Source organism: Embiotoca jacksoni, unplaced genomic scaffold, assembly GCF_022577435.1.
Source record: "Embiotoca jacksoni isolate LCO1_2020_lvr unplaced genomic scaffold, fEmbJac1.0.p SCAF_15, whole genome shotgun sequence".
Classification (NCBI taxonomy): domain Eukaryota; kingdom Metazoa; phylum Chordata; class Actinopteri; family Embiotocidae; genus Embiotoca; species Embiotoca jacksoni.
Genome location: NW_027185285.1, coordinates 8,825,161 through 8,894,516, shown reverse-complemented (window position 1 = coordinate 8,894,516; position 69,356 = coordinate 8,825,161). Strand labels below are relative to the sequence as shown.

The 69,356-nt window shown below is 43.1% G+C and overlaps 5 protein-coding genes and 1 long non-coding RNA gene across 7 annotated transcripts in view; 4 read left to right on the top strand and 2 right to left on the bottom strand.

Moving 5' to 3' along the window:
• Window positions 1-20,906, top strand: part of LOC138198131 (uncharacterized) — a 43,472-nt gene extending 22,566 nt beyond the window's left edge. The window contains exon 2 of the long non-coding RNA XR_011178253.1: window positions 18,915-20,906. This is a non-coding gene — a long non-coding RNA (uncharacterized lncRNA). The remainder of the gene's footprint in view (window positions 1-18,914) is intronic.
• On the top strand, window positions 4,410-20,906 carry tlcd4b (TLC domain containing 4b). 2 transcript variants are annotated; one of them, XM_069149338.1, is made up of 7 exons: window positions 4,410-4,776; window positions 8,075-8,227; window positions 10,412-10,501; window positions 16,316-16,374; window positions 17,552-17,646; window positions 17,767-17,840; window positions 17,947-20,906. In XM_069149338.1, the coding sequence occupies exons 2-7, from the start codon at window positions 8,082-8,084 to the stop codon at window positions 18,293-18,295; spliced, it is 813 nt and encodes a 270-aa protein (XP_069005439.1). In that variant the 5' UTR covers window positions 4,410-4,776; window positions 8,075-8,081; the 3' UTR covers window positions 18,296-20,906. The 2 variants fall into 2 exon arrangements, with proteins under 2 accessions (XP_069005439.1, XP_069005440.1); XM_069149339.1 differs by lacking the exon at window positions 4,410-4,776 and having other exon boundaries at window positions 7,848-8,227.
• A 12,398-nt stretch (window positions 20,907-33,304) lies between these two features.
• Window positions 33,305-44,658, top strand: LOC138198128 (calponin-1-like). Its single transcript, XM_069149337.1, has 7 exons — window positions 33,305-33,505; window positions 39,777-39,898; window positions 40,043-40,109; window positions 40,737-40,874; window positions 41,122-41,238; window positions 41,556-41,702; window positions 42,624-44,658. Exons 1-7 carry the CDS (start codon window positions 33,446-33,448, stop codon window positions 42,864-42,866), a joined length of 894 nt encoding a protein of 297 aa, XP_069005438.1. The 5' UTR covers window positions 33,305-33,445; the 3' UTR covers window positions 42,867-44,658.
• Window positions 44,659-44,987: 329 nt separating this feature from the next.
• Window positions 44,988-47,412, bottom strand: elof1 (elongation factor 1). The gene is made up of 4 exons (XM_069149340.1): window positions 47,336-47,412; window positions 46,673-46,795; window positions 46,520-46,590; window positions 44,988-46,342 (listed from the first exon to the last, which is right to left on the bottom strand). Exons 2-4 carry the CDS (start codon window positions 46,786-46,788, stop codon window positions 46,278-46,280), a joined length of 252 nt encoding a protein of 83 aa, XP_069005441.1. The 5' UTR covers window positions 46,789-46,795; window positions 47,336-47,412; the 3' UTR covers window positions 44,988-46,277.
• Window positions 47,413-47,892: 480 nt separating this feature from the next.
• On the top strand, window positions 47,893-58,778 carry pold1 (polymerase (DNA directed), delta 1, catalytic subunit). Its single transcript, XM_069149333.1, has 27 exons — window positions 47,893-48,059; window positions 48,561-48,753; window positions 49,142-49,255; window positions 49,557-49,697; window positions 49,935-50,060; window positions 50,281-50,449; window positions 51,110-51,224; window positions 51,394-51,523; window positions 51,655-51,821; window positions 51,920-52,024; window positions 52,213-52,353; window positions 52,484-52,594; window positions 52,773-52,964; window positions 53,038-53,126; window positions 53,215-53,331; window positions 54,430-54,543; window positions 54,747-54,894; window positions 55,328-55,423; window positions 55,587-55,724; window positions 56,223-56,398; window positions 56,577-56,729; window positions 56,822-56,924; window positions 57,064-57,196; window positions 57,591-57,704; window positions 57,867-57,919; window positions 58,323-58,420; window positions 58,510-58,778. Exons 2-27 carry the CDS (start codon window positions 48,567-48,569, stop codon window positions 58,595-58,597), a joined length of 3,318 nt encoding a protein of 1,105 aa, XP_069005434.1. The 5' UTR covers window positions 47,893-48,059; window positions 48,561-48,566; the 3' UTR covers window positions 58,598-58,778.
• Window positions 58,779-60,228: 1,450 nt separating this feature from the next.
• On the bottom strand, window positions 60,229-64,004 carry LOC138198127 (GTPase KRas). Its single transcript, XM_069149336.1, has 5 exons — window positions 63,691-64,004; window positions 63,285-63,397; window positions 62,600-62,778; window positions 61,155-61,314; window positions 60,229-61,001 (listed from the first exon to the last, which is right to left on the bottom strand). The coding sequence occupies exons 2-5, from the start codon at window positions 63,393-63,395 to the stop codon at window positions 60,888-60,890; spliced, it is 564 nt and encodes a 187-aa protein (XP_069005437.1). The 5' UTR covers window positions 63,396-63,397; window positions 63,691-64,004; the 3' UTR covers window positions 60,229-60,887.
• Between the last annotated feature and the right edge of the window lie 5,352 nt (window positions 64,005-69,356).

Sequence of the window (69,356 nt, the reverse complement as noted above, 5' to 3'; positions counted from 1 at the left end):
GATTCAGATGAAAACCTCTCCCTGGTAGATCTGTGGAACTTTCATAGGAACAGGGGCCATGGTGGTTCACAGACAGTGAATCTGACCTTTGCCCCAAGCAGCAGCAAGAGGTTGACATTTTTGCTTTTTAGATAAATGTCTCAAATGTTGGATGGATATAACTTTTACTTCAGACATTCATTTCCCCCCTGACGATGAGTTTGAATAACTTTGGTGATTCACTGACTTTTCACCAGCAGGTCAAAATCTCATCTTGTCATCGAGATTTCTTTGTGCATCAAACGGTCTACACATGGGCTGCATTTTCTGGGGCAGCGAGTCTTGCATAAACTGGCAGTTATTTGAAATCTTAACCACTTGTGGATTATTTTCCTTTCAGTTATATGATTTATTTCAAATTATTTGGAGATCTTTTTAAATCTCTTGCCAGACATGTTGGCATCCACAATCTTTTGAGATTGTGGCATGAGGACACCTCACACTTCAATAGCAAAGAGAACAGCAGACCCTTGATGTCAGAGATTTAGATAAGAAGGTTTTAATCAATGAAAACTGACGTGAAACACTTGATTCTAACTTTACAGATGTAAAGGTGTGATAAATGCAGTCATGTACTTATTTTCAAGATTGATCTGGTTATGATTTATTTAAATTATGACAATGCTATTTTTATGTGTAGGCCTACCTCCCTGCTGTTTGAGTTTATCACCTTTATCTATAGGTGCTGTTTCAAAGAGGATCAGATGTTGTCCTGTTCAAATATGCAAAAAACATCCAACATAATGTTAGCATGATAACTCAAAACTAAAATGGTGCCTTAACACAGTAAACATTACTCTCTATATGCTCATGATGTTTACAGTGCTGACATTAGAAGTCAGCTCAAAGCACCGCTGTGTACAACGTCACAAGGCCACCACTATATGGCTGCAGACTCTGAGTCCAGTTTCTGTGTCGTTATTCATTGTTCTGAGCACCACGAACAAAATTACACTCACCTCCATTGTAGTGACGCCGACACTTTACAACCATCCTGCAACTGGGAATCCAAGTGATGGGACATCAGCCTCTGTTTGCATGCTCGCTGGTGTCATATCATCTGACATCATTTACTGTTTTCGCCACACCTCTTTTATTTCGCTGTGCTGCTCCCATGTTTGGCATCGGATCTGCTCTAATTACCAGCTAATGTTTAGTAAATCTGCGAGGCTCTTCATTGTTAGAGAAGGGATTAGACTCATCCTGTCTCGACACACTCTCTCAGTCGACACAAATATCATTTAACCATCTTTGTATGCTTTCTCACACAGTCGCTCAGTCGCCATGTGCTTTGTGCTAAACTTAAAAGGAACATTTCAATTTTCACATTCAAATCTCATTCTCTTTAGAGGTATAATAGTGTGCCAAGTTTTCCACATGGGACACATGTTTACCATATGTTGCAATATATAATAACATGGGGAAAATAGGTGAAAAAGTTTTCACGTGGGAATCTACATGGACTTCACACGTTACGCCATGAAAACTTTCCAAAACCCCATGTTTCCAATGGGCAACATACATGTTTCACATTTGCACAATCACATCTGTCATGTGGTGATCACATGAGTCCTTGTACATGTGAAATTCATGAGGTTTTTCTGTAAGTGTTATGTTACAAACTAATTTTGTGCTTTCATGGTTGTAACCATCCCACAACGCCTGACATGTCTGTGATTCCACCTTCATATAGAGCCTGTGGGGTTGGTATTACTCACGTCGTGGGCACCGATATCTGTTCACGAAGTCACATAGCGAGGGAAAAAAAGCAAGTCCCGATAATGCAAATCATGAAGACGCCTTAAGCTTATGGTAAAGATGCAATTGTTGAAAGTACTTCATTTACTCAAGTACTGTTCTCAGGCACAGTTTTGAGATACTTGAACTTAATTTGAGTATTTCCATTAGATGCTACTTTATATCTATTTCAGATCCACTACATTTTAAGGGGGTCACATTTCAGATGTATGAGTTGTGAACAGTTCGACAACATACAGATTTTTCCTTCTAAACATCTCACATAGTTTAATTTCACTAAATGTTGAAATGATCCAATATCCAAAAATAGTCCAAAAACTGAAAACAGATTTGTGGATCAGAACTTTGTTTTTTTTTCATCTTTCCTCTCCCAGTAATCATCTGACAACCCCTCAGATTTATCTGCTGTCCTTGTGTCAAGCTCCACCAGCAGCAACTACAACTGTACCATCCTGCTTACACTTCACTATTACTAATCTAATGATGTCATATATAATATTATATCAGCCGGAGGGACCAAACCAGTAATTTTACTTAAATAATGTCACAACATTTTAATGTTTTACATTTTTCATGCAGGACTTTTACTTGTAATAGAATACTTCAGTTGATGTATTGGTACTTTTACTTAAGTAAAGGATCTGAATACTTCTTCCTCCTCTGAGATAGGCAACTAGTGGTTATGGCTACAGTCAAAGTAAGTCTCCAGGAAATTAATTTAAGTCAGTGTAATGTCCTCTGAAGTCATGGAGACACGACTGTGTGCGCGTGTGCGTGTGTGTGTGTGTGTGTGTGTGTGTGTGTGTGTGTGTGTGTGTGTGTGCGTGTGTGCGTTTGCGTATATACTGTACGTGTGTGGTAGAACCAGACAGACAACCTTGCCCCAATGTCATTATTCTGCAAAATTACTCAGAGGTTGCCAGAACAAAGAGGTCAAACAGGTACCACGACAAAACCAAATCACTGCACAATAACAACAACAACAACTTATGAGCGGGCCGTAATGAGCCCGGTTTCAGCTCCGTCAGTATTCTGACAACGCAGCACAAAGTGTAAGGATCATCATTTGATTCTTTTGCCCTCGCTGTGTTGAGGTCACGTTACTGAAGAATTCATGTTTTCCTCCAGATGTGCCCATTTCCTCCTACATTCCTGATTCGATGATGACAAAGCAGTTTTCCTGTTGTCTGTGCATTGTGCTGCTGTAGATTGGACTGGAATTTGTCTATGGTTCTTTCAAGCAGTGACAACAACTTCTGCGGGCTGCGGGACTATTAACCTGCGATTGAAACAGATTATGAAGGTATGCTGTACAAATTCTGAATTTCATGTATTTATGGATTAATTGCAGGCTATATCCAGACAGCTGTTGGTTATTGCTCTCTGGCATAAGTATCAAATATCAGCCTCGGGAGACATATTGAAATTTGCTTGAGCTGTATAATCAATCACAGTGATCCTCAAGTCTTTATCGATTTTTGTCAGTTGCAGGGGTGGGAGGTACCTAAGTACATCTGCTCAAGTGCTTTACCTAGGGTATAACTTTGAGGTACTTGTACTTTACTTAATTGTTTCTAGAATGCTTCCACTCCACGACATTTGGGAGGGAAATATTGTCCTTTGTAATCCTACATTTATTTGACAGCTATAGTTACTTTTCAGATGAAGACAATACAAAAAAAAAGTTAAAATACAACACATTGTTAAAGATTAAGCCTCAATGTGTAGTCGGGGTCACATTTCAGATGTCTATGAGTTAACAGCTCCTCCAAATACGGACCCCCCCCCCCACACACACACACACACACACACACACATACACACACACACACCTAAACCTCTTACATGGTTTTATCTTTATAAACGTTAAAATGATCCAATATCTTACCAAAAATCTAAGATAAGTGAAAAAGTCCAAGAATTGAAAACAGGTGTGTGTAAAAGCTGCTATTTCTTCTTTCCTCGATATCATCATCTAACAACCCCTCAGATGTATCTGCTTTCCCTGATTATAAAACTGAATATAAAGTAGTTCAAACAACCTGCAACAGTAAAATGCTGCTGACACACTGCTTCACTATTAATAATCGAATGATGTCATCTTTAAAAATATATAAGTCAAGAGGGACCGACTCAGCACTTTTCTTTTAATACTTTAACTAGGCTACACTTTGCTGCTAATATTAATGTACCCTTTCTTATAAACCGGATTTTTCATGGAGGACTGTCACATTTTTACATTGCTGTGTTGGCACTTTACTAGGCTACTCCTTTCACCACTGATCAGTTACTGTTTGATGCAATTTGCAGATTGAATAAAAAAAAAAAAAAAAGCCTGCATTGCTTGAATATAGGCTACCATTGACAAAAAATGAATACAGACTTGGAGAAAGTCGGGAGTACTAAAGTCTGCTTAGATCTTTATACCGCATGAAGAAACGAGCCGCGGTGTAAAGGAGTGATTTTGTTGTCAATGGACATAAGAGCAATGCAGTATCTCCTAATCAATCACATTGCAATGTGGCCTTTGTTCCTCGTGGGTGTAGCCCGGTGTCGGGAGGGGAGGCGTGCGCACGCGGGGGGGGGGGCGGATACGTGCCGACGTCACCGCTTCGTTCCTTTACTGTCAACGCCAAAATAAAACGAGTACAAAAAAAACAAAAAACTTTTCTTGTCGGACCGAAAGCCACAAACACATGGCGGCGAGGATACGGGGCCGCGAGAGAAACTCGTCGTTGTCCGATCGGTAATGATTACTCGGACACGGCGCTGTTTCCGAAGCACAGGAGACGGCGGCGGCGACGGAGCCAGCGGCGGCGGCGGCGGCTTTTTCCTCTCTCTTTCCCGGGGTCGCACGGGGAGAGCCAGCGGGCTGTGTCAGTTTAGCCGACTTGCTAGCTACCGTCAAGTTGTTCAGAAAGTGCAGAAGAACCGGGCCGAACGGGAGCTCAACCGCAGACCTATGCGACGGATAAGCAGGTAACGGGGGAGCCTCTCTCCCGGTGACTCCTTCCTACGAACGCGAAACCGACGCGCGCCGCCTTCACCTCTCTCGGGTCGGAGACATTTCCTCCCTCCCCTCCCCACCACCACCACCACCTCCACCGCGCAGGTCTTCGGGACATCAGCCGGCGCCGCGGAGCAGTCCTCCCGGTTTCAAGCGCCCGACAACTTTGCTCCAGAAATTCACGCGGTTCCGGCCTCGTTTACAACTCGGTTCAACACCTGCCGAGACGGCTCGTATTGTAAATATCGGTGTTTCCTGGTTTACGATGTGTTGGCCCGACAGATAGTAGGACATCTTCACATGTAGCTGTCTGCGTTGCTTTGTTGTGCTTTTTTTATTTATTTATTTTGTGTGTGTGTGTGTAACCTACGCCGCAAAGCGTATTGGACTTTATGGAGGGAGAAAGAGACCCATTTCTTCTACATATCCGCTTTGTACTTTTGAAGTGCACACGGCAGTAAGGGGGTGTAAAAGGTGGAGGGTCGGGTGGTGGTGGTGGTGCACACAACGTGTTTGGTTACTGTCGGGGGTCAGACGTGATGTATGCGAGCCTCTCTGTCTGCCCCCCGGGGGGGGGGGGGGGGGGGGGGGTGGCAATAATCGCCCCCGTTATTATTTAATTCAGTATTCATGTCATGTGCTTTGCGGGGGGGGGATCGGTGTGATCAGGCCGGGCCGAGGACGAGCTGCTCCGGAGCGAGTCAAACCCGCCGGTCCGGCGCAGCAATGCGGTAGACGGGGGCCGGTGTGGATTTCCAAATGAACAGGGTGGTGGTGGTGGTGGTGGTGGAGGGGAAATTGAACCGCTATTATTTATGTTTGGGTCGATATGTCACGGGGTCACGGTTTGCTGACAGCAGCAGGATAAGTCCAAGCGGAGCAAGGTCAAACGGTGGATGGCAGAGCACCTCTCCTGTCCGGGCTGTCGTCCTGCAGTGGAGGAGGGCTCCGTGTGCCGCTCCTTCCCATGGTGGGGGGGGGGGGGGCAGCGTGAACCAGCCTGCAAGGTGAAGAAGGACAATGAATTATTCAGACACATGGTGCATATGATCAACAGTGGCCCAGCAGGAGCTGCTTCTTCGGGGGGGGGGGGGGGGGGGCAATAAGTGGCTCTCAGGGTGGTGCCGCTCCCACCCCCCCCCAAGAAGAATGGCCTGCCTTTGCTTTCCCGTTGACCATGCCAGTTTTTAGAGAATGGGGCATTGGGAAGCCGAGTGGAGTAGGAGTTGCATTTCTTACAAGCGGCTTTTGATTAGAGGGAAATGTGTATTTCCGAGTTGTTTGGTCCTCACGTCGAATGTGATCCACTCTGGGGTTTATTCTGCAGATGTTTCGGAGGGTTTCTGAAGTGGAACATTTTTCAGAAGATTACCTGTGGTGGGTCTGAGCCACGCTGTAATCTTTGAATTTAAATTGATGGGTTTTGCTTGCGGCACTTTGTCTTGAAGTGATTCACCACCGTATTCCTCTGCTGTGCTTCCTTGTATTTTTGCAGGGTAGTATGTAAGCATGACGCTGGACATTTTGGAGTTCAAAAATAGACCTTAACGTCAGGTACATGCCTGAAGGGTTCATGTGCTTCCGGGAGCTTAAACGCCTTGCGTTGCTTTGCAAACAGAGTGATTTCGTTAAATATACGTCTCTATGGCTGTATAAGGTCCCGGCTCTTGTGTCTGCCAGTCAGTATCAAACTTTGCCTTTCACAATGCTATTCATCACTAATAAGTGGTTTTAAATAGCTTGCAACATTTGTCTGATTTAATCAGAAGTGCTGAGAGTTTATCAGGCCAGAGTCCAAACCAGTGCTGACACAGGGCGTTTATAAGAGCTGATGTTACTAAAGAACAAATGAAAGGTCAGTGTGAGAACGCACTTCGGGATCCGGCGTTTCCTTTGAACTTGTTTGGTCCCGGTTCCTGTTCCAGTGGGTGTTGCAGGTATGTGGCGAGTGTTGGTGCAACTGCAGCTGAATGAACGGATGAAGACGACTCGCAAGCTGCTCGCACCGTCGGGATTCCTCGTGCTTTCGTCCGAGCTTCATATTTTGTCTGTTGGATGTGTGCCAGGCAAAAAAAGTCAGCTAGCTGTTGTTGCTGCTAGTCAATCCAGAGATGTCTGGTGGCTCAGAGCAGGGCCTGCATTTTTATTTTATTTTTTTGTTACTAATCACGCGCTACTGTGGGAAACTGATACAGCAACATCAATCTGTAATACATTTTTTTTTTTTTTTTTTTTAAACGACTGAGGGCTCAAGGAGGAATTTTCTTCAGTTTTCATTCAGAAAAGACAATTTAAACGGGCACATTTTTTTCAGTGCTATTTCAGTCCGTCTTTACTGATTACCTGTGATTTGAAAAGACCGGTTTCTGGTTTGTTGACCCAGTGAAAGTAAATACAGTTCTTCAGTTAGTCTGCACACGTGTGCACGTGTTCAAATGCTACAGTTTGCATTGGATTTGCGGCGTCTCCTTGTTCTGATTGGTTTTGATTTGCATTTTAAGATAAAGCGCCAGCAATAAGGAAACAAAGCAAAAACACCGAAGGTCTAATACGTACATATTTTTTTTTAACATAAATAGAGGAATAATAAAGAGCATCGTTGAAGTAAAAATCTGCCTGAACACTTGTTAAGCAGTCTTCTCCGTCTCGTGAACTGAACCCGTTGCTTCATCTTGAAAATCCTCTTTTCTTTCCTTTGTTTTCGTCTCAGGGACTTTTGGTGTGTTCTAAACAACTCGCTGTAATCCCCTTGCAAAATATGCATAATAATGGAGAGCTTTTATTCCGAATTTAAACGCTGCCCTACCTAGTGTATTCACGTATGGTAACTTTTTTTTTTCTCTCTCTTTCTGTCACTCTTTCCCTTCTGTTGACCTTAACTCTTACTTTCTCTCATGTGCCTATTGTTTTCTCTTCTGCCCCCCCTCCCCCCTCCCCCCACCCACCCTCTACGCCCTGCTTGTCTGAAGCTCTCATGTCACTTGCATTAGACAGCCCATGTCTTTGGCTTATATTTGTTTCCCCCCCCCCCCCCCCCCCCCCCCCCCCCCCCCTCTCACTTCTTCTTTCTTCTTTCCTGTGCGGACTGGACGAACCACACGGGCTGCCGCTTCGCCCCTCTCACCGTCAGCGCCACCCCGGTTTCTCTTCTGGCGCTGCCCATGATGACTGACAGTCATCGATTTGAACCTGTCGATGTGTATCACTCTCTGTGTATCCCCATCCCCCCCCCCTCCCCTCCCCTCCCCGCCTCCCCTCCACTGTGTTTAGGTGAGTGATGGAGACGAGAGAGTTGACCGTGTTAGCCGGCAGCTTTGTGGGTTTCCAGCTTTTCTTCTCCGTGGCCTGCCCGCGGCTCTCCTCCGCCATCGCACAAGGTTATGGACGGCTGCCGGCCACCAAGCTCACCGAGTGGAACTCCAGGTGTGTGACGGGAAACACCCACTGCTCTCCCACCATAAAAAGGCCTTTTGTCACACTTAAATCGAGTGTATTTTCATTTTGGAGACCCGGGCTGGACTATTTTTTTTTTTTTTACCACACATATTGGATGGGACATACTATTATTTTGTTTTTCACTCCATCCTGTTCTTAAGAATGTCGATGTGTCATCATTAAGTTGAACCACGAGCCCATTGAGATACACTTTCTAACAATACTATATTTGTTTAATGTTGCAAACTCATGAAATTCTGACCAGGCTGACCTCCGTCGAGCAAACACGAGTGTTTTTGGAACTGCGGCTCCTCTGAGATGGACCCTGATGTGTGTCAGGCCAAACTCCTCATTCCACGCAACTACAGCTGCGATGTGAACGGCCGGAGGAGCACAGAGAGGTTTAAAGTTTCAAGCAGAAACCTCGGGGGTGAAGTTCAGGGAGCAATAATTTGTAGTTGCATAACATCTTTCACTGACTCTCGGTTATACGTTTTTTTTTTTTTTTTTCCCCTCCCATCTGTCTGCTGTCCACCAACGCTCAAAGACAGCCCCTGCCTTCATACAACTAAAGCTACATTAGCCTGTTTGTCCATAATTGAGAGAATGGAGTGCATTGACCAAGGAGTCCAAAGGCAAAGCACTGACGGTTTACTTCAGAGTGGTCTACCGTTGCATAACAGCCAGCTCTCAGTGTGTCAGTGTGTTGTTTATGTAACCACAACTTAAGTGTAAGGAGAGAAGGGAGAAGCATTTCTAAAGAAAGTGCAGTCTAGTGTTGAACAAAGCAGCACAGAAGATACTTTACACACTTTTTTTTTTTCTTTTTTTCTTTCTGTCCACCTTTCGTCTTTTTGTCTGCCCTCTTCTGGACGTCCTTTTTAAAAAAAATAATAAAAAAATTTTTTTAAACAAATGTTGTGTAGTGACATCTCAATACAACAACACAAACCAGAAAGAGGCTGCGAGATTGGTAACATAGCCTAAACGGATGGCTATATTGACACTCAGTTTCGCCAAGTTCCTCCATGGTTATTCCATAATTAGACACTGAAAGGGACAGTTTTCATTTTTTGAAGTGGGGTTGTATGGTCCGCAGTCGGTGTATTTACCTGCAGTAGACGGGTTGGAACCTCCCCAGCTTGGCAGCAGTACCAACACCGAAGCTAAACAATGTGCTGCTGGAAACAGGCCGACCTAAAAATATCAACATCAGTTTAAGCGTTTGCTATATTTAGAATATTTTCACCGTTTTAGCTTACTGTCAGTTAGCTCTTTCTGACAGGGAACTGCTTCTTTATATCACTCTTTAAAGACACCAGAGTCCTTTTGACAAAAGCAGTCATTTAAAATTGCAGAACGTCGAATTAGCTGATTTATCGCTGGTTAGTTAGTTGTGTTATTGTGCTGCTTTGACACGGTAGTTCGGATCTGGAATAACCCTTGAAAACAAGTCATGCAACAACACAAACCCCGTTGCGAAGGGCTTGTCTGACGGCAAGGCAAAGCGGTGGAAATATTCTAAATATAGTGTACACTTAAACTGATACCGATTTTTGTTTTAGTTGGGGAACATATGTTTTGTTACTGACCCGGTACTCGGCAGTACAACGCGTAGCTTCTGTGCCAGTACAGCTGACTGCTTCTCCAACATGGGGACGTGCTGAGTCGATCCCCATCTACTGCAGGAAATATACTCGCGGTGAAAGAGTACCTCGTACAACCCCACTTCAAAATAGGCAAACTATCCTTTTTAAGAATAGGAATAATGGACTCGTGTAGTAGTTTGTCTGTGGAGCTAGTTTTGTCCGGGACCCGGGCCAGCAGCTGCAGTTCGTGGTTGCTGTGATCTACAGGCTACGTGGTGACAGTGGAGGAACTGTGATTCTGGTGGAGGGAAGATAAGAGCTCCTCGATCTCCAGAGTATCTCTTCAGTGGCCCAGATAACCACTCCAACAGCCAGGGATGATGCTGGCTCCGGCCTGATAAAATGAAAGTTAAACTCGCGTGGACACGGGGGGCAACATGGATGTAATTACACACTATATGCAAGCATGAGCAAACGTGTCAAAAGACGAGACTGAGGATTTCCTGTTGGTTAGAAATCCCGACTGTAAACCTCCTACTGTGTGGTCATGTTTACTAATTTGATGTTGTGTGTCCATCCCCAGGTTGGTGTCTACTGTGCACGCCTTGATTGTGGGCTTGTTCTGCTTGTACATCCTGTGGTTCGATGACGAGGTCAACGCCAACCCTGTCTGGTAAGAGGAAAAGAAAGAAAAAGAAATTGCTGAACAAAATACATATGTAACATGCAAACCTATAATCCCTCGTAAACAACGCAGACATTTTTCTGGAAACTCACTGTAAAAGGGAAAATATTACTACATTGCGCCTTGTCAGAAAATAAAGCGCAGTGTGGACGCTCTGGGCGCTTTTAGGAGAAACCTGTGTTCTCACATCTGACTTTTTAGACTTCAAGTCTCAACTAGCTCAAATGGGAAGGGTGGAAACAGATAAAGCGAAGAAGATAGGAGGTGGGGGAGTAGTGCAGGATCATCAGGATTGATCGTGAATTCTTTTTGGAGTGACAAAGATGGCGGTCCCTTCATCAGAAAGAGAGGGAGAGGGAGGGAGAGAGAGAGGGCGAGATAGAGAGCGACGGAGAGACTCTGTAGTGTCAGTGAGGTCTCCAGAGAGTTGTCGATTCAGTGGATTTAACCTTTGATTTTTGTCTTCACTGCCTTCTCTCTGTCTTTCTTCCACTCCCTCCGCTACTGCTGACTGTGTTATTTGCATCAATGACTCCTGAAAAAGGGAAATGGTAATTTCTCTTCACATTTCTGTCTTATTTCCAGTATCTCAGTCAGTCTTCTAAAACCTTTCTCTTCAGTTCCCTCGCTTTCACTTCTCATATTTTTACAACACAGCCTCCTTCCTCCTCCTCTTTCTACTCCTTTACCCTCTCCTTCTGTTTTGCTTCCTCTCTGGCTGTCCAGCAGACTAGATTCCCACCAACAAGTCTCCTTTTCATGGCAATCAACAGCAGCCTAGTCTTCTGCCCCCCCCCCCCCCCCCCCCGCGCGCCTCCCCTCCACCACCAGATCTTGCGAGCCTCCTCCTGCCTCGAGCTGTCCATTGCACCCCACATCTCAGGCTGTCGAATCAATGCAGCACACCTCCCTCACTTTTATTGTCCCTCTGTCGGCCCTGGCCAGCATCGCTGATGGAGCAAAATAAAGAGGTGGGGGGCGAGGGGGGGTCAACAGAGAGGAGAAAAAGGGACGTACAGTGGTGTGAAAAAGTGTTTGCCCCCTTCCTGATTTCCAATTTTTTTTTTTGCATGTCTGTCACACTTAAATGTTTCAGATCATCAAACAAATTTAAATATTAGTCAAAGATAACACAAGTAAACACAAAATGCAGTTTTTAAATGAAGGTTTTTATTATTAAGGGAGAAAAAAAATCCAAACCCACATGGCCCTGTGTGAAAAAGTGTTTGCTCCCTCCTGTTAAAACATAACTTAACTGTGGTTTATCACACCTGAGTTCAATTTCTCTAGCCACACCCAGGCCTGATTACTGCCACACCTGTTCTCAATCAAGAAATCACTTAAATAGGACCTGCCTGACAAAGTGAAGTCGACCAAAAGGTCCTCAAAAGCCAGACATCATGCCGAGATCCAAAGAAATTCAGGAACAAATGAGAAAGAAAGTAATTGAGATCTATCAGTCTGGAAAAGGTTATAAAGCCATTTCTAAAGCTTTGGGACTCCAGCGAACCACAGTGAGAGCCATTATCCACAAATGGAGAAAACATGGAACAGCGGTGAACCTTCCCGGGAGTGTTCAGCCGACCAAAATTACCCCAAGAGCGCAGCGACGACTCATCCGAGAGGTCACGAAAGACCCCACAACAACATCCAAAGAACTGCAGGCCTCACTTGCCTCAGTTAAGGTCAGTGGTCATGACTCCACCATAAGAAAGAGACGGGGCAAAAATGGCCCGCATGGCAGAGTTCCAAGACCAAAACCACCGCTGAGCAAAAAGAACATTAAGGCTCGTCTCATTTTTGCCAGAAAACATCTCGATGATCCCCAAGACTTTTGGGAAAATACTCCGTGGACTGATGAGACAAAAGTTGAACTTTTTGGAAAGTGTGTGTCCCGTTACATCTGGCGTAAAAGTAACATCGCATTTCAGAAAAAGAACATCATACCAACAGTAAAATATGGTGGTGGTAGTGTGATGGTCTGGGGCTGTTTTGCTGCTTCAGGACCTGGAAGACTTGCTGGAACCATGAATTCTACCGTCTACCAAAAAACCCTGAAGGATAATGTCCGGCCATCTGTTCGTCACCTCAAGCTGAAGCCAACTTGGGTTCTGCAGCAGGACAATGATCCACAACACACCAGCAAGTCCACCTCTGAATGGCTGAAGAAAAACAAAATGAAGACTTTGGAGTGGCCTAGTCAAAGTCCTGACCTGAATCCTGTTGAGATGCTGTGGCATGACCTTAAAAAGGCGGTTGGTGCTGGAAAACCCTCCAATGTGGCTGAATTACAACAACTCTGCAAAGATGAGTGGGCCAAAATTCCTCCACAGCTGTAAAAGACTCATTGCAAGTTATCGCAAACGCTTGATTGCAGTTGTTGCTGCTTAGGGTGGCCCAACCAGTTATTAGGTTTAGGGGGAAAATACTTTTTCACACAGGGACATGTGGGTTTGGATTTTTTTGTTTCTCCCTTAATAATAAAAACCTTCATTTAAAAACTGCATTTTGTGTTTACTTGTTATCTTTGACTAATATTTAAATTTGTTTGATGATCTGGAAATCAGGAAGGGGGCAAACACTTTTTCACACCACTGTAAGATGGGGGCTACCTCCCTCCCTCCCGCGACCTGCGTATCTTAGCGAGGGCTCCAAGCCGCTTTGTCTTTTACGAAAAAAAAAAAAAAACGTTCCCCCCCGTCGCGTAACTTCCTTCAGCACCCGTGAGGGAAAGGTGACGGTCATGAAATAGCTCCTGTGTGAATGTTCCAACTCGGGCTTTATTTCTTCACTTCTCTTGTCGAAACTCTCGGCTTATCCCCTTCGCCCACGGGGACCCGCAGCAGTAGACTAATGCCTTAAAGCTCATCGCGTTGCAACACGGCAGTGGCGCGAGCTCTAATTCTCCAGTCAATCTGATTGCATTACAGCGTCATTAAGACGTGTCACACAGCGGCATTGTTCTCTCGGCCTGCCGTTCTCAATAGGGCCGGAGTGTCCGGAGTCACACTGTTAGGAGCCGCCATTGTTTTGCGCTTGCTGCTCGGGCTCTTTCAGGGTGTCACTCCGGCCGGCAGCGCGGCCTTTGCCGTGATCATAATCCGTTCCGTTAACGCGCACCGCGTCTGACGGGCTCAGCCTCTGTTGCATTTCGTGATTGGCTTATCTGGACTTGAACTTCACACGTGCGCGGCGCCATGCTCGCAGGGGACGAGGACCGGGTTTTCAGGGGTTCCGTGAAGTGGAGGGTCGACCTGCTGGAAATGGTTTATGTAGCGCATCGTGTGGTTCAACAAGCTGAGGTTGAAGACATCAGGACTCGGGAAGAAAATGTTCATAATCCCGTTTTAAACGTCTCCCTCTTTTCTAGGATCTTTGGTTGAAGGGGTGTTTCAAGTCACGTTCAGAAAACTCCCGTAACTGCTCAAACTCGGCACAAAAAAAAATTGATCGGCGTCATCTTTTCATGAGCTTTTGTTAAACACCCACAAAGTGCTCAGAATCAGTTCTTCTTTTTTTTTTGCTGAGATTGTATAATGTTACACACACACAAGTCATGTGTCTTAAAGCGTGCACACAAGTATAACATGGCATGTGCAGTATCAGATAAGCGCAGTGACTAATTTTCATATGTGCTTCTTCCCCAAAAACCTTATTCAAATGTGTTTATGCCGTGCCAGCTAGTGTATTCTGTGTTCTTTCATCTTGTATTCTGATTAGTTTGTAGACCTTTTTGTTGTAGCAGCTGTCCCATCATGGGGTTTTGGCCCTGAATTTGACCACATTTCTCTCCCTCATGTTTGACAACTTTCATCTCAGACGGCCCATAATCACACAGTACAAATGGGCGTTAAAGCAAAGCTGTCCGGGACGTAGATGAAAGGCACCCGTGTGCCGCTGTCACGGAGATGAATGAGAGAATAGAGTACGGTACATTACACAGCCCTCAATTCCTGTAGGTACTGCAGTGGGGAGTGCAGGACAGTTCTTTGACTAAACACTACAGTATGTGTTGTCATGTAATTTTGGACTATTCTTGTTCCCATATTTGTTTAAAAAAAAAAAAAAAAAAAAAAATGCCCCAAAGCTTATGATGAAGCTATATTGCTGTGGAAAAACGAACAGCTCAGTGTTATTATGGAAGGGAAAACCCTGATACTGGTGATGTTACACTTTCACTTGCAACAGAGCACGTTCCTCTGAACAACCTGCATTAAGACAAAGTCTGAGGTGTTATAGAGGATACACATTTTCCTCCTCTGTCCACAACTCTAATGCTATTTCTGCGCTTAAAGAAAAAGAAAACTAAAACTGTTACACCATGATCCACGTCACACTGATATGGCGAACTGAATTTTTTTTTTAATTTAAAATTAAGTTGTGTTTTTGTTTATCCCATCTCATTATCAACTTTGATCACCAGGTTTACAGCATTGAAATTGAGACAGGATTTGCCTAAAGTGTTACTCCCGGGGAGAAAAGCAGAGTCCCTGTATATGATTTGACAGGCTACGAAACACTGATTAAAGTTCTCTTCAATCACTTCTACCTGCAACTGAACGGTACATCTTTTCATATTAGTGTTTCTGGCACGAGATCCACTGAGTGAGATCTTTACTTCAACAAAAAAAACCTGCGTAAAAGTGTCCGTACACCTTTCTGGGCCGAGTTCCAGTCAGTCAACGTGCATGGGAGCGAGCAGCGTGGGTTCACTGGACATTTATTGAACTAAAGTTGGATCACTGATGTGATTATCGAGAAGGCTTCGGACTAGGAGACGGCGGCCTGCAGCCTCTCCGACTATCTCATCATCACTTAGGTTATCCAACCTGATGTTTGCTCGGTGAATTTCTGTCTTCAGTGCAGCAAAGTAAAGTGATACAACCGATCGTTTCACAGGAGGAGCGCTCGCTTGTGAAACACGCGTCAGATGAGATGCATAATCGGAGCCGGTGAGAAATGGCTGACTGCTGAGCTGTGGACAAAGTTGCCCGTTCATGCTGGCGCGAGTCGTCGGTGACGTAAGAAAAGACGCGTTTATGTCGCACGCGGTTTCATGCGCACCGAGTCAAAGTGCTCGCAGCGACGCGAGGCCGTTTTTTTTTTTTACCCCGCAAATTTTGCCTGAAATTTGACAGTAGTGAGCGCAGGGTCATCTGGTGGTTAAGGTGAGCTGTCGGACAGTAGCGCGTGTGTGTGTGAGTGTGAGTTTGTTTTTTAGCATGCGTACAGTATGCGTGTCGTGAGGTCCGGTTACGCAAGCAGTCAGCCGGGCGTTTGCTATACGATCCTTGTGACTGATACTGGGATCGGATGTCTGTTGAAGAGGAGACGCCTCCGTCGTTGCTCTGAAAGCGACGCTATTTGCAAGGACACCTGCCGGTCAGCAGAGCAGGTCATAGTCAACCGCTGATCACCGTTTATTGAGAAATGCTGTCAGTAATGTAGATCTTCTCCCTTCAAAGTGCTTTTTCTAATCTCGTGGATCCTCCACAAACAACCTCTTTTCCAGCCTCGTCAACATGCTGGTCTGTTTGAATTAAGACCTAACCGCATACGTTAGACAATCGACCTCAAATGACCTTTCCACGTGATTCATGACGCGCGCGTTACGCATTGTTACATCAATTTAGTCGGCAAAAGTTGCATCGTGTTTTCTTTGCCGAAGTGGATTATCAATCAGGGAAACAACTTAACATTTTCCTCTAACAGGAAGCAGCTCCTGGCTTGTTTACCTCCAAAGTGGTAGTAGTACGGCTGTGCTGAAACGACCTTGACACTTTGTTCTTTCCTCTACCGCAGGGGTGACCCCGGTCTTGTCAAACTAAATGTAGCCATAACCTGTGGTTACCTCCTATACGGTGAGCTTTTCTGTTTTTTCTTTTTTTTTTTTCTTTGTTTACAATTTCTTCTTGGACTCACTGAGAGGACCAGTCAGTCAACTAAACATGCAGATAAAATGACTTCGAATAGAAAAGCGAAGGTACTGCTTCAAGATTAAATGTCAACTAGTAGCTATAAAAAGGCATCTTGTCAATTTGCACTTTCCTGGAACTTACAGGTGCACTTACAGTAAAATGTTTTCATCAGTGTATAATCACCTGAAACTAAGGATCATTGTGATTTTGTTACAGTAGAATAGACACGTCATATTTACAGTGGCACCGGGTTCATATGCGCCATGTTACCCGGTATGTTGCCCGGAGGGGACAAACCAAACACTGGCTCACCAGAGGGACTTTTGCGTTTTTCGTGAGTCTCGCACCGTAGATTATCTGAAATACTTGAAAGAGGAGCGTGAGGTAAAGCTGATCAGATGGCTGCAGTGTGAAGAGTCAGATGCCACTAAATGCTGCTCTTTTTAAACAGAGTCAGAAATATTTCTTCATGTAGTTCGTAAAGTATTCAGTCTTCTTCTGCACACTCGAATTGGAATTGAAGCCTTTGACTACTGTTTGGATGTCATTCCATTTTTCAGCCTTCACATTTGTCTTCTGCAAATGTTCTCAACACGAGTAACTTTGTGTTTCTTAAGATTCACTGCTGGTGCGGTGGCTGTCTAATAATTTTTGCTATAGCTATAAATACCAATGCAATGTTGGTCATATCGGATTAAATGCTTTGAAAGACATAAAAGGATCTGGACTTTAATATTGATCCAAAAAAAACTTGCAGTTTTTTTTTTTTTTTTCAGCTCAAAGCTAACAATGTGAGTCTGAAAGAACCAGGAGAATATCTCTGCCTCTGTGGGCTGCACGCTGACTGTTTTAGAAGTTTATTACCACGTTTTAGATATAAGATAAAAAAAAAAATTCTGCCATAGATGTATTTTTTTTATTATTATTTTGTTATTGTCTTAGATGAGACAAGATATTAGAGCAAATGTACCCTCTCTTGTTCTTGGATTCACCACTGCTGCAGTTGCTGTATTTTTTTGTTTTTGTTTTTGCATTTAAATGACCGTTATGTGTGCAGGCTCATCCTTCTGCGTATTGTGCCAGCTTTGTGACCAATGTCTCCCTCCCCCTGTTTGTTCAGACCTTGTGCTGCTAGCATGTAACTGGAGCACTATGGGGGACAGCTTTTTTGTCTGTCACCACTTGGCGGCGCTGTATGCCTATGGATACGTGTTGGTAAGTCTTTCGGTCTATACGGAGATCGTAGTGCAAGACACTGGATTGTTCTTGGGTCATACTGGGTTTTGTGACTCTGCTTGCAGAATTTATGATGAGCTGTACGTTTGGTTTTTGCAGACTCGCGGCGTGCTTCCCTACTTCGCCAACTTTCGTCTCATCTCCGAGTTATCCACACCGTTTGTGAACCAAAGGTGAGTCAGCCTGATTTGTGAATAATCCCCCGTTTGTCAACTTATTCCGTGGATTCGTGTCCTACTTGCCACTTGGTGGACATATCATATCACCCTTTCTCCCCAGGTGGTTCTTTGAGGCATTAAAATACCCCCGATCACACCAGATGGTGGTGTTGAACGGCATCGCCATGGCGGTGGTGTTCTTCCTGGTGCGCATCGCCGTCATGCCGTCCTACTGGGCCAGCGTATTCGCCACTTTCGGCACAGCAGACTTCGAGCGGCTGGGCTCGGGCGCCCAGGTGGCCTGGATCACCTCCTGCATCGCCCTGGATATCTTGAACACTATCTGGATGTATAAGATCGCCCGTGGCTGCTACAAGGTCATGACCGGGAGAGGAGGGCGAAAGGGGAAGGACGGATCGGAGGCCTTGTCTTCCTCAGACAAGAAGCACGTCAACAACCACGCGGACTAAACAGATGTGGTGCAAATGCTGTGCAGACACTGACATGAGCAGGGAGGGAGGCTGGACACCCGAGAACCTCACAGCCTCTCTCTTTTGCTGCAGCCTCGGCGTCGCTCCCACACCCCCTCCCTCCCCCCCCTCCCCCCACCCTCAGTCACGGCCCTTGATCTCCTTGAAGTCGGCCAGTGGACTGAGCTGAGAGTCCTCAGGTTCTGACACCGACACAGGACAAGGAGAGCGCTCTTTGGCTCGCTGAAGCACCAGCGTTCGCGGCCTCGGTGCTTCCGCTGACAGATTAGTATCCTGCTGGGTGATCGCTTTCAGCCGCAGGCAACAAGGTAGAGCTCACAAGCACACTTTTAACACCCGTCTGTAACTCGCCTCTTCCGTCGCCGCCACCACCACCACCACCACCACCACCGGTCCTCTCCCATCTCCTCTCGCACTCGACTTCAGCCAAAGCCCGATCCTCTGAAGTGCCTGCGAAAACACAGGAAAGCAATAATCACGAAGGAGTACGATCATAAAGTCGAACAGAGTTTCGCCCCTTCAGAAGGCAACCATCTCGCTCACTATTGCTCCTGAACAACTTGGAGGGGATGATGGGGGAGAGGGGGGGAGGGGGGAGGGGGGGTTTGCTTCTCTGGTTCATTCTCTGTCCACACCTTGTGGAGACGTGGCCCACAGAGTGAAGAATGCTCACATCAGACCCACACAGTGTTTGTGAATCTAATAGGGCTTTTCTCTTAAACTCATCAAACCTCACGAAAAGAGACAGAAAAACACCATAATGCCTCTTCTTCAGTATCACCTGCTGTGGCCTCCTTGTAACAAGTGGCACCTATCTATATCACCAGCCATGCCCCTCCAACCTCTTTCTAATTTGGATTCTATATTTAAATCACTAAGAATATGCATGCATGCAGGACAGAGAAAGACACACTCTCCAACATCTTTAGCTTCCCGCAGGACAAGTTTGCCTTTTCAGTATTCGTTGTGCTTTTTATTTTTTAAGAAAAGAAAAACAAACTATTTATTCTAAAAAAAAAAAAAAAAAAAAATTTTTTTTTTTTTGTTGTAATTTTACACTATCCTCTGCCTCACTGGATAACTCTCCACTATCCAGCCCGAACATTTTTGTTCTACCTCTCCCCCTGCCTTACAAAGACTCGGTCAGTTCCTTCCTCGTGAGTCACATTTTTCTTTCTTTACACTGTAAAGAGTCATTTTTTTTAATCCTTCAAAATGTCTTCTGTCGTGATATCACTGGCTCGGGGGGGGGGGGGGGGGGGGGGCGGACTTCCTCCCTCTAACCGTCTTCAGAACTTTTTCCCAGCCGATGCAGTTTAAACGGAGCGCCGTCACTTTTTCTCAACAACAACAACACAAAAAAAAAAACTGCGCGCGGTCAGCTTATCCTCCTCAAGAAGGAACACCCCCTGGAAGCTTCCTCGTCTATTTATGTCCTCTGTTTTCGGCGACTCCGACAACGTGTTTGAGGAAAGGAGTTGGAAAACCTCACACACACACACACACACACACACACACACACGCACACGCACGCACCTGTTCCACTTGGTCCGCTACCTTCCTCAAGTTCGCACACGCACAGCACAAGCGTGCGATCCGTACACGGCATCCGGTGCCCTTTTGAAACACCGACGTGGTGCTCGTCCTTTTGCAAGCAAGTCAGCAATAGGAATGCCAGCAATACGCCATTTTATTTTCCAAATTCTCTGTCCAATAATCAAACTCATTTGGGTGCACTCAATCTGTGACAACAACACGCTGTTGAAAACGACCCGGCATCTGCACGTTTTGTTTTTATTTTTATTTATTTTATTTTTTTTTCTGTATAAACCTGTAAATCATCACTGTAAAGCATGGGGAAGATTGACATTATTTTGTGACGCCTTAGTGAATAGCCGAGATAGATGTATGACATCTAAATATTAATTGCATTAATCTAATGCTTAAAAGGGGTTTGTCTTCCAAAATGTGTTTTTCCCTCTCAGAACGTACTGAAAGCATGTACTTCTTGTAGTTCTGATTATTTCTCCTCTCCCTGCATGTCTGTACAGTGTATATATACACATACAGTAGCTCCGCAGGTACCCTCTGCATACTGTATGGATAACTCGCTTATTGTTATCACATTCTCCGTGGGCCAGTCGGCTTTACTTGATTTTTACAAATGCATTACTTCTTGTTATACGGTCCGCCGTCAGCAGACTCTTTTAATAACTACATAGCTGATATCATGACGGACAGAAACACGGGGGGATGTTGCAGCTTCGGCCTCGGCCTATCGAGCAGAAATGGACGATCAGGAATGAGCTTTACAAAGAGGACGTTTGCGCTCTGCAGATTTAGCACCGCTCTCGCGCCTACGGCCGTCGGACGCAAATATCGGCGCGGCGGAGCCGGAGATCGGAGGTTTTTCCGCCCAAGCGTTGGGCGGAACTTTGCCAGATCTCCCGAAATTCAGCAAGAAAATGCCAATTCATTCCCGTCTCTTGTTTTCACACGGGCGCGGTTGAGTAGCAGTCGGGTTATCAAGTGCACAGAACTCAAACCTTTGGAAAACGGTGTGGAAAAAAAAAAAAAAAATCAATAGAAATATGCCAGTTTGGTTTGTTTTATGTACAAAATGGAGGATGTTGGTCACTTCGTACAGTTCTGATGTTTGCGGCTCTTCGCTGGAAGCGTGAATGGATCTTGAAGTCTTCACGGACGTCATAATGTTTGCACCCTTTTTTGTTTTTATACCTAGTTGAAGCCTTACGCAAGAAGGGTCGTGGATGCATTTTTCTCCCTCGGCACCTATATTACCCACCGTGCATCTTGACCACCAGCAGCGCGACCCTCGGTTTGAGTGCGTCACGCCACCAGTGGCTAATATAGCTTTGTGCTGCCAGCTTCAAGCGGCGATGAGCTGCAGAGGACACTTGGGAAGCTCACTCGTTTCCAACACTCCACCCTCATCTTGTGCGCGCGCGTGTCGTTTTCAGACTCGTCTTCATCTCCAGCTGACCTCGACTCAGGTGACATCGCTTGGGGTAATTTATCAGCTCTCTGCGGAGCCTCAAAGAACTTGACGCAACGTATTTATTCGCATATACACGACTTCCCAACACTACCTACACGAACGACTTCAGGGCGTAAAATTGGTGGCGTTCTCCTTTTTTTTTTCTAAGTCCGAGTATCTCCTACTGGTTGGATAGTTATAATGGTCTGAGGATGTCTGGTGGTGTTTTCACTGTGGAAATATAAAAGCACACTCCCTGTGGAGCAGTAACTCTGTGACCTCCTGTGTTTCTGTCTGTCACCACAAAGGTGGTGGTGGTGGTGTGGGGGGGGGGGGGGGGCTACAGTATCTTGTGCCTTTTTTACACAAACGGTGGACGTGATGCAGTCAAATTTGGATTAGCATGAACTTTCTAATGTAATATCCAGTGATTATCTCTGTATTCCTCATGTATACTCTGTGTATATATTTTTTATAACCTGCCTGCACAATGATTAATCCGGCCAAGTATTATAATCCAAAACTGATCCCTCCCGGGGAGCCTGTTTTGTGTTGATTTCCGTGCTCTCCTGAACAGAGGGGTACGTCTCTGAATGTTGTGACGAGTTATTTAGTGGCATTTAGATGATCTCGCATTTGCTCGAAGGTGATGAGAATGGAAATCAAACTATATATGGTTTTTTTTTGGACATTTAAACTAAGCAGGTAGTCGATGGGAAGGCTAACATCTCATTTCTCTGGCCTCCTAAACTGAAAGCTGTGAATATTCACTTAAAGAAACTAAAACGTGTGGGAGACTTTACTGAGACCGGCTGAGCAGTGATGCTGCGACTCTTCTCGTAGCAGCATCCTGTGAATTTTGTTTTTTCTTTTTTGTTGTTGTTGTTGGCTTTTATGTCTTTGAGTTTAGACTGAGACTGCTCTCTGGCGCAGATCTCGTGCACAAACTAAAAAGTACACAAGTTTTTGTACTTGTCAGGGTTTTCTACAGAATATATTTCAAGACCTGATATTTGTGCAGTATCTCACACCCTGGGGCTGTTTGGAACCTGATTATGAATTAATGATGAGATTGATTCGGCTGCTATTATACGACCGTGATTTGTATTGTGTTCTAAGTATTGTTTCAGGTTAGAAAAACCAAATTGCCTATGTTTCTTTTGGGGAGGCCACTGTTCATTATATAATGAATATATTTAAACATATATATCAAAAAGGTATATGAATTAACTTAATATCCTGTCCTGTGATCAAAGTATTGATCTATTAGGTACAATATGGCAAAGCTGCACCTGAATTTGGAATTTGAACAGTATATTTTACTCTTCCTCTCAACCTGGTACTTTCAGGCAACTGTAATTGTTCTGCTTTTCTTAAATCTCTGATTTCAAATGGGATCCTTGGTGTACAACGAGATATAACAAATCAAATCTCAAAGATGACAGCATTTGTTTAATGGTAAAGAATGACTGTAAAAATGATAATCAAATGACTTGCCAGTTGTTGTTTTTTTTTGTTTTGTTTTCCTGTGAATGACTTGCCAGTGTGGCTTCTCTTCCTTTACCTTCCCTCTCTCTTTTTGTCTTTTAATGCAATGCAATTTCTTGTTGTGATCTTGTTATATATATTTTTTTCTGGAGATTTTAATGTGAAACAGCCTACACTACACACACACGGCCGTCGGGGTCCTCGTCTGAGTATTGCCTTGTAACTCGGACTGTTGTTGTCTACAATGACCACTAATAATGATCACGTAATTGTAGTGCTGAAAGCTGAGACTTACTTGAAAGTGTTCTTCAATAAAGTTGAAGACGAGAGAAAATAGATGTCGGACTCTTATTTCTGAGCCCCAGAGTTTTATCTTCCAATCTTACTTTACCAGTGTACTAATTTACTGGGGTTTTTTGTGTGTGTGTGTGTGTGTCTGTATGGGAACGATCTGACTTCAGTGAACTGATCCGGTCTGGTCATTCGTCAGCAGCGGATCAGCAGGATGACAGTTCTGCTCTGGCAAGCCAAGACCAACTGCTGGTAGCTGGCTCCGTGCTGTCTTTTAAATTGTGTTTGCGAACGAGGGAAGTGACAAGAGATATTCAACAAAAAAAAAAAGGAAAGGCGAAGTTCAGGCTGTGACATTCAAAATGAGATGAAAGGGTAAAACGAGAGGAATGCCTCAAATGGGGATGAAAGCGAGATATAAAGGAGCATGGAAAGTGAAAGATTTGGAGGGGGTCAGAGCCACAGTAATTCTGTGATTGAAACCATCTCCTGTGTGTGTGTGTGTGTGTGTGTGCGCGTGTGTGTGTGTGTGTGTGTGTGTGCGTGCGCGCACATTAGTCGGTCAAGGGGCTCGTTCAGAGTCGGTGGCTGAGGAGCTTTACCAAACATGGTCACGTAACAGAGACTCAATGAAAATTTCCTCTCGCTACTACAGCACACGTTCATGGTGCAGACTTGTAAACCTCAACTCATATCAGCACCCGCGAAGTTTCGTACACAGAGAAACACAACGGCATGTTACAAAAATACAGCGTCTGTCGTCACCTAATTCCACACGGATTCAACGCGGATTCTGGCCGGTTCTGCGACGCAGCCACAGTCTCTCGCGGGCGTTTCCTTTTGCGTCCGCTGTGTGTTTGTTAAGACATTTTAACTTAATGAATTCACGTCTATAAATGTCAGGCCTCCTGTTTTGCTCTTTACGACAACCAATTGCTCCGTTTGCTCCTGGTGCACAAGCGCAAGCCAGCCACAATATTGAGCAAGCAGTTGTGTAAAAATAAATAGATTATAGGAGTATGCCTATTTCAGGAGGAATTTATGCTGAAGACCTTCGCCAAACTTTGGGAAACAAAAACACACGCGCGCGCACACACACACACACACACACACAAATCGAAATTCCAGACTTTGGAGAAACTATAAAAAGAGACCATTTTACAAGGTGCTTAAACTGTTGGCAAGAGTTGATTAAAATGACTTTAATACCGGATTGTTAATTCAATTCAATTTTATTTATATAGCGCCAAATCACAAAACAGGTTATTTCATGGCACTTAACACTTTTAAAGTCCTTACAGCAGAACTTTACAATGTTATACGGAGAAACCCAACAATTCAACAATTCCCACATAAGCTACGAGGGAAAAACTCCCTCTTAACCGGAAGGAAACGTCCGACAGAACCAGGCTCAGAGGTGGGCGGCCATCTGCCTTCGACCGGTTGGGGTGAGAGGAGAGCAGAGAGAGAAAAGGACAGCATAGAGATAGAAGACGTGAACTGTTGGTGGGACTGACAATCGCAGAGCAGAGACACGCAGCTCCATGGCGGGACATCTGCAAAAGAAAGAACAAAAAAAACTACGCAAGCGAGGGAACCGAATGGAGACGCAACAGACAATAAGCAAAAACGATGGGAGAGAAAAAGCATGAAGTTAATGAGATGTAACGGTGAGATGTGAGTCTACAGAGAGTTAAAGAGTGAGTGGAAAGAAGCTCGGCGCATAACAAGGTTATCCATTAGCCTGGGCCTATAACGGCATAACTGCAGGATGGTTCAGGGCCACCTGAGCAACTCTAATTATAAGCTTTATCAAAAAGAAAAGTTTTGAGTCTAACCTTAAAGCCAGAGAGGGTTTCTGCCCCTCGAACACAAACTGGGAGCTGGTTCCACAGGAGAGGCGCCTTGAAACTGAAGGCTCTGCCTCCCATTTTACGCTATGCGATGCTACATTGCGGTAACTCCGTTAACAAGCAACACCGAACTGTCACCACCTACCTCAGCCAAAGGTGTCACAAGCCTGTCCTCGAGTAAGAGTCAAGACGAGGACGGTGAAACAGATGAAAGCGAGGACAGGCCCAGTTTAGTGCTGCATTAACTTTCCTCAGCTCCACAAGGTGGAAACAAGTGAGATTTATCACATCTTCACACACTTCTAACCATAATCCTGAGGATAGTTTTGAAGTTAAAGCACTACAATTAGTTGAAATGCTGTAACAATTGCAGTTCAAATGTCATTCCAAATTTAAGTACAGAATGAAGTTGATTCATCATTTCAAATGGAAGTTCCTGTGAAGCGTTGTTTAAGCCTCAGTCCAAACAATGCAATGAGTTGAAATGTCAGTTGAATTCAAATTAATGAATTGCGCACAAAATTGTAAAACAAAACTAGAATTTTTGTTCCGGTGAATGGCCTGTGAGGTGTCATAATAAGTACGAAAAGCGACAAGTAAAGTAAACAATGGAGGTTGTCGTCCTGAGACCTGAAAGGATGCGGTGTCATTTAGAGTGTAGAGACTGAAATGAATTGAAAATGTCCGAATTTAGATGCATTGATGATTTCAGCCAAGGCTTTTTCCCAGCATGCCTCTCATGCAGGTCAAGTTTGTGCAAACTCTTTCTGATTGTAGTCGCATGAACTTTTACACCAACACTTAGAAGAGTTACCTGCAGATCCTGTGATGAAATGTTGGGGTTCTTGAAGACTTCATTTTGCATTAGTCTGCTCCTGGGCTGAATTTGCTGACGGAGCAAGTCCTGGACAAACTGGCAGTAATTTGGAATCAGAACCACTTGTTGATGATTTTCCTTACAGTGAAATGAGCTATCATTTGGAGATCTTTTTAAATCCCTTGCCAGACTCCTTTAGGCATCCACAGCCGTTCTGAAGCCCTTAGAGAGCTCTTTAGATCTTGGCATGACGACACTACACACTTAAATCGCACAAACACCAGAAGACCCTCGATGTCAGAGGTTAAAATAAGACAGATTCCACCTGTCATTCCCAAAGAAGGTGCAAAAGATTGGCACCTAATCTGGAACCCCTGATTTTTAATTTGATTTAAAGGTGTGATAAATTCATGCGTGTGTTTACTTTTTCCACATGACTGATATTCTTTTAAGACTCATTTTACATAAAAAGTAGATCAACTTCATTAATAGCCACTGTTTTAAAGAGGATCAAATGTTTGCTTGTTCAGATATATCAAACAAGCAAACATCTCGCAATGGATGTACTTTTTCACATGACCGTAAAATGTGATTTAAGTCTCGTTTGTGTCAGTTAAGTAGTGGAAGGATAAATGTCAATAAAAAATAAATAATAAAGGCATAAATACAAGAACAAGACATTAGTAATGGTAAAGGTCTGATGTTTGACATCTCCTTGATCAAATCCAGCTTGGAAGCTTCCTGTCCTACTGTAGCAACAGGTTGGAATTATGATGCCATGAACTCAGCCTTCAGAACTGTTCTGAGTTGCGTAGGATCTCGAGGCCTTCTACCATAAATAGCCCGACGGAGTAGAGTGAGGAGAGGGGTCGGTGGGTGGAGGGACGACCGTCTTGCAGTGGAAATGCCCTTGTGAGTTTCTGAAACTGCACTTATCTCCTCCTTTCCCTCCCTGTCCGTGTATTTTTGTTTTTTTTTGCATCTTTCTCCCTTAACAGTTTGAGTCCTTGAAACTGTCTGTCGGCATATTGTCAAGTTTTATGACTCCTGACTTGTACTCAGCCTCACGCCATAACGACCTGTCATCATATTCAACCCAGAGCTCCGCAGTCATCCAAAATGTCTCTCCAAAGGTTGTTTGTCTGATGATGTATCCCTTCACTTTGAAATACTTTCTCTGAAATGTGCCATGTGTGTACAGCCCCATTAGAAATTAGAAACAGTAAATCACTGAGCACTTAAACTGCTCCTTTGTTTGGGGGTGGTGAACTACTTACGATCTTGCCATCTGAACTCGGCTCTTGGAAAAACATACTCTTATAAACCACCAACGGCTAGTTAAAGTTAAAATACTGTAAATACAAAGCACCTAATCACAAAATGTATCCCCCCCTGGTTCATGAAATTGTGACGCAGTCATTGTCGTTCCCTTAAATAAGGACTCTGGTCATCTGCTACCATCCGCGTAACATTTTGCAACACAATAAATGCACCCAGAAGTGTCAGGAACAAGGGCCAACGTAAATAGTAAAGCCCACCGCGCAGTAAATATCTGACTGTAGTCTGTTATTTTTAGTGTGAGGGATTCCTCTTTCACAAGACATTACATCTTTCTCCCTCTCCCGGTCAGCTTAGGCCCTTCCCTTCTCCCATCATGCCCAAATAAAGTGTCCAAATTCCATGTATGTTCTTCTTCTCTCCGTGAAATGTTTATAAGACCCTTGCTGTGTGTGTGTGTGGCTGTGTGTGTGTGTGTGTGTGTGTGTGTGTGTGTGTGTGTGTGTGGGAGGGGGGGGGTGGGGGGGTGGGGGGGTTGGCAAAATTAATGCAGAATTCAGCAATCCAGCTGCCTGTTTATGGTAATCTGCTGTGGTGTGATCACATAATGTAATCTTGTTTTACTTTACAAATGGCAGAAATAAACTTTTACTGTGTTGTAACAGTCTGAGGTAGAGGTTTGACCAGTTTATGAGGTCCATTCTGATGTCTCTGTTGTCTTTTTTTTATTTTTTTTTTTTATGGGACATCTACTTGATGATCAGCCTGTTATTGCTGCACTGAGCTCAACACGGCTGTTGCCAGGGTTTTATGAAATATTGAGGTCATGAGTCCAAATTCCACCTGTGCAACAGACTCGGCATAAGATTCTCAGCATTTTTTTTCTTTTTTTACAAAGAAATTATTCTCTTATCGTATTATTATATTAAATTAATTTTCTGTACAAATCTAATGTGTTTATAAAAAAATAAAATAAAAAAAATAAAAAGTCTATACAAATCTGTTGTTTGAATTCTAAATATCTTGTATTTATTTATTACATTTCTTTTCAACAATTTGATTAAAAACTGTTCAAATTGATTTAGTCTACTAATGTGCAGGAAGAGCACTGCTCCAGCTGCTATATTTGCTAAGTTGCTGGAAGAATGATACCACAAATATTTTCACACTAGATCAATACATTTAGCACAGAACACAGTGTCCAACATGTTTACAGTAGTCTAAAAGTACCCAAATCAGCCTGAATATCCCACCATGTGCAATCACAGCAAGGAAGCTGATGCTTCAGCTACTGTCAGTGCTTATGCACCAACTCTAACTTCATGCAGTGCACACACACATCAGCTCGATTCATCTGATGATTAAATGCCTTTCGATTTTACTCTCGACTGATGTTTGGTTACTTTCAGAGAGCAAGCAGCATCCATGGCTCCCCACTACCTAGTAGATCATTGACAAGTGATTGCATTTATGTGGGACTTTGGTCCAAAGTGCTTTGCAGTTTGCCTTCTGTTCACCTGTTGTCTCTCACACACACAGATGGATATAAGCTACCAACCACAGTGCTGGACTGACCAGTGGAGCAATTTGGGGTTCAGAGTCTCGCCGAAGAACAATTCGAGATGTTGAGAGGACGAGCTGGTGATTGAACAGCCAACTTTGTGATGGCAGACATTGTCTGTGTCACAGCACCTAATGCTTCAGCTGACATTTCAGTCTTATAAATGAGCTGCCACCTCAACCAGATTTTAACATTTAACTAACAAATCAAATACCTCAGCCGTCATTTTTTAAGAGCTGTCGTTGCTGATATACCCAACCAACACTTTTAACTATTAAGAGTGCAGCTACTTTAACTGTCTGGAATTTAGAGTTGAACTAACATTTCAACTCTTTTTGTCGTTAACTGTTCAACTTGCCTTCCAAGTGCCTTTTATCTCTTGCTCTTTAAGTGACAGTTTAACTGCTTTAGTCGTCAAGACACTGACTGACGATTCATCTCGCTTCAGCTCGTACTTAAGTGTCTGTCTAGTGCAAAATCTTATTTAAAAGTTAAAATGCTTTCAGTAACCAGAGTTCGACAGACATTCACACTTATAAACCCTTCTGAGTAAAGTCTTCAGTATCTCCCTAAACAATGGTTTTAAATCTATTTCAGCAGCCGGCATAACCTTGATGGGGAAATATTGAATCGGTCTTAAATATTCTGCCCCCAAACTCTCCGATTTTAAGATATTTAGTTCAAAATTAATAATTTAAATCCCAGCAGGTGTGACTACAGAACATAGATTTATTCCCAGGTCATTAAAAAAAACCACACAGTCTGAGAAACATGACAGCCTCTCATGTAGCGATAACCTTGGACCTCACTGGGATGTTTGCAGTTTAACCTCTCTGTATATACTCTCAGATCCATTAATGGATTCAAACTTGAAAATGTTGCTTTCAGACCCACTGCTCACCCCATCATTAGATCTGTCCATCATGCTACATGCTCTGTGGTGGTATAGGATCGATCAGGTGCTGAACTCCTGAAAATAAAAACTAACTTTTGCCCACCTCCCACAGAAAAGGTGCTGTGATGTGTTTTTCTCCAGCAGTCGCTTGGCGTTTTTATTCCTGGAGCACCGTGACATATCGCAGCTGCAGCGTGCTACATTGTGAACATAACTGAACTGTAGTGGGCAGTGACAGTCTGTCATGCAGACCATTGCTCTTCAATACCAGCTGTGTGTGCATAAAAATCCGCCAGCGACTGATCTAAGCCCTTTGCATTGCTGTTGGGTAACAGCGCTGTCGCCGCACATCTCGTACTGTAACTCTCTCTGACCCCTCTCTCTTTCATCCATCCCTTGGCCGGGCCTTTTCAGAATGTTCCTGTCCGGCTCCACTGGCATGCCATGACAGTGACACACAAACGCACAGAAAAGAGCGAGCAGGGATGATTCACGTTGTCCGGGGAGCCTCTCCCCCTGACTCCCTGCTGCACAGACCCCCTGTATCAGCTGCATTCCTTTCCTTGTCATTTTGCCCATGACGGAAAACAGGAGTAACACAGGAGTAAAACAGGAAAACCACCTCATTGTTACCATAGTGACGTCAGGCACTCTGCAGCAGCTTTCACGCACAGTCAAACACATGTCAAACCCGCTGGAATTAGTCCCACAGCAGTACTTTTAGATATATCATGTGGGTATCTTAAGGACTTCTCATTCATGTTGTACGAAAACGAGAGATGAAACAGTATTAGATACGAGAAAAAAAGCCCTCTGATCAGCTACTAAACCGGTTGCTTCCAGATCAAGAATTAACTTTTAATTTCAACTTTTAGTTAAAATAAGTCTTACAACGCTGTAATTTTACACAATCTCTTCGGTTAAACATTAAATGATGGGACAGTCAAGTTGGTTGCCCTTCACTAAATCCTCTGTCTTCATTGTACAGGTATTAAGTGGGTATCTTTAAAAGTTACAGTCTAATAATAACAAAATTCTAGGCACAGTAAGGAAACGCTGTCTTTGGAAACACTGAAACAATGTTTTATTAAAATGACAATAACCTAGAGACTTGATTTGATTAGCTGAGACTGACATTTTTGTTGCATGCATACAAATATTCCCATAACATTTTGTACATTAATGTGGGGTACATGCACAACATGCATATTGTAAAGTCTTGCTGTAAGGACTTTAATGTGTTAAGTGCAATGAAATAACCCGTGTTGTGATTTGGCGCTATATGAATAAAATTGAATTGAACATGATTACAATCCCGTGACTCACTCAGCAGTTTTACAGCAGACCTTAAGCAAAATATAACTGATAGATTGCTTTAAAATATTCCACAGATGTCTTTGGTGATCCTCTGCCTTTTTGTCCAAATGTTCACTTGTGACTGAGTTTATGACTGAATAGCTGCGAAACTAATCAGCCTCAGTTATACAGTACCAATCAAAAGTTTGGACACACCTTCTCATTCAATGGTTTTTCTTTATTTATTTTTTTACATTGTAGATTAATATTGAAGACATCCAAACTATGAAGGAACACATATGGAATTATGTGGTAAACAAAAAAAATGCTCAACAAACCAGAATATGTTTTATATTTTAGATTCTTCAAAGTTTTGCTTTGATGACAGCTTTGCACACTCTTGGTGTTATTTCAATCAGATCCATGAGGTAGTCACCTGGAATGGTTTTCCAACAGTCTTGAAGGAGTTCCCAGAGGTGCTGAGCACTTGTTGGCTGCTTTGCCTTCACTCTGCGGTCCAACTCATCCCAGACCATCTCAGTTGGGTTTAGGTCGGGTGATTGTGGAGGCCAGGTCATCTGACGCAGCACTCCATTACTCTCCTTCTTGGTCAAATAGCCCTTACATAGCCTGGAGGTGCGTTTGGGGTCATTGTCCTGTTGAAATACAAATGCTGTGGTAACTGTGCTGGTTAAGTATGCCTTGAATTTTGAATAAGTCACCAACAGTGTCACCAGCAAAACACCCCCACACCATGACACCTCCTCCTCCATGCTTCACGGTGGGAACCACACATGTAGAAACCATCCGCTCACCTTTTCTGCGTCTTACAAAGACACGGCGGGTGGAACCAAATTCTCAAATTTGGACTCATTAGACCAAAGTACAGATTTCCACTGGTTTTATGTCCATTCCTTGTGTTTCTTGGCCCAAGCAAGTCTCTTTGCAGCAATTCAACCATGAAGGTCTGATTCACGCAGTCTCCTCTGAACAGTTGATGTTGAGATGTGTCTGCTACTTGAACTCTGCGAAGTATTTATCTGGGCTCTAATCTGAGGTGCTGTTAATTTGCGGTTTCTGAGGCTGGTAACTCTAACGAATTTATCCTCGGCAGCAGAAGTAACTCTTGGTCTTCCTGTCCTGGGGTGGTCCTCGTGAGAGCCAGTTTCATCATAGCGTTTGATGGTTTTTGCAACTGCACTTGAGGATACATTCAAAGTTCTTGAAATTTTCCAGATTGACTGACCTCCCTGTCTTAAAGTAATGATGGACTGTCGTTTCACTTTACTTAGTCGAGTGGTTCTTGCCATAATATGGATTAGGAGTGGAGTCGAATAGGCCTCTTCACTGTATAGAACTGTGCACCAAGCCTGCCTCTGCACAACACAAGTGATGGTCTCAAACACATTAAGAAGGCAGCAAGAAATTACACAAATGAACTCTTGACAAGGCTCACCTGTTAATTGAAAACCATTCCAGGTGACGACCTCATTAAGCTGATTGAAAGAATGCCAAGAGTGTGCAAAGCTGTCATCAAAGCAAAAGGTGGCAACTTTGAAGAATCTAAAATATAAAACATATTCTGGTTTGTTTAACACTTTATTTTTGTTTACCACATAATTCCATATGTGTTCCTTCATAGTTTTGATGTCTTCAATATTAATCTGCAATGTAGAAACAAATACAAATAAAGAAAAACCATTGAATGAGAAGGTGTGTCCAAACTTTTGACTGGTACTGTACATACATAGATAGATAGATAGATAGATACTTTCTATAATGCTGCTGAAAAAAATTATCCTTGTGGGATTAATATACAGGTAAAGCAATAAAAATAACAGTAAAAAGTGCTAAGATGCAGACATGCCAAACTAAGATGCTGAACAAGATAAATACTACCTGCAAAACATCAATGTTAGAATTTATCTAAAACCTGCTGCTAATTTATGTTTAATCTGCTTCAGTCATTTGCTTTTTTTACATTTTTGTTTCTCTCTGGCAAATTATTATTATTCCTATATATTATTATTAATAGTAGTAGTAGTCTACTATATATATATATACATATACATATATGCGTGTGTGTGTGTGTGTGTGTGTGTGTTTTAACGATATCACTCAAAGTACCATTTTTTTTTAATTTTTTTATTTATACATTACTAAATATCTTATTATTCACATCATATAATATGTGTAGTTAATAATATGCCATCTAAGGCCATGAACGATATCAGAGGTTCAGGTGAACATGGACAATAGTGTAACAGAGTGCACCTGAACACCACTGAGAGACATCCCTGCTGGTCTGAAGGTGGAAAAAGTGACACTGATTAAATCCAATACCCGAGCGGTGACATCACCCCTCCCCGACGAAGGAGGCTGCGTCCGGATTGGGCAGCTGCCGCGGCCAATCAGAGCGCACACACATGGGAAGCGTTTAAAAAAGATTCAGAAAAGTGTCGGGAAGCTGTCCCAAGTTCTCTGCAGCAGGTCAGAGCACCACCGCGTCGAGCAAGAAAGAAAAGATACCCAACGGACTCTTTCCGAGGACTTTTTCCTGCGCGTTTCTGAGCCTCGGACGCAGAGCTGTAACCTGCTTCGCGGTTTTGAAAGCTCTTCTCGGCTCCACTGTAAATAGAGCAGAATAACAGAATGACAACACATTTCAGGAGCGGCCCTGCCTTCGGACTTTCTGCCGAGGTCAAGAGTAAGGTACGTTTACACTTTTAAAATTGTAGTTTTTAAAGTGTATACAGAGTACACGGTGGCACACACGGTGGCTGGAGCACTGACTCCTCAGGCGGTGTCAGAGGTCCACCAAAGGCCACTGATGACGTACACTGTCAACCCCCTCTTCGTGGCTGTACTAAGTATTTGCCCTAAAAAAAAAACACAACAACAACAGCCATAAGATGGTAACAGGCGCTGCGTGTTGATAAATACTGAAGCATTTGGGGGAACTTGCTGGATAGAGGGTTTTGAACTGACTCCACTTAAACAATGAGGTAGGCTCTTTGTTGTGATGTGATCTCATCCCAGTTTGATTCCAGGTTTTGTGCTCGGGAAGCAGCTGCGGTGACACACTTCTGCCTTTTGATATTATATATATATGTGTGTATGTAACATATATCACTCGGTGAAGGAGGTGATTGTTTTGGAGCTGAAAGTAGGTTTTAGTGGCCAAATTATTTGTGCGATTATGCCATTTAGTCCGTGAGAGTGCAGCACACAGGGGGAGGAGGTTTGACTTGTGCTGCTTATTCTTCTGTTGGCTCATTTATTTGCTTGGCAGAGAGAAATCCAACTTACTGAAACATGAGGAAATGTATCATGTTTGTGAATATGAGCTTGTAGGTAAATTGTTCAGTGAGAATCACAGTGCATGAAGGTTTTTTTTGTATTTTAAGTAATGGGTATAGCTTGATTTAAAAAAAAATATTAAAGGACCACAGATGTAAATGTTTATGGACATATGAGTTGCTTTGTGAGCAAGTTCTTATTGAAAAGAGAAATCCTTTACTTGAAGAGCCACGTGTAGATTTATAAAATTACCCTGCAGGGAACACTGATGTGTGTCTGATACGGTTCGGGTATCTCGTCACACTTGACAATGTCATTTACTCCTTGTCACTTTAATAATTCCTGAATATGAATATATGCAAATATATTTAATATCTGAAGTTTCTCTTATTCACTTTTTAAAGTCCAATGTCAGTGTTTTTGCTCTGGAGGTTTCAAGTTTCCACATCATAGTTGTACAAGTTGAATTGGACCACGATCGGCTTCCCAGCTATTTGTGATGTCACAAATCCTGTTTGTAGGCCCGCCCCTTAAAATCAAATTTTCAATAAGAACAAAGAAACTTCTCTCCTTCAGAAGATGAATGTGAAAACAGTCTTTTAGTTTTAAACTCTGCAGAGTGAAGCTCACGCATTCAATTGTAGGAACAAGAAGAGAAACGTGTTTTGAAGTGGAGGGAGACTCCAAATACTCCAGTGCTTGAAAGTAAAGGGCCTGTATTCAAAATGTATGTAAAAATGAAATGACTCATTATGCAACCAATGTGACGCCTATCCATGTTACGTGATTGGACATTACAAGACTGCGTGATTTTTTATAACATTAGCAGTTATTTGTTGTTGCCGAGGGTCGAGTTGAAGCTGATTATGTTTGTTGTAAAATCTATAAAAACGAATCAGATTTCATAAACACAAGATCTGTTTGTGTGTGTGTGTGAGTAATCGTCTGCAAAATAATTAGCTATCGGTGTGTGTGATGGATTAGAAGTTGCAAGAAGCATAAAAAGGAGTTTTACCCAGCAAAACAGAAACGTACAAACTAATATTTACAACGGTTTAACGGGATTGTTTGCATTTTTTTGAAGTGGGGTTGTATGAGGTATTTATCCATAGTTAGTGTTTGACCAGGAGTAGATGGAGGGGGGGAGAGGAAGTCAGCCTGTCCCCATTTTGAGGAAGCAAAAAAGTCCACTTAAAAATCAACATCAGTTTAGGTGTACACTATATTAAGATTATCGCCCCCCACTTTTACCTCATCATGACTTGTTTGGATACATTAGTTCAGGAGTAAACTAACACCAAAGACGCACAATAACACAAACAAACCATCCAATTGAAGCAGCTGTAGACCAGAAAACTCCTGTGTCCTCAAGGTAAAATTGCTGTTTTTGTCAAAAGAGGCTTTGAAAAGAGCGTAGATAAGTATAACAGCGTGGCTCCCTATTGGAAAGGGCTGTATGACGACAAGGTAAAGCAGCAGAAAATATTCTAAATATAGAGTATGCTTAAACTGATATATATATATATTTAACGTGGTTAAATATGTTTTGTTGTTTTCTCCAAACTAGGGACTCGTTGACCATCTACTGCACTGAATATGAACCTCAGGCGACACCACTTAAAAAAAAAAATGCAAACTATCCCTTTAAGCTGTCATGAGGTATCTGGGTAATATTCATACTGTGACTGTAAATATGATTTTCTGGATTTTTAAATGCGTTTGCCACCTCTGTCGTGACAGTAGTGACTCTGTATGTTTGGATGATTCAGAGCTGCTGACAGTCTGTGTTCAGGATGAGAAAGGTCAGCTTGTGACTTTCAACACCCAGATTATCATCATCATCATCATCATTGTCCTGGAGGGATGTGGCCTCTTCCCTGAATAGTACCATCACTCAGCAGTGCTTCAATCTCGCACCGAGGCGCGCCGCCCTCTGTGGAGCCCACATTCCTTTCATTATAGCCCATTCGCTGTTATTTTTGCTGCCATTTCCCAAACCGTTTCTAAGCCGATCGTGTACGTACAGTCGGCAGAAGTTTAGAAGTAGAGTAGAGGTGAAATGCGAGGTCGAAGGGCTTCATGCCGAGTTCCAGCAGCATGACATCAGAGAGGAGCAGAGATGCAACAGAAAGACTGGCAGGTACATCAGCATCCTCTGATGGCCTTTTAAGGAGTGGCCGGGCTCCGACTTGGAACTTGAAAGTGTCCTTTCTCTAAACAGTTTACATCGGCGTCGAGGCTGACAAAACACTGTCCTGACAGAACACAGGTGTACAGGAGATGGATGACGCAGACAAAGACATGCCAGCAGCTCCCACTGTGAATCGATTTCACGCCGTGGGAGACCCAAGACAACAATGGATTATGTCTTTGTTTGTGTATTATGGAGATTTCCAAAGTAACAGACAGGCATCTGGATATGTTGGCACGTGTGGTCTGCTCTCTGTTGTTGGACTCCCGTATGGTAATATGCAGTGTGGCAAATGGCTTGTGAGATTCTACAGACGCTGTTGACCAATTCTTAAAGTGAGAATCTTTCTCTTACAAACGTAATGTTTCATTCACGATACACAAACAGTCCATCGCTCGGCACGTTACACTTAGGGGTTTTGCTGCTTGTATGACCAGTAGTTTATGGTGGCTAATGTTAGAAAATGTCTTTTACATTATACAGTAAGATGTTCAGTTACAGCGTGTCATTCCTGATGAGAAAAAAAACTGAAATTAGGCATTAAAGAAACTAATGTATTAAAGAGAAACGGAGACTTTTGTGGGTCGTATACATTTTAAGTGACACTTTCAATCTGTTACTAGTTTTATGGCATTTTGCATATTATCTTTATTTTCCCCACCAATAGTCAAAGGTATAATTACAGCTGCAGTTTTTTTTGGTTTGTCAGCATAATGACAGAAAAACTACCTGATTTTCATGAAACGTGTTGGAAAGGTGAAGCATGAACCAATGAAAAATCCTTTGAATTTTAGAGTGGCTGCAAATCACAGGGCAGATCTACAAATTATTTTTCATTTTCATTAACATTTGTGAGAGACATTCGGTCCACTAAATGCCACACATCTCAAATCAATTTTAAATGCTACGACTGGCGATGTGTCAAATTCCTTTTATTCTTTATTTTTCTCTTGGAAAGAAATTGCTGCGTAACTGACATGACACGGCTTCGTCAGTGCACCGACTCCACAACTTTTCATATCATAATGTTTCAGAGTCGGTTATTATTCTGTCGTCGCTACATTTTAAAGCTGGGTGTCAAATGTTTTGATTGTAGTGTTGAGTTTTGCTGTCAAGATGATCCTTTTTTTTTCTTTTTCCTTTCTTCAATGGCCCACTGAAAGATACAGCATATCGTTTTTAAAACCATTTTTTAATCGAAAATGATGAATGTTGCCGAAACATAACTTTACGAGAATTTTTCCCAAATAAAACCGACGAATCGGAATTTTGATTTGCATGAGAAAATATTTGAACAAAGGGAAGTGTTTCCCAACATTTTGGTCCTGTGAATCCTCACAAAAAAAAAAACCAGTGTCCGGTTGGGGTATTGCATCATGTGTTGTTTAGCCCCTATAACGGTAACCTGCTTTAGATTCAGTCATGTTTTAAGGCAAAATCGTACAGTTAACAACTGGGAAAAGTTCCTCTTTGTGTAAGATTTGAGTCTTTTCCTCTTTCATTAATCATTTTATGATCACATCACCAAAATCTTGACTCATTGGAGGGGGCCAAACTCTATTTTTCTCTTATCCCTTTATTCTCTATTCTATCTGACTGTCGGTAACACTAGATCGATGTCAAGCAGCTACGATGATAAAATACTAATTATTGATCAATTCATCTACATTTATATAATGCATGTGCTTAAAGTTGCATTATGTAACCTATTAAATAACACAAACATCCTTGAACAAATAAAAAAAATTCTAAAGTAATGATCATCGCTCAGTTTTACTGCTACAGCTTGGTATGACCAGAAGCGTGGTGACTACTTTTAGCAAATGCTGGCAAACTTTAGACAGATAGTGTCATCTAATATAGCCAATTTATAGCAACACTGACTGTCCTCATTGACTAACTTCTTGTGCCAGGATGTTTTAGCCTTTACACATTTTCTGCCATTGCCTCAGTGATTACTCTTTAGCGAACGGGACGTAAACATAAGTAAACGATCTGAATACTTCTTCCACAACGGGGCTACTTGAGTTTGTGATGCTGTGTGCTAACAAAGTTCAGCTTGATGTTTGGTACCCAGCTTTAATATGTTCATCAGTAATTGTTATAGACGGAATTCACAGAAATGATCAGTTGTTTTTTTTGAAGTCATACATGGGCTATTCTTATATATTCATGCCTTTATACCACCTCGTTCCCGAGTTCTACTAAAGAAAGAAACAACACGGTAACTCTGAGCTGAACGACCTCGACCGGAAGCGGAGCCGGTTTGATCTTGGCCCGTCTTTATCCGGCGTGGTTTGCCTGAATAGTTCGCTCACTGTAAAAGGGCAGATACTGGAAAACCCAGAGAGAGAGAAATATGAGCTAAGCCAATCGGAGACAAAGAGCAAGTCGGTCAGAGGGAGAGGGAGGTGGGTTTAGCAAAGCTGTTTCTCCCAAGTTTGGTGTGATGGACTGGAAGCCACGCTATCCCTGCTGCTTTGAAATACTTGTTTGTGTTGGCTGCCGGTTCCAGACGATGAAGACTTATCTGCAGAACATTCAGGAAAAGGGGGCCAGAACGGGCGTGTGCGCGGGGAGAAAAAGGGGGCAGCTTTAAAACCCCGTGCCAGAATTCAAAGTATTAGGGCGGCCTGCTTGTGCCAATAAGGAAATACATGGTGAAAAGAGAGGGAGCGAGAGGCCGGTGTGTTTCTGCATGCAGGAATGTCCACGGGGCTTTTTTTTTTCATTTTCATTTTTCTTCCCGTTCTTTTTATACACCTGATCTCAAAGTCTTTTACATTATACGGCAAGATGTTCAGTCACAGTGTGCCATTCCTGATGAGAAAAGAATGGGTGAAATCGGTTATTTTAGCCACTGAAAACCTGACATTAGGCATTGAAGAAACTAATGTATTAAAGAGAAACGGAGACTTTTTTGTGTTGTATGAGTTTTAAGTGACGCTTTCTATCCGTTACTGCCGTTATACCATTTCACATGATATTATCTTTTATTTTCCCCACCAATAGTCAAAAGTATAATTACTTTAGTTTGTTTTGTTTGTCAGCGCGATGGCAGAAAAGTTGTTTTAGCTTCTGTAATATGACGGACTGTATAAAGGCTTTCTGATACTCAAATACAATCATGATTTGCCTGAAGAGCATTTTCTTATTTAAATGGAGAATTTTCTTTCAAATTAAATGTCAAAAGAAATTACCTTTTTTTTTTAAAAAAAAAATGTGTTTTTGCTATAACCTCATTTTTGCCGGGAGCAAAGAATTTACATATAATTCACCAAATGCATTTCTATTCCACTGGATGATATCGGACTATGAAGTGAGTGTTTGGCGTGCATACATGATCCATGTTTTGTTCTTCCAAGAGGCATCCAAGCACAATTCTGTATGAAAAGGCTTTCTATGTGGTGTGCCATTACAAACAAAAACGGAATAAAAAGTAAAAGTCTGACCCCCTGCTGTTCTACACCCCCCCCTTCCTCCTCCTCTCAGCTGGCAGGGAAGTACGACCCACAGAAGGAAGAGGAGCTGAGGCTGTGGATTCAGGATGTGACGGGCCAAAGGGTTGGGGACAACTTCATGGATAGTCTGAAGGATGGAGTCCTGTTGTGCGAGTGAGTGAGATAGAAACTAGGGGGGGGGGGGAAGCTTGTAGTACAGAAATGTACCAGGCGTTATCAGTAATCCCCCCCCCCCCCCCCCCCCGAAATTGAAGTTGTTGTTGTTGTTTTTTTAACTCTCTGTGTCTCTCTTTGTAGACTCATTAATGTTCTCCAGCCAGGTTCAGTGAGAAAGATCAGCAGCTCCAGTCAAAACTGGCACCAGGTAATTCACCAGCTCCAGATTTTATATGCCCTGCTAGTCTCTCTGTTCTCCAGGCCAAGCAGACCTCGATTTGTCTGCTGCTCTGGCACCGGCACCAACAAAGAGTTTTATTTACATTCCATAAAGTAGCTGCCATATCAAATGAAGCCAATCCCAGCGTGGCTTTTCTTGGCCTTTTATAGAACTGGAAAAGCAAACAGAGCTTTTAAGAGATGATTAAAGCAAAAATTCCAACCGTGATATTGCTACTGCTGCAAATGAATGTAAACGGTTAGACGGACAGAGTCACAGGCTCTAAGGGCAAAGCACAGATGAGGGGGGGGGGGGGGGGGGGGGGGGGGGAGTCTTGGACTAACTTGATTCTTGGACGTTGTGCCAAGCAAAGCTAACTGCCAGCGAGCTGCGGCTTCATATTTAGACATAAGAGGTACAAGAAGGCAAAGCCAAACGGCTAATTTCTCACACTTTGGAACTATTGCGTTTTAAAGGGTAGCGACAATCGCGGATTACCGTTTTACTGCGCAAGGTTGTTTTCACGGTGAAACGCAAAGAAAACTCCTCGGGCTGTATGTGGGGTGCACTTGTCGGCTAATCCCCATGTCGCATTCTGCCTGCTGTCTCGCTCAGCTGGAAAATATCGGGAACTTTGTCCGTGCGATCACCGAGTACGGCCTGCGGCTGCATGACATCTTTGAGGCCAACGATCTGTTTGAGAATGTCAACCACACTCAGGTCCAGTGCACGCTCATCGCACTGGCTGGAATGGTGAGGGCATCTATAAACACACACACACACACACACACACACCGTTACTCCACTGACATATGTTGGAGCAAAGCCTGATGTAACTGTACTCGCCACTGGCGGTACATTAGCATATATACAGTTGTTGTTGTTGTTGTTATTATCTCTTGCATGGACTAGAACAACAGTATAATAAAAACAGTGCGACTGTGAAATATTCACTCTTATTACCATTTTCCTTCCCGTCTCTGCCACTTCTCCGTCTCAGGCCAAGTCCAAAGGCTTCCCCTCCAAGTACGATATAGGAGTGAAGTATGCTGAGAAACATCAGCGGCGCTTCGCTCCCGAGAAGCTCCGGGAGGGACGCAACGTCATAGGCCTGCAGGTCAGAGAGGCAGAGATGCTAAACCTGTAATTGACTACTTTACGGCCACGCTTTTAGATGTTCTGATGGTCAAACGCTTCCCAGTGGGGCTGTCATTGTCCCTCCTGCTGGACTCATTCTGAATATACGTTTCCAGAAACCTCTTTAGTCCTCTCTGAGCTGCTCTGCTTTTCAAATTTAGCCTAGAAAAATGTGTGATTTGCATGGATAATAAGAAATAATAGGTAATTCACCACCATAGATAAGAACTTTTAAATTCTGCAGCTGTGGTAACTAGTGTATTGTATTTAGCTCCTTCCATTTTACTCTGGCTCTAGATGGGCACCAACAAGCTCGCCAGTCAAAAGGGCATGACCTCTTATGGGACACGGCGCCACCTGTATGATTCCAAGATAGGCATGGACAACCCGCTGGACCAATCGACCATCAGCCTACAGATGGGCACCAACAAGGGAGCCAGCCAGGTGAGAGGAGATGCTTGTGCTCATCCCTTTTCCAGTTTGATATAGACGGCAGACGTTAGATGGACCACATGCTTTATGTTTATTAAAACGCGTTCAATTTAAAGGGTATTGTTGTATACTTACAAATGGATTACGGTTGTGTGTCTTCGGCCCTCGAGCCCATAAATTGCTACGAAGGACATTCATCTTTTTCAGCTGTGGATTTATAGACGGTGCAAGGAGGTACATGGAAATATTGGGCAGTCGGTCCGCCAGTTTGAAGGAAATGGAAAGAAATTAAAATATATCCACATGTCAAATCTAGTAGTTCGTTGAACATGACAAATCACCAGCTAAATTAACTAAAACTAATGGATGATGGCTCAAATGAATAAACAGAAGTAATATATACATCTATGGTGTCTGTACATAGAAAGTGTATTGTTTTTGCCTTTTGATAAACTACCATTATTCAAACTGATGCTAGAAGTATTGGATAAATAGAGCACTTGGCTCCGAGTAGTATAACAATTATTGAAATGTTCCCATTATCCACTTTTAATGTAGTGATTTCTGTCAAATAACGTCTACTTTAAACGCAAATAAACACATCTGTGTAAGAATGGTTGAAATGAACTACAGTGCTCATGTGCATCACAGCGAAGGTAGAAGTCCATCCAGTGCCATGATGTTACTTATGTTTTTATTAGTTTTTGGAGAGTATTGGATTTCTATGGCTTTATGAGGAATACGATATATCAGATTGTGTTTGTTGTTTGGATTAATTCATTCTCAGTTTTGGCCACGATGTGGGATTTGCCAATATTGTGAAAAATATACAACGTCATTATTTCAATCCTTTTTAATTTGAATCGAGCACGCTGACCGTACCTGTAAAAGTGTTCTTTCACAAACCCTCGGTCTTTCTCTTTTGTCCCCCAGTCCGGCATGACGGCTCCCGGAACCAGGAGGCACATCTTTGACAAGAAGCTGGATCTGGAGAACTGTGACACCACCACCATCTCTCTGCAGATGGGCACCAACAAAGTGGCGTCCCAACAGGGCATGACTACGTACGGCCTGCCCCGCCAGGTCTACGACAACAAGTACTGCGCCAACCCCACCGAAGCCTACAACAACGGGAGCGAAGTGGAGTATGATGGCTACAACCAGTACTCTGACTAAGAAAAGTTCAGACAGCCTCACCCCGCCCCTTCTCTCCGTTTTCTTTTGCTTCAGACAACCAGCCACAACTGCCTTTGTGACGAGCAAACCTCCCAGACTTTTATTTAACGCCAATTGATGTCACTGTCATCTTCATTCCCCATCTTTTCGAAACTTGTTTTTACTCTTAGGAATTTGTTGTTTGCGTTTCCATGAGTACAAGAAAAGATATTGTTTACACTGACCTTAAGTCAAAAAATTTCATGTGGTGGCCAACTTCTGTCACTTTGGTTAATATTATTACTGCTAAACATACCCACACAACACGCAGAAGTTGAGCTTTAATGACCATTGCTATTTATGTTTTTGTTTTTTCTACAGCTTTTTGTACTTGCATTGAAATTAGAGATTTTTAACTGTTCATTCCCCTCGCCTCACTTAAGTCCCCCTCCACTCCAGTTTGAACACTGATGAAAGTTCTATCGGAGGAAACGAGTGACTGCATTGGTGCTATTGAACTTTTAAACCAGATGGAACAGAATCCACGTCCACATTGGAGCTCCCCACTCTTTGGGATGAGACGGAGCGGGACTCATCGGGGCAGGCTACGCAGGAGGACTTGTAGCTTTGTGCGGACACTGCTTCGTGTCATGAGCACCTGCACTGACAAAACGGCCACGTTAACAACCCTGCCAGATTACCCAGCGTGCCATTTTTACAGGGCAAATTTACATGGCTTGAGTGCAGCATTTGAGTCTTTGGTTTTTGAAAACGTATTCTGCAAAGGTAGATGGTTCTGTGAGACATGGTCCACCGCTTTGATCAAGGAGTGAATGTAGGTGTGGTGGCCTCCAGTTTGAAGCTTGGTAAACTTAGTCACTAGTATTTTGTTTTTGTTTTTGTACTGCACGTGAGTCCTGTTTTCTTTCCATCCATCCTTTTGGAAATCTTCTCTACTTGGCCTGTGCCTTAATGGCTCCATTTGCACTTTACCCAGCCTCATCTTAAGGGGCAAAAAAAAAAACAACTGCAGTGGACTGTAACAAAGTAGATTTACTCAGACACTGCTCTTAAGTACAAATTTAAGGCATTTAAATGTCAGTATTTTATTCATGTCACTCTATACTTCTTGTGAAGAATTCAGGTGGCGATGTTGTCCTTTTTTTTTTACACCATGAGTTTGTCAGTCATGGTAAGAAGAATATAATAAGATTTTATGCACACTTACAGGGGTCAATGTTTAAAGCAAGGATTGGAATGCAGAATTTATACACTGTGGTATTGCTTCCTTTACTTGAGTAAAGTGTCCGAGTACTTTGTCCACCCCGTGGCAGTATCGAAGCAGACCCATATGCTTCCAGATATTGGCTAATGTTAATCATGCCAAATGTGCGGACGAGTCCAGTGTTAAAATTACTGTCAACCCACCGGATATCGTGAATGTAAGGTTAGAGGTGCCACTCGCTATCACAGGGTTCACTTTACATACAGCTGTAGTTATAAATACAGGAAGCTCAGGAAGCGGTCCTTTTTTTACACTTTCAGACTAGCTTTGAATTCTGAGATGAGGCGCATGCGAACACTCTCCACGACACGCCGTCATTCAAAAGCAGCCATGATGTTGTACTTTTGGTACGGTGCTATCCAATGTTTTAACACCTTTTGTAGTGGGGGGGGGGGAAAGTGCATTTTTATAGTTTGTCTAATCTTTCCCTTTATTGAATCAAATGTAGGATTTTTTTTTTTTAACAGTGCATTAATTTATCATTATTATTACTACCTTCTGGTGGCCAAAATGGCACTGATGAGTAAATGTATAGTAACATTTCACCTTTTAATGTGTTTGCTTTGTTTTAACATTATTCAAACTTTACATCTTTGCTAAGCTCTTGATTTTTTTTTTTTCTTTTCCCTTCTATATGCCTTTCACTAAACATGACATTTGTGCAATAAAAAACACCTGAAAAAATTGGTTGTGATTTCATTTTGTCATTATTGTCAGCACCTTGAAGTACACTGAAATAGTGTAATAGAAATACATGGTTGTGTGTGTTTTTTTTTTCTTTTTCTTTTTTTTTTTAAAAGGGAACATCAAGCAGTATAATTATATACAAGACCAAAAAGAAGAAGAAAGATCTGGCAGTAGACAAACAAAAGGTTTTTTGGTGCATTAATGATGGGGTTGAAAGGTACACAAAAATAACATTGTCAAAACCGCTAAATACAACAACCTAATTAAAAGATAATTATAAGATTTTCTATATTCAGAAATCACGTAGAATGCTAAAGAAGGACGTGGAATGTTTACGCTGTTAAAAATCAAGTTAAGTCTTAAACTTAATGACACAAGTTTGGTCCAGAAAAATAAAAACATCATGATCTAATACAATCACTGACACAAGATATGAAAACATTTACATTGAGAACTGTAGTGAAGACGGGTTACTGTCAAAACAACATGGCAACTCTCTGGCCCAGCCGGAGGAATGTTTCATCGTGTGGCAAAATTCAAACTAAGAACGTCACGAATTTAAAGCGAACCTATTATGCTCATTTTTAATAAAAAAAAAAACCAACAACAACTAAGTCTAGGACTCTGCTAGAGCTTTCTGTTATTCACAGTTCAAAATACTCCTAATTTATCTGATACTGACCTTTTATGCAGCCCCTTAGTTCATTCTGTCCAAAACTAATTGTTTTAGCTACCGTCTCTTTAAGGTAAATCCTCAGAAAGTCCGCTTTCTTCTGATTGACCAAATTCCAGGAAGCCTGCACCCAGCGCTCTTTCACGCCTCTTTCTTTTGCCAATGTGGAGATACTGAAAGTAAATCTAAACCTGCTGCTTGATTGGAACTTCTCAAATGCATCTGTGAGTGTTTGAGCCTGGATTCCATCCAGAATACGAGAGCGGAGCACAAACACCAGCAGCAACAAAGACTACAGGACGTCTCTGTTTGATAAATATTACACTCGTTGCCGGCTTACTCTTAACATATGAGTGGAGTCTTTTAATCAAAAAATGTTCTATATGTGCCCCTCTTACTGAGTGTACAGGTGGGGAATGTGCTAACGTAGCTCGTAAGATGCGATTCTGCTGTTGCCAAATGACTAAGTTATAGTATTTCCTAGCACCGTCAGTCTGTACATTGTGGCGGACTGTAAGTGACCACATAATGAAGCTTCTTGTAAACCTAGTGTTCAGAGCAGTCTTAAACTTTTTTTTTTTTCCCCTCCAAAAGGAATCGCTTTCGTTGTATAAAACTTTGGCCATGTTTAGTGTGAACATCTACACTGTGACATTATGCTGGATATGTGAAGGGAAAGCATAACAGGTCCTCTTTTAGAGAGAAATTAAATATTTGGCTACATTTTGCGAGCTAATTCACCAAGCAGAAAGCGAGGTTGGAGAGAAGGTGAGGTAGGAACACGTGACTACTGGTTGGCTGCTTCGCAGGCGTCGATCCAATCACTGTAAACATCCACCGGCTCGGACAGATCTGTTGAGGAAAGATTAAGGGAAAGTCCAAGTGCGCACAGATAGAATTGTGACGTCGTTTTCACATATTGCAGAGATCTTCTCCTCCCCAATAGAGATGCAAATCATACCAAAGAGCGCACACATCAAAGACAGGTGGATGTAACCTTAACCGGAGCATGATTGGTTAAAAGGATACAGGTTATAGGAGTCTGGAACTCTTCCAAGCAAACACTGCAGGATATAATTCCTGTGTTGCGGGTTCGTTCCCTGGAAAACAAGTTCTTTTTTTTTAGTCACGATAATCGCGATGCAATTCGAAAGCTTTTGGGAGTTTCATTGTGTTCCTTACATTTTGACGTCGCAGGATTTCTCGTGGTTACAGAAGGGGCACGTGAACTGAGTGTCCAGGTTCCCTGTCATTTTTTTCTTTGGAGGAGGCTTTCTCTTTGACTTTCTGCGCCCCATTGTGTCTCTGCAGACAGAGAAGACAGAGACAGGGACAGGGACAGAGACAGTTAAGAGCTTGTCGTTTCCATCGCCTGTGGACATTACCAAACACTTACACACACACACACACACACACACACACACACACACTCTTACACTGTTATTACTGTAGATGTGCCTGAGTGTGTGTGTGTGTGTGTGTGTGTGTGTGTGTGTGTGTGCCTGGCAAAGTTAATGCGACTTTTCTCGCGGGTATTTCACAAATCCACTATAGCTGTCACTTTCCTTGCAAATCGCTGGAGTTATTAGACATAATTAAAAGTATATTTACACTAATAAAGCGAAAAAAAAAAAAAAAAAAAAAAAAAAACGCTTACCGCTACCCGCTAGCAGATAAGTCGCTAGCAGCTGCTAGCGTATGTGAGGACTGCCTGACCCCCCAAAAAAAATAACTTTCCGAAGAAACAATGAAGGTTAAAGGCAACACCGAGGTGCGTTTTCTTCAGTCTCTCCATTATTATGATTATGTTTTGCTGTTTGGATTCTGGTGTGACTGTTGTCTTACCAGAGGGATGTCTTGCTCGCAGAGGATGCTCAGTAGTCAACTGGATCCGGATGCAGCGTTCTCGATGAGCTCGCATCTGATTGGTTCGCTGAGAATTTGATTGGGGTCTGATTGGTTCGAAAGTGACCAATAGCGGAGCTTGCAATTGAACTCCCACCTCCAGGGAGATGCGCTGCCTTCAAATGGGCTCGTGGCACAAAGTCTATTGATCACAGCCACTCTCTGATCAAGTCTATCTATCTATCTATCTATCTATCTATCTATCTATCTATCTATCTATCTAGAAACTGTTCATGTCTTCATTTTGGGCAAATTCTCATTTTTGGGCGCCGTTAAAGTAAAAAAAAAAAATAAAAAAAAATAAATCAAGTTTCCCTCCCTCGATGCTGCGTAGCGTCTGACGTCATTTTGCCGGGAACACACGGTCGTGTTCTTGTACCGGGTGTTGATTGGCAGCGTCCGACTTCCGCTTCAGTGCGACTGAATGCCCCGCCCTTTCTGCGACGTCATTGTCCATTCCTTTAATTTTGAGCCCGGCAACAAAACGGAAACTTTCCGCGCTTTCGTCGGCGAGAGTTCACAAATTAAAGAAGAGTGGCGGGAGCCTGTTTGTCAACCGGGGTCCGTCGTGGAGAAGTAACTTCGACAGGGATCCATAACTTCGTTTGAAACGTGTCGGACGCGGACAGCAGACTTTCACGGGGTCCTTGGTGGTTTTTTTTTGGTGAGGTTAGCCGTGGCGCGAAACCGCCGTGTGTTTTCCAGCCGCGCTTGCTAGCTGCCCGCTTTATCTCTTTGCAAAACAAATAACATCACAAATATATAACTTCGATATTTTTTGATGCAAAACCGTGTAAAGTGTTGCGTGGACGCGTGTCAGCGTTTATTATCAACCACGCGTTGTTCAGTTCGTTACCCTTTTCTCGTCTATTCAGGATTTGATAGATAATCAGATCAAATGAGAACCAATCTAATGCATCAAACGTGTTTAGTATAATTACATGTAATTGATGTGTTTCTGTTTGGACAGGCAGCTCGTGTTTATTTGTCTTATTCTTACGTTATTATGATCGCCTTCATCGCACTTTATTCTTCACGGGAGGTGGTGATACTACTACGTCGTCGGTGTGTTGTCGTGAAAAGGTTTTATTTCGTTGTGATTTACTTTCTCATCATCTCTGGCCTTTTCTGGTTCACCTAAGTTTTTCTTTTTTTTTCTTGACAGGTAGGTATGGATTTTAAGAGACGCAATGGTGGCCCTTTCATCGGGGGCGCGTCCCAGGCCAAACGGGGTAAAGCGGCTGGTGAATGGGAGGACAGCCCGTCGCACTTTGAAGAGGAGTTGTCGATGTTTGACGAAGCAGAGATGGATGCGGAGGAGATGGAGGGACAGGCAGGACACGATGTCATACCCGTAGGTGAGTGTTACACAGAAAAGCACACAGGAAATGATTTCCCTCAGGTGGGATGAGATTGCCGAGTTATGTGAATAAAATGCTGACGTGTTGCACCATCTCTAACCCCCTGGTGTACAAGAACTGTAGTCGCAAAGCACCCAACCTATGCCGACAATTTTTTTTTTTTTTAATATTGATTTGACTTTTTTTTCTAAGTCTGATCAGTAACATTTTTTTTTTTATCAATCTTAATTCCTGAATCGGTAATCTGTGGAACTAGTTAACCGTCCTCCCAGAGAGCTTCATCTGCTGGATCAGTGTGAGACGGCTTTCGGACATTTGTCAGCCACAGACACGATAAAATAAAGCTTGTTGGTTTTTCTTCCGTCTCGCCTCCTTGTCCCTTCAGGTGACCTTTTCTCAGCAGACCTTAACCCTCGCTGGCGGCGGCCTCAAGCTCCTTCATTGGACCCATCATCCGACACTTTGGTGTTCCAGCAGATTGATCTGGACTATTATCTGGGTGATTATCAACTCCTGCCGAAGCCAAAATCGAGATAACTTTTGACCCGAGTCTGTGTTATTTGATATTTTTAACTATATAAAAAGGACAGGAGTACTATCGCAAAAGATTTGAGTCACAGAAGAATGGACCCAACTGGCCTTTACCAATAGATGAAAGGATCACAGTTGTATTAGTTATCTTGGCTTTATTGTGGTGTGGCTCAACTTTAGGGAGCCGAGGATGTCCTCAGAGTGAAATGTCTTTACCCTCTGTGAGAAGAAATAGTCTGTAAGTCGGTTTCCACTTTAATGTTTTGCAGGGGCGACGGTGGCTGGCATGCCTGGACAGTTACAAGGAAAAGTCCCAATCATTCGGATGTTTGGCGTAACAGACAGTGGTATCAGCGTGTGCTGTCATATCCACGGTTTTGCGCCATACTTCTATATTCCTGCACCAAGTGGTGAGTTCTTGTCATTAACCTCTAAAACTTGTATTAATGTGATAACCTGTATTTTCTTAGTACAAATATCTTTTCGTTAGTTATTAGTTCATAAGAGTTTGTGTTTTTTTTTTTTGTTTTTTTTTACTAAAAACCAAATTCAGTTTTCTGTGCGGTCACATTTTTAAAGGTTTTCTGCTTTTGGGAGGAAACGACTTGATGTAATTCTCATAAATTCCACAATGTTTGTTTGAAAAGGGTTCACATCTAGTAACCTGGGTGAATTTAAGAGGGAGCTGAACTCTGCTGTCCTGAAGGACATGCGCTCCAATAAGGACAACATCGCCATCACAGTGCTGGCTGTGGACATCACCCGCAAAGAGAGTGAGTACAAGTGATTTGTAAATGCTGGTAAGGGTTTGTTGTCATGTGACTATAAATGAAGTGTCTACAAAAGTTCACAAACACTCACAAATTGTGTTTTGTTTTTTTGTGCAAAGTTAGAAGGTGATTTGTAATGTTATACAGTAAAACAAAAATAATGTGACGTGATGCTTTTGTCATTTTTTTTTTAATCTAAGCTTTTCTTTTCTTTTTCCCACAGACATGTATGGTTACCAAGGGAGACAGATTCTGGATTTCTTGCGGATCACCATGGCGATGCCTCGTCTCATCGCTCCTGCGAAGAGACTGCTGGAACAGGGCTTAAAGTTTGGCACTTTCCCCATCCAGAGTTACCAATCTTTCGAGGCCAACATTGATTTTGAAATCAGGTGTGTGTGCTTTATTAAAACGATGAAGAGTTTTATTAAGTTGACAACAGATGGAAATGTTGAGGTGATCAGTTTTTCTTTATTTTATCAGTTTCATGAGCTGATAATCGTGTTGGTTTTGTAAACAAAGTGGTGGACTTGTGGGGAAGTAATGAGAAAAGAAATTCATCTTGCGTGTGTGAAGGAGGGAAAAAAAAGCAACAGTCAAGAGGATTTTATTGAGTTAGCTAAATTAGATGGCATGCTGAGCGCACATCTGGCTTCATACTTAAGAAGCTGATTCATTGCAACCTGTGGTGTGTTAAAATAACCAAGGAAAATGGAAACGGGGAGGTGCAACGTATATTTACGGTATATATTTTACTTCTGTGAAGTATGCTCTGAAGAGTTTATTTATCAAGATGTTTGTTGTTTGCACTGATCTTTTTTTTTTTTATAGCCGTATACATGTTTTTGCTTGTATATGATTGTGTCTACTTAAACTTATATGCAGTAGCACCATTGACATCTCACTAATTCTAGTCTTGACATTTATTGTCAGGGAAACCCACTTGTTTTAGTAAAAGATGGCACTTAAAATGAATACGATATCAATGATTTTTCTTCCGAAATAGCTGATGAGTAAATCCAGTCTGACGAGCCTCTCCCCTGTGTTCTCAGGTTTATGGTGGACTGCGATGTGGTGGGATGCTGCTGGATTGAACTTCCCAAAGGCAAGTACAGACTGCGTGAAGAGAAGAGCACGGAGGACGCAGGCTCTCAGTCCTCAGGCAAGGTCGGTCTCATTTACATTTGACTTGTTTCATGACACAATCCGCCTCGTCGGTAGATCAGATTTCTACGATGCTCAACCGTTCACTTCTCTGTCGTCAGACTGTTTTTGTATTCTCGGGCCTGGAACCAACAGAGTTCGTGAACGTTCGCCTCTTGTGTTTGTCCCCCAGGTGTCTTTGTGTCAGTATGAGGTGGACGTGGGATGGACGGATCTGATAAGTCACCCAGCTGAGGGAGACTGGCAGAGGATCGCACCGCTCAGGGTCCTCAGCTTTGACATAGAGTGTGCAGGAAGAAAAGGTGTTTTTTTTTATTTCTCTCTCTGGCGCATTCTTACAACGCAGAAAACCATCGACCTATTCTGTTACTATTCAAACGCAGGAAAATCAAACGCAGTTTTTGACTCCGGTGTCGTCTCTTTTTCTTCCCAGGAATCTTCCCCGAACCAGACAAAGATCCTGTGATCCAGATAGCGTCGATGGTGCAGCGGCAGGGCGAGACGGAGCCCTTCATTCGCACCGTGTTCACCCTCCAGTCCTGCGCCAGCATCATTGGCTCTCAAATATTGTGCTTCACTCAGGAGAAACAGCTGCTGCAGGTATACACGCCCTGAAAAACAACGTTTTGACATCTTTTCTTTGCCGCACGGTTGTGTTGCTCTTCATCTGTGGTTTTATTTTGTCTCTGGCTGAGCAGAGCTGGGCGGAGTTTTTAAGGACGGTGGACCCTGACATCATCACTGGTTACAACATCCAAAACTTTGACTTCCCCTACCTCCTTAACAGGGCAGCTACTTTAAAGGTGAGATGGAGACGCATTCATTTCACACTTCAATCCAATACCTAAGTCTTCAATATATTTTGGGCCAACGAAGCCTCAAAACGTGTACGGAAGATTGTTCAGAAGTGCTTAAGTTCTCCCTTTTATGTTTGGACGAAGACATTTCTGTTTTCTCCTCCTCTCACTAATACACTTTCTCTTGCGTTCAGGTCAATTACTTTCCATACTTGGGCCGAATGCGAGGGATCAAATCAGTGATGCGAGAATCAAATTTCCAGAGCAAGCAGATGGGCCGCCGAGAGAACAAGAGCATCAACATGGAGGGCCGAGTTCAGTTCGATCTGCTGCAGGTCGGCATTTTTCTAATTTAATGATAGTTAAGTTACAATGCAAATAATATGTGGTTTATTGCAGTGAATGTTATCGGGACACTGAAGACACTGAACCTTGGTTGTAGTCTGATTGCTGTGTTTCTCTCAGGTTCTCCTCAGGGACTACAAACTGCGCTCGTACACCCTGAACGCCGTGAGTTTCCATTTTCTGCAAGAACAGAAGGAGGATGTGCAACACTCCATCATCACTGACCTGCAGGTTAGGCACCAGCCCACACAGCTGATTGTTTTTACGTGTTCCGCAGACTCGACTGCCCTCATTCGTCAATATTTAAATATATGGGTCAAGTTAGACATAAAATAAAGAAAAGAAATTTGAATTGTTGATATTTTTCCTCACCCATCCTTTCCCCTCTTCTTTCCCCCCTCCATGTCAGAATGGAAATGAACAGACGCGTCGCCGTTTGGCAGTCTACTGCCTGAAAGACGCCTACCTCCCACTGCGCCTGCTGCAGAAGCTCATGTGTGTGATTAACTACATGGAGATGGCCCGAGTGACCGGGGTGCCTCTCACCTACCTGCTCTCCAGAGGACAGCAGATCAAAGTCGTCTCTCAGCTGCTCCGACAGGTAGGAAGGGTAAACGCAAATGTAGTTTCTGCACGCGCCGGATTTCAGAAACTAACCGTTTGGACACGTTCAGGCCATGAAACAGGACCTGGTCATGCCTGTTGTAAAGACACAAGGAGGAGAAGACTACACCGGAGCGACTGTCATCGAGCCAGAGAAAGGGCAAGTGTGTCTACATTGGTTTGTGTCAGTATGACTGTGTGGTAGCTGCAGCCCTCTCATGTACCTTTCCACCTTCTTCCCCGTGTAGATATTACAGCCTTCCCATCACCACCCTGGATTTCTCTTCCTTGTATCCGTCCATCATGATGGCTCACAATCTGTGCTACACCACCCTGCTGCAAAAAGGCACAGCGGAGAAACTGGGGTGAGCATTTCTTTTTTTTGTTGTTTTTCGGTTTTTCCTCTGCGGCGTAGCAGTTTTTGATGTGTTTTGTGCTTATTGTTAATTATTATTTTTTTTTTTTTTTAGCTAAATACGGTTTACTATATAGTTTTAGCGAGCCTGGTCCTCTTATGTTATCTCATCACACCTGCGCAGGCATGAAAATCAAACACTCCTTCCTGTCAATCAATGTTAAACGGGTTTAAAAAGAAGGCTACCTTTGATTATAAAACTGTGTGTATACACATGAAATGTTCAAAGATAAACACCCAAACGTCATCATTAGAGTTTTGGATGGATTTATGGTCTGCTAGTTAGAGGATTTTTTTTTTTCGTCCGTGTTTATGCACACTCGTCCTCTTCCGGCTTCTGATCACTGTAATCAGTAATAATATCAGTACCCTGTAACCAGAGCTTCAGGAACATGGGCAACTGCAGCTTGTTTAAACCAGTGAATTAATGACCAAGTACCGTGTACAGCAGGGGTGTCAAACATACGGCCCGCGGGCCGGATCCGGCCCAGCTCGGCCCGCCGGATGACTTTGCTAAGTGTGAAAATTACAGAAGGACATAAAGTGCATTTCTATGAGAATATGGAGGTTTATGAGTACAAACGTTTTGTAATATTTTTTTTTTAATCGATCCAGTAATTGCTTCAAAAACAGCGTAAATGCGACGTCTGCTCCGGAGGCAGAAGCGCTCGCTGCGAGGGAATCTGCAGAGGAGAGCCCAGGCAGATAAACAGTGGGCTGATGTCTTGAGTTTTTGGTCTTTATGTTTCTAGTTTATTGTAGAAAGACCTTAAAATAGGGTTTATCATCCAAAAACCTTCACCAATGATTTAAACATAGAGAAATATTGTCGTTATGTATGCGTTATTATGCTATGATTTTTACTGGTCTGGCCCACTTGAGATCAAAGTGGGCAGTATGTGGCCCCTTGACTAAAATGAGTTTGACACCCCTGGTGTAGAGTATCTTTTTTTCTTTTTTCTTTTTTCCTGTGACGCTGGTCTGTACATGGTGACTGATCATTTGAATGACTGCTGAGTGAATAATTGAAGTGGTTGTGTGTCCTCAGCTTGTCACCGGATGACTTCATCAAGACTCCTACAGGTGATCAGTTTGTGAAGAGCTCTGTGAGGAAAGGACTTCTTCCCGAGATCCTGGAGAACCTGCTGTCCGCTCGAAAGAGGTTTGAATTGGTTCAAATAAACAGTCTGAACAAGGGTTGTAAAAGACGGGAATAGTCCAGATGGTCCATGTCCATATATGCACAAAACATATTAAATGGAAGAATCCTATAGGCAGTGTACAGTAGATAAACACGTTCTTGGTGTGCACACGAGTCGGCTGACGCGGTGTCCCTCTCGGATTGTCCTTCTCGTCCGTCCACAGTGCCAAAACAGAGCTGAAGAAGGAGACCGACCCTTTCAAGAAGCAGGTGCTGGACGGTCGACAGCTGGCCCTCAAAATCAGCGCAAACTCCGTCTACGGCTTCACGGGGGCCCAGGTGGGCAAACTGCCCTGCCTCGAGATCTCGCAGGTGAGCGCTTTATATTTTTGGAAGACCACTGTTGGCTAAACGTCCCCGAGTAGACGGGGCAAGGTTGTGTTGTTCGACTTCAAATCCACTTTCGAGCACGTCGAGTGTTTACGTTTCTGTAAATGGAGTTGTCCCCGTTTGACTACCAGTACAATTCCGACTGTTGTGAGCAGGTGTGAAGTCAGAGAAGGGCCGTAAACAAAGATGTAGCGCAGAGATTAGTGCTGAAATAGAAACCACAGAACAGCTGCAGAAAGAACTGTAAACAATGTAAAACAGATGTACTGCTGGTGCAAACCCGAACTGCTGCAGGCCGTCGCTGTTTTGTGGAAAGTTGACGGCGTCGCTCCACGTTTCTTTTCCGCAGCCTTTGGAACTCACCACAGATGTATTAGAGAAGTTTACTCCCAATATTTTCTTGTGTCTCGTCCAGAGTGTCACTGGGTTTGGAAGACAGATGATTGAGACAACCAAACAGCTGGTGGAGTCCAAGTACACCATTTCTAACGGCTACCAAGCTGATGCCAAGGTGAGGAACACGCGCGGCTGCCCTCCACCAACGCTGCACCAAACTACTCTCTTTCTCGTCCTGATCATTTCGAACGTCGAATAGCAGCCGACTTATCAGATCAGTCCCTCTTTGTAGTTTAAACACGGACGCGTGTTTTTTGATTTGATTGCCGCCCGTCAAGGTTATTTACGGTGACACCGACTCCGTGATGGTGAAGCTTGGAGTCGCGACAGTAAGAGAAGCCATGGAAATCGGGAAGGAGGCAGCTGAGTCGGTGTCTTCACATTTCACGCCACCCATCAAGCTGGAGTTTGAGAAGGTACCATTTCAGTCCAACTCATTTGTCAAAGCTCTTTTTCCTGCCAGAGGTGTGACTGAGGTTTTTTTTTTCTCTCTGTTAATAAGGACGTTTCAAGTTGTATTTATTTCTCTCTCCTACAGTAACTAGATGTATGTGTAACATCTGACGAGTTGAAGATGCGACACAGATATTGAGATTTCATGTGACACTATAAAGTGTACTTGCCTCTTTTATTACAGGTCAAACAATAAATTCTCAATAAGTACCCTTTAAACTTGGACAAACAAATCCTGCACTTAAAAATGTTTTAATCCTTGTCCAACAATGTAGAGCACTGTAACTTTGTTTTGAAAAGTCCTGCGTGAATTATTATTCAACGCAATATTCTTGTCGTTGTAATTTAATTCACATCCATTTTTATCTCGATTTTTTTTTTTTTTTTTTTTTTTTTTTTTAATCACAGCAGCAGCAGCTCACAGCAGTGTTAATGAAAGCGTACATTTGTGACTCCCACAGGTGTACTACCCGTACCTGCTGATCAATAAGAAGCGCTACGCAGGCCTCTATTTCTCCTCCAGCGCCGACACACACGAGAAGATGGATTGTAAAGGCATCGAGACTGTCCGCCGAGACAACTGCCCCCTGGTGGCGAACCTCATCAACACCTGCCTGCAGAAAATCCTCATAGACAGGTACACGCTCACTGAACTATTTATTTTTATTTTCATTTTTTTTTTAAGATATTTGGCTTCTTAAAAAAATAAATAAATAAAAAAACATCTAAAAGTAGGATTCCTGATGCTCAGACGTCCCTCTGTCTTATTGCCCGGATGTATAAAACGAATCACCGCTGGCGTGCTGTGTCCTCAGGGACCCTGAAGGCGCCGTGGCTCACGCCAAAGAAGTGATCTCGGACTTGCTGTGCAATCGTATCGACATCAGCCAGCTGGTCATCACCAAGGAGTTAACGCGCACCGCCCAGGAGTACGCTGCCAAACAGGCCCACGTGGAGCTGGCACAAAGGTCCGATCAATCGCTGACGTCTTATTAGAAACAACGTGTGTGTGTGTGTGTGTGTGTGTGTGTATGTAAATTAACCCTATAATGTCTTGCAGGATGCGAAAAAGAGATGCAGGCAGCGCCCCCAACCTGGGAGACCGAGTTCCCTACGTCATTATCAAGTCTGCAAAGGGAGCAGCGGCGTACATGAAGTCAGAGGTGTGTGTGTGTGTGTGTGTGTGTGTGTGTGTGTGTGTGCCGTCGTCTTTGATTGTCTGACGTGCGCGTTTGCAGCCCTTTTTCCTTCATTATACACATGAAGTCGTGGTGATCCTGATTCTCCCACATGGTGTTTCAGGACCCGATCTACGTACTGGAGAACAACATTCCCATCGACACACAATACTACCTGGAACAGCAGCTGTCTAAACCCCTGCTGAGGATATTTGAGCCGATCCTGGGAGAAAGCAAGGCAGAGAGCGTCCTGCTCAGTAAGTCGGCGCTACACACACACACACACACACACACACACATATCCTGGTGTCCTCAGTGACTTAACGAGCATATCGGTGTAAAACGAGTGCCGCCGGAGTGGAGGAGGCATTTTAAAGCAGAACCTTGTGTAAATACCTGCAATTCGGTCGTCTTTAGATCGATCATCAAAACAATCTGCATCTCATCTTTTTGCGTATCGTGCATAAATGTAGCAACCGTAAACCAACCGAACCAGGTGTCCCAAGTTTCTTCAGTCAAAACGGAGAGATGTAACAGAGCTGTGCAGGTTGAGTGAATAAAACGGCACTAGCGTGTGTGTGTGTGTGTGTGTGTGTTGTTGTAGGTGATTTCCGATCTTAACGTTGCCGTCGATCTTGCCGTATCTTTCAGAGGGCGACCACACTCGCTGTAAGACCGTGTTGACCTCGAAGATCGGGGGCCTCATGGCCTTCGCTCAGAGGAGAAGCACCTGTATCGGCTGCAAAGCGGTGCTCAAGACGGATGGTGTGTTGGTTTCTTTTACTCTCCTTTGATATTCACTTTGAGTTAAGGTGATGCTTTTAGAAAGATATCTTCATTTCTCAGCACAGGTCTGGTCCACGATTATTTTCCTTTTATCTGTGTGTGTATATTTTTTTTTAAACATTTTAACACGTCTCATTGCAGCGGCTGTTTGTGATTTCTGTAAGAAAAAGGAGTCCGAGCTGTACCAAAAAGAGGTAGGCAAGTTCCCACACGACTTCATCATCTCACAAGTTGGTCTTCTTCCCCGATGGGGGCAGCTTTATTTGATTCGTTCAAGTCTCAGCCCCGACTGCGTTTCAAGAAAACCAATATTTAATATTATCATCTTGCTCCGTCAGGACTCTTCAGAGCGCAGAGAATTTGTTGGAAGAGAAATTGAAATATAAAAAAAAAAGCACGCAAGTGCATCGAGCTAAACACCGCAGTTTGATTCCATTTTTAAAACCAAATTGACTTTCCTAATTGTTTGCCTTCGGCCTCGCCACAGGTGTGCCGGCTAAATGGTCACAGAGAGGCAGTTCTTCATCGGACCGTTTTTAAAGAGATTTAACATCCAAAAACACAACATGCTGACTAATCCGGGTCGTTGATTTGCAGATCTTCCACCAGAATGCACTGGAGGAGCGTTTCTCCCGCCTGTGGACTCAGTGCCAGCGCTGCCAGGGCTCCCTCCACGAGGACGTGCTCTGTACCAGGTGAACACACATTTTACCGTGTCGGAGATCAGCTTGGTTTGTTTGCTGCGGAATTGCGGTAACGCTCGTCTCGTCTCGCTCCTGCGCAGCCGCGACTGTCCCATCTTCTACATGAGGAAGAAGGTCCAGAAAGATTTGGACGACCAGAGCAAGCTGGTGTCTCGTTTTGGATGGTGAGAGGCCGTGGCCGGCCGTGGCCGGCCGGCGTGCCTCCTTCCCGGTGACCGTTGGGCCTCTCGCCGTGTTTTCCGCGCCTTTTTTTTTGGCGCTTGTAAAAATGAATGTATATCACACTTTTTCTACGTTTTCGATTCTAATGTCAGCGAGTGGAGTCTTTTGTAAAATAAAATCAAAAAGCAATGAATTCCTTTTGGGCTGTCGGGTATTACTGTCATTACTATCGGGGAAAGAAAAAAAAACAACACACTCATGGTGACAAAACGTATACACGATACGCTGAACCACACAAGCCGTCAGGTCTACAAAAGGTACACCGAGTTTAATTTGACATAAAAGTAAACGTGCACACGGAAATGAAGAGAGGAACTTTCCCTTTCACTCAGTCAAACCACATGAATCACTTCTCTTCTTCTCAACTGCTTTAGCGCTTCCAAAAACAAAAGACTGAATCATCTTTCATTTTTGAAGGCACAAAACTTGAGTGGAGGAGCATTTGTTCCCATATACACGGTACAAAGTCAAATGTCACAGATCAGATCTTTTTTTTGTTGTTGTTGTTTTCTTGGAACACTTTTACCCTCCCCGAAAGGCTCACTCGAGTAAAGATCAATCTTGGATAAAAGCAAACAGGACACGATGGTAAAGCTAAAGATGTTTACTTGGTCATTACAGCAGAGTGCGTTACAGATTTTTACAGAGCCGTCACTGAGAATTGTTCACGTCGAATCAAGTTTTTGAACATTTTAATATGTAAAATATGCAGTCGCTCCGAATCCCATTTTGAACAGCAATGAAACGGGCTCTAGCAGCCTGCTGGCTCCCACCTTAGCAGGGAAACAACCCCGCACGGATGGGTTGACTCGTTAGGGAGGATGCGGCCCCGCTGAGGTTCGCGCATTGAACTTTGATGTCGTTACGTAACCGCGCAGACGCCGCTTTATTAATGCAGGTGTGGCTTTTTAAATGTCGTTTGCGGTCGTACAAAAATAGAAAAATTTAGCAATCCATTCCGTCGAGGAGGGCGGTAACGATCAAGGAAGTCGAGCGCCGCCGCAGAAAAATTGTTCCCCTGACGAATATCCTCATCGTCCCCGCATCAAGTACGATCACTTGACATGACCGACGACGTGCCCTGAACACTGGAGACTCGCTGCCACGTAAGAATCTGGTTTCAGTATCAGTGTGTTTTTAAATGTTATGTGCAGTACCACATTTTTTTTTTTTTTTTTTTTTTTTTTAATCACGATTACATGCTGCGGGTGGAGTGCGGTCTGACCTAACCCGCCGCCGCCGCCTACTGCTGCTTTTAAAAGAGGACTTTGGAATACAGGGACCGTGTGGGACCGGCAGCAGAGCTGACGTGTCAAAAACAACGGGCCGACGGTGACGCAACACGACGAGCAGGAGTGTCACGTCTCGGCCAATCGTTTGACACGGCCGGGTGTAAAACCGTACTCCTGAGTAAACCTCGCGCCAATCCTAAAATTCTCTTATAAACACATAACCAGGAAATGAATAAAGTGCACCTGGAACACGGTTCTGAAGATTTGTTACTGTAAAATATGCTGAAAACCCTCGAGGACAAAAACATTAAATCGTAGATATCGCTGTCGTTTCAAGCCCCCCCCCCCCCCCCCCCCCCGAGTCACGCCGGCACAAGTGGAAGACGTTCTTTCTGGGCTCCCGTTTTGGAGCAAACATTTGTCTCAAGTTCAAATGTTTTCGCCAGAAAACAAATGATCAGATATTTAAATACTGTTTTCTTAAAAGTCAAATACAGAGTCACAAAATATGCAAAAAAAAAAAAAAAAATCGTGAAATGGGTTGAGTCCTAAAATGATTTTGTGCATCACCTGATGTGAGTGATAAATGCAGTGACGCATCACTTCATAGTTAACAGGAGCTGAAAACAATGGCAGGACTATTTAAAAAAAAAAAAAAAAAAAAATGGCGCCTTTAACTAAGAATAAAAAATAGAACATCGGTTTCTTGTTGTTTTGGTAATCAAAAAAAAAAAAAATAATAATAATATATATATAAATCTGTGTTAAATGGACACTGCACATGGATGAATAGATGGTAAATCTTGTGGCAACATACTGTTAGTGGAAACTGTTATGGCAATAGAAATGTAAATTTGTCACGTCTGCCTCCCTGTGCGGAGCCGAGCTTCTCCAGGGTGACAGAGGTGAGCAAAGTGTGTGTGGTGGCGTGAAACAAGTGCTCTAAGGGATGCTGGCAGGATGTGTGTGTGTGTGTGTGTGTGTGTGTGCGCGTGTGTGTGAGACTATAGTATTACACAACGTCTCTGAGTGTTCTTCTTGCTCTTCTTGTTGCTGCGGTTGGTCTCCTTGTATCTTCTGATCTCCCGTACTAGCGAATAAAAAGCTTCCTCTACACCCTGAAACGTAGAAATAAAAAAAATTTAAAAAAAAAACTGTCACATGATGAGGTCAAATTTTTTTTGTCTTTTTTTTTTTTTTTTTAACTCCCGACGCTCGTGCGCGCGTCGGCGCAAACCGACGCACGCTCCGCCGCCGCCGTTCCCACGTGCCTGTCTGGTTTTGGCGGAGGTCTCCACAAACGGCACTCCGTAGCTCCGGGCCAGCTCCTGCACCTGCCGCGTCTCCACCATGCGAGAACTCAGGTCGCTCTTGTTCCCCACCAGCACCATGGGCACGCTGTCGCTGTCCTTCACCCTGTTGATCTGCTCCCTGAGGAGGAGACGGCAGGCGGCGGAACATCAAGAGTGTGAGGCAGCCCAACAGCCGTCAACCCGCCCCGGTCCGGGTTAGACGGGCGACGGCTTTTGCGTTCGGATTATTCCTGCGGCGGGGACCGTCTCGTTTTTTTTTTTTTTTTTTTTTGCCACAATAATTCAGTCGGCGTTGCCGTTAAAGGAGGCGCCGTTTGTTGTGCCCCCCCCCCCCTCCCCTCGACGCCCTTACGGGCAGATCCATCCGCGGGGGGGGGGGGGGGGGGGGGGGGGAGAGAGAGATATCTTTGCCACACTCGATACTCTTTTCCGGATCGCTTTTATTTCTTTTTTTTTTGGTCCCGCCAGCAAATTACGATCTTGCGATTGCAATAATGAATTCAAATTTAACAAATCTCTGCAACACCGGAGGGGAGTTTCCCATTTTGCTAAATGACTGCCATTTCTCTGCACAAAGGTTTCAACAGACGGCGTGAGGACACAAAGATTTACCAACAAAAATAACTGCCAAGCGAGGCTCTTTAACGTGGTCTCGTCTTAAGAATTAAACGACCAATCGTCTTCCCCGCTTCAGTGTAAATCGCACGGCGTGTCAAATGACACCTGACGGCTGCATTTTGCATTTTGTTTCTGTGCGTACGTGTTGAATGAACCCAATTGAAGAGCATTTAAAGCACTTGTTTATAGGTTAGACATACCTCACGTGTTCTAGATTGAAGCCACAGACTCTGTTTTGTCAACCGTCGTCACTTTTATGTCTCAGGATATATTTTTTTTTTGTAACTTTGAGCCCCGCAGTTCTTTAAGTACAAAAAAAAAAAAAAAAAGAATAAAAAAAGATAACGGGAATTTTTCAAGCGGTTTCTGTGACGTGCAGTATATTTATCACAGGTGATTGATTACATATGACTCTTTATAAGGTAACAATTTTCAAAAATGTTTTCCTCTACTTGCACTTTTACAATTCGACAAAACAAACAACATAAAGCTCTTGGACGGACCGCTGCACGCAATTTGGTCGAGTGACGCGATGTGCAAACCGGGAACGTACGACCACGGATCTGCAGATTTGCGTTGCAGATAACCGAGTCGGGTTCCCGCTCTTCTGTAAATAGGCTTCGCGGTGACGGGCTATAAACCTGCCTAGTGCGCTATACATAGCGGTCTGAATGACCGAGCCAAGTTCAACGCAACGCGGCAGAAATAGACAGAAGCAAACTCCCTTTTCTTTTTTTTTTTGTCCTGCATCCTGCGTCCACGCGCACCCGCGAGCCACCCCGTACCTGTAAAGGTGAACGTCCTCAAAGGACTTGGTGTTGTTGATGGCAAACACGCAGAGGAAGCCCTCTCCCGTCCGCATGTACTGGTCCCTCATGGCGCTGTACTCCTCCTGACCTGCAGTGTCCAGGATGTCCAACAGACACGTCTCTCCATCGATCACCACCTGTTTCCTGTAGGAGTCCTGCAAGCAAAAGCACGAGCACGATCAACAACGTACCGATTACCAGGTTTGGTTGCTTTTTATTTTTCGACAGTCCCCACCTCCGCGTCGTGCAGCAACAAGACCTCGGTGAAGGTTTTGGTCTGAACTTGCCGAAGCCTGAATATTATTTTTTTTTAAAGCAGCTATAAAACAATACCATCTACGGACATATTTAACACTGGAAAAAAAAAAAAAAAAAAAAAAAAAGAGTTTTACAACCAGTTTGAAGTTTTTAACTAAATTACTAGTGTTTTTTTGGGGGCATGTTTTAACAAGATTTTGACATGCTGGTCTACTACGACACCAACAACACGACTACGGTGTCAATAGTTGTGACACCGACACGACTGTGTCGCGTCATGTCACGGTTACGACACCCTTTTCAGTGAGATTATCTTGAGATTAATGCACGTAAAATGACCGCGGGGGACACTGTGTCTGATGTGTTGTTGTTGTTGTTGTTGTTGTTGTTGTGTCTTTCTCACCTCGATGGTCGGATCGTATTCATCAACAAAGTGGTTCTGGATGAGCTGGATCGTGAGAGCGCTCTTCCCCACACCTCCTGCCCCGACCACCACGAGCTTGTACTCGGTCATGCCTGCGAAAGGGGATTAAACACCCGACAGGTGGGACATATTCATTCGATCAAGATATCAAAAGAGGAGCAACCAAACACCGAACAAAGTCTCTTTGCCCCTCTTCCTTCCTTCCTTCCTTCCTTCCCAAAAAAAAAAAAAAAAAAAACCTGACACGGCGAAGAGACTTGACCCAGATTTATCTGTTAAAAGTTGTTTCCACTGTGGAGTTTAAAGTTAAGGTCGCCCTTATCGTTTAACCGACTCGACGTGAATGAATGCCGGTAGTTAAATAAAACAGTTCAAACGCGCTTACCCGTGTGGAGAGTTTACGATACTCGGAGTTTACGAATGAATAAAGGAGATTAGCTTGCTACATAACGTTAGCCTGAGACGATTTCCTTGTTCAAAAAAAAAAAATAAAACACTTGTAGACACGCTTCGCTCGTCTCGTCCGCGACTTTGGGTTTTCCGACCGGGATTACGTTGTTTAATTCTAAAACTGCAGATTTGTAAAGCTACTCGTTAAACTAGAACTTCATGTTATTAAATAAATTAAAGGCTCGAATTTGTACGAGTTCCTACTTAGTCTCCATTGTGGTTCATTGTAAAGCGAAGCGTTTTCGCGTTAATTCCCCCCCCCCCTCGTCGAACAGCCAATGGAACGACGACATGCAAGATAGACGTGAAGATGGTCCAATCACTGTGGAGTATTGGGTTTGTTTTTTTTCGATGCCGCCCACACTTGGCAAATCCGCCCAATCGTAAAGTGGTATAGCCTAAATTGGGCGTGGCTCCTTTAGCACGCAAATGGCTCTTCTCAACTTTACTGTGCGAATGGTTATCCACAAAGGTATTCATAGTCATGTAAACACTAATCTAATCTAAATTATCCACCAATTTTGACCTTCATGAAGCAGCCCTGCTGTAAATGCTGTCTTCATAAATGCTTTGCTATCCTTCATTTACACAGTGGGCTTTGACCAGATGATTAATTGTTTTATTTTGAATTTTTTTTTTTTTTTTTTTTTTTTTTTTTTTACCGGAAGAGTGATTATGGTTGACCTGGGTGTATTTAGAGCATGCACTAGGGCGTAACCATGATATCGTAATTGCTGTAATTATATATGTGTGTGTTTAGGGCTACAATACATTTCTGATCTGCTGCTACCTCATGAACCATCCAGACCCCTCAGGTCGTCTGGGACTGGTCTCCTTTCTGTGCCGAGTCAAAACTACACGTGTAGAAGCAGCGTTCAGTTTTTAAGCTCCAAATATCTTGAGAAACCTGCAGGTCTGCTGCACCCATCAGTTCCTTTAAATCAAGCTTGAAGACTTTTCTGTTTGCTGCCGCCTTTCATTGAACCAGGTTTAAGGATTGAATAATTTCTTGCATTTCTGTATTTTATTTCTATATTTTATGTCATACACTGCACTGTAACTTTTGCTTTTAATAGTTTTATGTGAAGCACTTTGAATTGCCTTGTTGTTGAAATGTGCTATACAAATAAATGTGTCTTGCCTTGCCTAACTATGGTACAGTACCAGTCAAAAGTTTGGACACACCTTCTCATTCAATGTTTTTTCTTTATTTTTATTTGTTTCTACATTGCAGATTAATATTGAAGACATCAAAACTATGAAGGAACACATATGGAATTATGTGGTAAACAAAAAAAAAGTGTTAAACAAACCAGAATATGTTTTATATTTTAGATTCTTCAAAGTTGCCACCTTTTGCTTTGATGACAGCTTTGCACACTCTTGGCATTCTTTCAATCAGCTTAATGAGGTCGTCACCTGGAATGGTTTTCAATTAACAGGTGAGCCTTGTCAAGAGTTCATTTGTGTAATTTCTTGCTGCCTTCTTAATGTGTTTGAGACCATCAGTTGTGTTGTGCAGAGGCAGGCTTGGTGCACAGTTCTATACAGTGAAGAGGCCTATTCGACTCCACTCCTAATCCATATTATGGCAAGAACCACTCAACTAAGTAAAGTGAAACGACAGTCCATCATTACTTTAAGACAGGAAGGTCAGTCAGTCTGGAAAATTTCAAGAACTTTGAATGTATCCTCAAGTGCAGTTGCAAAAACCATCAAACGCTATGATGAAACTGGCTCTCACGAGGACCGCCCCAGGACAGGAAGACCAAGAGTTACTTCTGCTGCCGAGGATAAGTTCATTAGAGTTACCAGCCTCAGAAACCGCAAATTAACAGCACCTCAGATTAGAGCCCAGATAAATACTTCGCAGAGTTCAAGTAGCAGACACATCTCAACATCAACTGTTCAGAGGAGACTGCGTGAATCAGACCTTCATGGTTGAATTGCTGCAAAGAGACTTGCTTGGGCCAAGAAACACAAGGAATGGACATAAAACCAGTGGAAATCTGTACTTTGGTCTAATGAGTCCAAATTTGAGAATTTGGTTCCACCCGCCGTGTCTTTGTAAGACGCAGAAAAGGTGAGCGGATGGTTTCTACATGTGTGGTTCCCACCGTGAAGCATGGAGGAGGATGTGTGATGGTGTGGGGGTTTGGACACTGTTGGTCATTTATTCAAAATTCAAGGCATACTTAACCAGCACGGCTACCACAGCATTCTGCAGCGACATGCCATCCCGTCTGGTTTGCGCTTAGTGGGACCAGCATTTGTATTTCAACAGGACAATGACCCCAAGCGCACCTCCAGGCTATGTAAGGGCTATTTGACCAAGAAGGAGAGTAATGGAGTGCTGCGTCAGATGACCTGGCCTCCACAATCACCCGACCTAAACCCAACTGAGATGGTCTGGGATGAGTTGGACCGCAGAGTGAAGGCAAAGCAGCCAACAAGTGCTCAGCACCTCTGGGAACTCCTTCAAGACTGTTGGAAAACCATTCCAGGTGACGACCTCATGGATCTGATTGAAATAATGCCAAGAGTGTGCAAAGCTGTCATCAAATATCTGATATGTGTGAAATATCCTAAAAATTTCATATTATAGTATGCTGTCCAAAATGTCATGTCTTCTAGAATCTCATAAAATGTCCTTAGTATAGTATGTGTCATTTGAGAGTCTGACTCTTAGTCTCTCACACCCAAATTGGAAAGCACAGAAACCGATTCTATTTGTTGTCGTTTATCGCCCACCTGGTCCTTATTCAGAGTTTCTAACTGAATTCTCTGACTTTTTATCTGATTTAGTGCTGAGTTCAGATAAAGTGATGATACTGGGTGACTTTAACATTCATGTTGACGTGGACAACGACAGCCTCAGTTCTACTTCCAGCTCATTATTAGATTCTATAGGCTTTTCTCAGACCCCGTCACTGTGGTAGCCACATCCTCAATCTGGTTCTGTCATATGGCATGGAAACTGAAAATATTATTGTATTTCCTCAAAACCCTGTTTTGTCGGAACACTTCTTATTAACATTTGAAGTTACAATAATGGACTACACAGCATGTGGGAATAAATCCCACTACAGTAGATGTCTGTCAGAAAATGCCATGTCCAAGTTTAAGGAAGCAGTTACATGCTTATTCTCTTCGATGCCGTGTGTTAAAGCAGTGGAAGGCATCTACATTGATCTTGGTCCCACACAAGTGGATCATCTCGTAGAAAACACTGCAGCATCTCTGTGTCCAACTCTAGATAATGTCGCCCCTCTGAAAAATAGAGTAATGAATCAGAGGAGGTTGTCTCCATGGTACAACTCCCAATTACGCTCTGCTAAGCAGGCGACTAGAAAGCTGGAAAGGCAATGGAGTTTCACTAATTTAGAAGAATTTCACCTGGCCTGGAAGGATAGTCTAATTATTATATAAGAAAGCCCTTCATAAGGCCAGTACCTTATATTATTCATCATTAATAGAGGACAACAAGAACAACCCCAGGTTTATTTTCAGCACTGTAGCCAGGCTGACAAAGAGTCACAGCTCTGTTGAGCCCTCTATTCCTTCAGCTCTCAGCAGTAGTGACTTCATTGACTTCATAACTCCATTGTTATGCAGATGACACTCCGGTATATCTTTCTATAAAACCAGATGAAACTAGTCAGTTAGTAAAACTTGAAGCCTGTCTAAAAGGCATTAAAGGCCTGGATGACCAAAAACGTGCTGCTTCTAAATTCAGACAAAACGGAAGTTGTTGTACTTGGTCCTAAACACCTCAGAAACTCTTTCTCTCATCACTTAGTTACTCTGGATGGCATTGTCCTGGCCTCCAGCAAAACTGTAAGGAACCTTGGAGTCATATGATAAAAAAGTCATACTATAGCATGTCGCCCGAAATATGATAAAAAAGTCATACTATAGCATGTCGTCCAAAATATGAAAAAAAAGTCATACTATAGCATGTCGCCCGAAATATGAAAAAAAAAGTCATACTATAGCATGTCGTCCAAAATATGAAAAAAAAGTCAAACTATAGCGTCGTCCGAAATATGAAAAAAAAGTCATACTATAGCATGTCGTCCCAAATATGGTAAAAAAAAGTCATACTATAGCATGTCGTCCCAAATATGAAAAAAAAGTCATACTATAGCGCGTCGTCCCAAATATGAAAAAAAAGTCATACTATAGCATGTCGTCCCAAATATGAAAAAAAAGTCATACTATAGGATGTTGTCCAAAATATGGTAAAAAAAAAATTAATGCTATAGCATGTTGTCCAAAATATGGTAAAAAAGTCATACTATAGCATGTCGTCCAATATATGAAAAAAAAGTCATACTATAGCATGTCGTCCCGAATATGATAAAAAAGTCATAGTATAGCATGTCGTTTGAAACATGGTAAAAAGGTCATACTATAGCATGTCATCCCAAATATGATAAAAAAAAAAAGTCATAGCATAGCATGTCGTTTGAAATATGGTAAAAAGGTCATACAATAGCATGTCATCCCAAATATGATTAAAAAAAAAGTCATAGTACATGTCATCCGAAACATGGTAAAAATGTCATACTTTAGCGTTTCGTCCAAAATTTGACACAAAAGTCATACTACAGCATGATATTTTTTTTAACGACATTTAATAAGTATGACTTCCATTCAATTTGTGGAAGCCAACACAGTGGTGGAGCTGTCAGTGTTGTCGTCTCCCAGTCTAAAGGTCCAGGGTTTGAGTCCCGCCTTTGACTTTCTACGTGCAAAACTAACAACCTAAAAGTAACATTTGTCATCCATAATAATGAGGACTAACTTATGCACGTTGTCCATAATGTAAAACATTACATTTAAGGAAGAACAAGCAATCCTCCACACTAAGTTCCAGGCCCCCTATCAAACCGAGAAGCTCCTGATTGTGAAATGACAACCATTTTGCTCTCTTTATTGCATGATTGTCTGACTTGCATAACTTTTAAACATGTTACAGAAGAGCGGTCAACGTTGCAGTGGTTGGCATTGTTGCCTTCCAGTCAGAAGATTGCAGGTTCAAGACAAGCCGTGGAAAGGATGATGTTAAGATCTTCAATGAAAAGCCATGTCAAGGGAAGAATCAAACCTGGAACTATCTGACTGGGGGTCAACAGCACGAACCACTGCACTGGTCTCTTCATTAAAAAAGTTTAAAAGTCATATAAGTTATATAAATCAGTCAAACATGCAATAAAGGAAGCACAGTTTTACAGTTGCCAGCGTTGTCATGTCACAATCAGGAAGTACTCGGTTCGATCAGGGGCTTGGAACTCTGTCTGTGGAGGATTGCATGTTCTTGCCTGGAGTGTGAATTTGTCACATTTACGACTACATGATGTTTGTTTTACATCATGGACTACATGCATAAGTTAGTCTTCCATATTTTGGACGACATATTTTACTTTTACTTATTACTTATGCAGGAACATGCAAATTCCACATAGAGAGTCCCAAGCAGGGATCGAACCACAGACCTTTAGACTGTGAGACGACAACACTGACAACTGCACTATTGTGTTGCCTGAAGAACTCTTTAACGGAAGTCCTACTTATAGCATGTCGACACAAATGGCACAA

What these genes read in the sequence shown, in the direction of transcription:
- tlcd4b (XM_069149338.1), top strand. Translation starts at nt 8,082, where the DNA reads ATGGAGACGAGAGAGTTGACCGTGTTAGCCGGCAGCTTTGTGGGTTTC. An exon ending in CTCACCGAGTGGAACTCCAG is followed by an intron (nt 8,228 to 10,411) that starts GTGTGTGACGGG and finishes GTCCATCCCCAG; the next exon opens with GTTGGTGTCTACTGTGCACG. An exon ending in GTCAACGCCAACCCTGTCTG is followed by an intron (nt 10,502 to 16,315) that starts GTAAGAGGAAAA and finishes CCTCTACCGCAG; the next exon opens with GGGTGACCCCGGTCTTGTCA.
- LOC138198128 (XM_069149337.1), top strand. Translation starts at nt 33,446, where the DNA reads ATGACAACACATTTCAGGAGCGGCCCTGCCTTCGGACTTTCTGCCGAG. An exon ending in TCATCGCACTGGCTGGAATG is followed by an intron (nt 40,875 to 41,121) that starts GTGAGGGCATCT and finishes TCTCCGTCTCAG; the next exon opens with GCCAAGTCCAAAGGCTTCCC. An exon ending in GCAACGTCATAGGCCTGCAG is followed by an intron (nt 41,239 to 41,555) that starts GTCAGAGAGGCA and finishes CTCTGGCTCTAG; the next exon opens with ATGGGCACCAACAAGCTCGC.
- elof1 (XM_069149340.1), bottom strand. Translation starts at nt 46,788, where the DNA reads ATGGGGCGCAGAAAGTCAAAGAGAAAGCCTCCTCCAAAGAAAAAAATG. An exon ending in AAATCCTGCGACGTCAAAAT is followed by an intron (nt 46,591 to 46,672) that starts GTAAGGAACACA and finishes CTTGTTTTCCAG; the next exon opens with GGAACGAACCCGCAACACAG. An exon ending in GTTCCAGACTCCTATAACCT is followed by an intron (nt 46,343 to 46,519) that starts GTATCCTTTTAA and finishes TTTCCTCAACAG; the next exon opens with ATCTGTCCGAGCCGGTGGAT.
- pold1 (XM_069149333.1), top strand. Translation starts at nt 48,567, where the DNA reads ATGGATTTTAAGAGACGCAATGGTGGCCCTTTCATCGGGGGCGCGTCC. An exon ending in TTCAGTTCGATCTGCTGCAG is followed by an intron (nt 52,354 to 52,483) that starts GTCGGCATTTTT and finishes TGTTTCTCTCAG; the next exon opens with GTTCTCCTCAGGGACTACAA. An exon ending in GCTACCAAGCTGATGCCAAG is followed by an intron (nt 55,424 to 55,586) that starts GTGAGGAACACG and finishes CCGCCCGTCAAG; the next exon opens with GTTATTTACGGTGACACCGA.
- LOC138198127 (XM_069149336.1), bottom strand. Translation starts at nt 63,395, where the DNA reads ATGACCGAGTACAAGCTCGTGGTGGTCGGGGCAGGAGGTGTGGGGAAG. An exon ending in AATACGATCCGACCATCGAG is followed by an intron (nt 62,779 to 63,284) that starts GTGAGAAAGACA and finishes TTTTGCTTGCAG; the next exon opens with GACTCCTACAGGAAACAGGT. An exon ending in GAGGACGTTCACCTTTACAG is followed by an intron (nt 61,315 to 62,599) that starts GTACGGGGTGGC and finishes TCTCCTCCTCAG; the next exon opens with GGAGCAGATCAACAGGGTGA.